Source organism: Salvelinus fontinalis, chromosome 8 (assembly GCF_029448725.1).
Source record: "Salvelinus fontinalis isolate EN_2023a chromosome 8, ASM2944872v1, whole genome shotgun sequence".
Lineage (NCBI taxonomy): Eukaryota > Metazoa > Chordata > Actinopteri > Salmoniformes > Salmonidae > Salvelinus > Salvelinus fontinalis.
Window position 1 is genome coordinate 45507843 of NC_074672.1, and position 58021 is coordinate 45565863.

Consider the following 58021-nt stretch of genomic DNA (forward strand, 5'->3'; position numbering starts at 1 on the left):
GGTACTACTAGTAGATGGTGAGAGACAGGTACTACTAGTAGATGGTGAGAGACTGGTACTACTAGTAGATGGTGAGAGACAGGTACTACTAGTAGATGGTGAGAGACAGGTACTACTAGTAGATGGTGAGAGACAGGTACTACTAGTAGATGGTGAGAGACAGGCACTACTAGTAGATGGTGAGAGACAGGCACTACTAGTAGATGGTGAGAGACAGGTACTACTAGTAGATGGTGAGAGACAGGTACTACTAGTAGATGGTGAGAGACAGGTACTACTAGTAGATGGTGAGAGACAGGTACTACTAGTAGATGGTGAGAGACAGGTACTACTAGTAGATGGTGAGAGACTGGTACTACTAGTAGATGGTGAGAGACAGGTACTACTAGTAGATGGTGAGAGACAGGTACTACTAGTAGATGGTGAGAGACAGGTACTACTAGTAGATGGTGAGAGACAGGTACTACTAGTAGATGGTGAGAGACAGGTACTACTAGTAGATGGTGAGAGACAGGTACTACTAGTAGATGGTGAGAGACAGGTACTACTAGTAGATGGTGAGAGACAGGTACTACTAGTAGATGGTGAGAGACAGGTACTACTAGTAGATGGTGAGAGACAGGTACTACTAGTAGATGGTGAGAGACAGGTACTACTAGTAGATGGTGAGAGACAGGTACTACTAGTAGATGGTGAGAGACAGGCACTACTAGTAGATGGTGAGAGACTGGTACTACTAGTAGATGGTGAGAGACAGGCACTACTAGTAGATGGTGAGAGACAGGCACTACTAGTAGATGGTGAGAGACAGGTACTACTAGTAGATGGTGAGAGACTGGTACTACTAGTAGATGGTGAGAGACTGGTACTACTAGTAGATGGTGAGAGACAGGTACTACTAGTAGATGGTGAGAGACTGGTACTACTAGTAGATGGTGAGAGACTGGTACTACTAGTAGATGGTGAGAGACAGGTACTACTAGTAGATGGTGAGAGACAGGTACTACTAGTAGATGGTGAGAGACAGGTACTACTAGTAGATGGTGAGAGACAGGTACTACTAGTAGATGGTGAGAGACAGGTACTACTAGTAGATGGTGAGAGACAGGTACTACTAGTAGATGGTGAGAGACAGGTACTACTAGTAGATGGTGAGAGACTGGTACTACTAGTAGATGGTGAGAGACAGGTACTACTAGTAGATGGTGAGAGACAGGTACTACTAGTAGATGGTGAGAGACAGGTACTACTAGTAGATGGTGAGAGACTGAGGCAATGTCCACGATGTCTCCTTCGTAGTGTTTTGGTAACTTGGTCTTGCGTGTTCTCCACCTGTGCTTCAGAGCCATCCTTCAGGAAGGTTTGTCAGCCCAGGAATGTCTCTCCATGGTTCCACCTTTACGGTTCTCACAAAAACACATGGTCCTTCTCCAAATATACTTCCCAACTCACAATTTTATTGCTAAGGCAACGTAAGTGTTGTCCACACCTGTTGATCAAATCAGACATGTAAATGGACGTGTCAGTGTGTTCATGGTTATACAGGATGATTCTTCTAAATTAACCTTGACCGTGGTAAGTGAAGATGGCCAGGAATACAAACTGATATGATTTGTTTCACCATTGTTTCTAAGCATATCAGTTTTGGATTCCAGCAGGGTTAGGGTCAATTCCATTTCAATTCAGGAAGAACAATGAAATTCCTATTCCCTTCAATACTTTTCAATGAGGAAAATGTGGAATTGGTTTTACTTTCTGAATTGACTGGAAATGGAACTGACCCCAACTTGGATTCTAGGCTAAAGCTAGGAGTGGGAAGGTGAATTATACATGACAAGGACTCACAGGTTCTGGTCTCTCTCTCTAGCTCTGAGGGTTTCTTCTCCCTCTTGCAGAGCACTCTGGCAACGATGATGATGATGATGATGAGGAGAGCCACGAGGAAGGTCAGAGCAGATGCCAGCCAGCTGATCACCATAGGGCTCAACACTGGGTCTGGGTCTGATGAGGGCCACACGACCCAGATGGACAGACAATATGAGAAGTGATACATGGTTTATATCTTCCAGGTCTGATGAGGGTGGACGCAACCAATGATGGACACAAACAAACATGAATATATGTATGGCCCCAACCCAGACGGACAGACAGTCATTATATGAAAGTATAAACAGTTTACATTAGAGTTTTTCATATAATTCATTACAACTAAACACTAGATCATCTATTTGTATGATCATCTGTGTTTCTTTCTCTGCATTGGAATTTAAGAATCTGGTAATCCATGACAACAAAAACACATTCAGATCACCGTTCTAAATTGATAAATAACCTTCATGACACCAATCCACAAGGCCTGAGTTGGTGCCCTAGTAGGCTGACCTCGGATATGTTTGTGTTGTCTTGGCAACTCAACAACCATAGGAGTAGGCCATACAGCACAAACACATCTGGCACCAGGCTACTGCCCTAGATGTTGACTAGCATGGCCTCACCTCTGATGGACCAGGCTACTGCCCTAGATGTTGACTAGCATGGCCTCACCTCTGATGGACCAGGCTACTGCCCTAGATGTTGACTAGCATGGCCTCACCTCTGATGGACCAGGCTACTGCCCTAGATGCTGACTAGCATGGCCTCACCTCTGATGGACCAGGCTACTGCCCTAGATGCTGACTAGCATGGCCTCACCTCTGATGGACCAGGCTACTGCCCTAGATGTTGACTAGCATGGCCTCACCTCTGATGGACCAGACTACTGCCCTAGATGCTGACTAGCATGGCCTCACCTCTGATGGACCAGACTACTGCCCTAGATGCTGACTAGCATAGCCTCACCTCTGATAGACCAGGCTACTGCCCTAGATGCTGACTAGCATGGCCTCACCTCTGATGGACCAGACTACTGCCCTAGATGTTGACTAGCATGCCCTCACATCTGATGGACCAGGCTACTGCCCTAGATGCTGACTAGCATGGCCTCACCTCTTATGGACCAGGCTACTGCCCTAGATGCTGACTAGCATGGCCTCACCTCTGATGGACCAGGCTACTGCCCTAGATGCTGACTAGCATGGCCTCACCTCCGATGGACCAGGCTACTGCCCTAGATGTTGACTAGCATGCCCTCACCTCCGATGGACCAGGCTACTGCCCTAGATGTTGACTAGCATGGCGTCACCTCCGATGGACCAGGCTACTGCTCTAGATGCTGACTAGCATGGCCTCACCTCTGATGGACCAGGCTACTGCCCTAGATGCTGACTAGCATGGCCTCACCTCTGATGGACCAGGCTACTGCTCTAGATGCTGACTAGCATGGCCTCACCTCCGATGGACCAGGCTACTGCCCTAGATGCTGACTAGCATGGCCTCACCTCTGATGGACCAGGCTACTGCCCTAGATGCTGACTAGCATGGCCTCACCTCTGATGGACCAGGCTACTGCCCTAGATGTTGACTAGCATGGCCTCACCTCTGATGGACCAGGCTACTGCCCTAGATGTTGACTAGCATGGCCTCACCTCTGATGGACCAGGCTACTGCCCTAGATGTTGACTAGCATGGCCTCACCTCTGATGGACCAGGCTACTGCCCTAGATGTTGACTAGCATGCCCTCACCTCTGATGGACCAGGCTACTGCCCTAGATGCTGACTAGCATGGCCTCACCTCTGATGGACCAGGCTACTGCCCTAGATGCTGACTAGCATGCCCTCACCTCTGATGGACCAGCCTACTGCCCTAGATGTTGACTAGCATGGCCTCACCTCCAATGGACCAGGCTACTGCCCTAGATGCTGACTAGCATGGCCTCACCTCTGATGGATCAGGCTACTGCCCTAGATGCTGACTAGCATGGCCTCACCTCCGATGGACCAGGCTACTGCCCTAGATGTTGACTAGCATGCCCTCACCTCCGATGGACCAGGCTACTGCCCTAGATGTTGACTAGCATGGCCTCACCTCCGATGGACCAGGCTACTGCTCTAGATGCTGACTAGCATGGCCTCACCTCTGATGGACCAGGCTACTGCCCTAGATGCTGACTAGCATGGCCTCACCTCTGATGGACCAGGCTACTGCTCTAGATGCTGACTAGCATGGCCTCACCTCTGATGGACCAGGCTACTGCCCTAGATGCTGACTAGCATGGCCTCACCTCTGATGGACCAGGCTACTGCCCTAGATGTTGACTAGCATGGCCTCACCTCTGATGGACCAGGCTACTGCCCTAGATGTTGACTAGCATGGCCTCACCTCTGATGGACCAGGCTACTGCCCTAGATGTTGACTAGCATGCCCTCACCTCTGATGGACCAGGCTACTGCCCTAGATGTTGACTAGCATGCCCTCACCTCTGATGGACCAGGCTACTGCCCTAGATGCTGACTAGCATGGCCTCACCTCTGATGGACCAGGCTACTGCCCTAGATGCTGACTAGCATGCCCTCACCTCTGATGGACCAGCCTACTGCCCTAGATGTTGACTAGCATGGCCTCACCTCCAATGGACCAGGCTACTGCCCTAGATGCTGACTAGCATGGCCTCACCTCTGATGGACCAGGCTACTGCCCTAGATGCTGACTAGCATGGCCTCACCTCCGATGGACCAGGCTACTGTCCTAGATGCTGACTAGCATGGCCTCACCTCTGATGGACCAGGCTACTGCCCTAGATGTTGACTAGCATGCCCTCACCTCTGATGGACCAGGCTACTGCCCTAGATGTTGACTAGCATGCCCTCACCTCTGATGGACCAGGCTACTGCCCTAGATGCTGACTAGCATGGCCTCACCTCTGATGGACCAGGCTACTGCCCTAGATGCTGACTAGCATGCCCTCACCTCTGATGGACCAGCCTACTGCCCTAGATGTTGACTAGCATGGCCTCACCTCCAATGGACCAGGCTACTGCCCTAGATGCTGACTAGCATGGCCTCACCTCTGATGGACCAGGCTACTGCCCTAGATGCTGACTAGCATGGCCTCACCTCCGATGGACCAGGCTACTGTCCTAGATGCTGACTAGCATGGCCTCACCTCTGATGGACCAGGCTACTGCCCTAGATGTTGACTAGCATGGCCTCACCTCCGATGGACCAGGCTACTGCCCTAGATGCTGACTAGCATGGCCTCACCTCTGATGGATCAGGCTACTGCCCTAGATGCTGACTAGCATGGCCTCACCTCTGATGGAGATAGGGAGCGGTTGGCTCTCCCGGGACATGAAGGTTCTCCCGCCCAGCTGGACCTTGTAGAGGCAGTAATAGTAGCCCTCGTTGGAACGCTGTGCGTTTAAAAAGGCGAAGGTGACGAAGGGCGAGAGGGCAGGCAGCGACTGTCGTACCGTGCCGTTGGAACGGATCAGACGCAGCTGGAAAGAACCTTAGTAAGGAAATAAGATAATATGACTAGATAGCTACATTTACAAAAACGATGTACTGCTTGTTCTTGGCTCTATGGACCGGTTTCCCGTGCACAGCTTAGCCCAAGACTAAAAAAACTTGCTGACTGGAGAATCTCAATTGAAATTACTCCAGGACTAGGGCAAATTGTAAAATGATTCCAATAAATGAAATCAAGTTACCTCCAGGGTACTGCTGCTCGGTGGAGCAGGTGATGTTGAAGCTGTGGCCTTTGATGACAGAGCCTGTGGGAGCCTCGATGGACGTGTTGTACCAGTGCATAGGAGTGTGCAGCTCCACTGGCAAGATGCGATGGGGAAAACAGGGGGTTGGGGATCAATTTGACCCGTCATTGAGTTTACAGGATAGATCCAAATTACAAAACAAGTCACAGTCAAGTCATTTTTGTTTCTGGGAAAAGATGTCAGGACTTTAGACAAAACCAAAAATGACAAAAGATAAAGTAATGGTAAAGTGTTTAGTAAGGAGAACATGTTTTGAAAATGGAGTAAAATGAGGCGGTACTACCATCTATCCTGGCGGTACTACCATCTAGCACGGGATACCGTGCTTCTACACCTGCATTGCTTGCTGTTTGGGGTTTTAGGCTGGGTTTCTGTACAGCACTTCGAGATATTAGCTGATGTACGAAGGGCTATATAAAATAAACTTGATGATTTGAATTGATATCCTGAACATATGAACACTGAACTTTAGGGCATTATCGTAGCAATTAGCTTTGTTTTCTTCCATGTTATATCGAACTGAACAGGCCCCAGATGACTCACCCACAGTGATGTTGATAGAGTTGCTAGGTGGAGAGCTGAGCAGGGAGGAGGGAGAGCTGCCCTTGATCCTGTACAGACAGCTGTAGCTGCCCTGGTGTGTAGCCTCTTGGTCTGACAGAGTCAGCTCCACCCTGGTCTGGGCAGAGTCCACCCTCTGAGTCACCAACGGGGTGTCTATGCCCCTCTTATACAGGTGGAAGTCCTTCAGGTGGTGGCCCAGTAGCACAGTACAGCTGAAGCGAACCGCCTCCCCGGCAGAGAAGACAGTGTGAGGGGAGAGCAGGGACAGGGTGGGCATCAACAGTGTACCTGTAAGGGACAAAAGCTATGTTATATATCCATTAGGATAGTTCCTAGCCACATACATTGTCTCAACAACAAACAAAACGACAACAAAAAATCACACCACACGTATATTATCAATTGTTAATCGTTACCATTGTTCATATGTATTCCAACATGGAAATGTTTTTTTTCTTTGTTTTTTTTTTCTGCCCCATAACAAATCCTCACTATTATAGGTGTCCTTGCCTCCTGTAGCCTGGGGATCTGTTAAACAGTTTCAACAGATCTGGCACCAGGCTACCCTCCTGGGCCTCAGTCTCACCTGAGCATTTCACCCCAGCGTCATTATTATGGGTGCAGGTGAGGTAACTGTGGAGGACCCTGGGACATTGCGTCAGGCTCGCCTCGTGGCCAGAGCACTGGACGTGCCTCAGCCAGATCTCTCTGGAGCCCCTGCCAAACGCAGCTCCACGGAGGGCGTTCTCAGCCAGCCCACAGCCCAGCTCCAGGCACACCACGTCAGCCTCCCTCAGGTCCCAGCCGTGGTCACACACCGTCCCCCACTGGTTCCTCTGGAATACCTCCACACGCCCCGAACACTCACTGTCCCCATTGACGAGCCGGATGAACGACACGCCATCTGCAGAGGGTATCATTTTGAGCAATTCACCGTCTGCATTGACTCCATCCCAAGTAACAAGAGCACAGCCTGTATGGGAACAGCATAACGAAGAGAGGAAAACAGTACATTAGAACTATAATCATGAAAATACTACAGAGGAGTCATTGCTACAGTACAAAGCAGTACCTTTACAGTCAAGGTTATGACACTTGCTCATCACATCAAAGAGCACATTGAAATACTAAGCTAGTTCTAGAATGAACAAATTACACCATATAATCATCAGGCACCGAGCAAAACATTTAAATTATCTCTGACCTAGCGTACAAAGGACAAGGAGAATCTTCAGCATCTTTGTCACCGTTCCATTTGACCGCGAGTCGAGAGATGATGATGATGACAGCTCGATGCGATTTTCTGTGGAACAGACTACTCAAAATGCACCGGACAATGGAGTCCTTCAACTTGACACCACTATAGCTGGCTGGTTAACAAGTCAAACTATCGCGGCGCAATACTAGCCGAATGATTTCGGTGTGCTAGCTCGTACAACTGGCTATAGCATACCTACTCGCGTCAGCGAACTAGCAACATTCCTTCATACGTGCTTAGTCCGTCGCGGTCCTTCTTTTCACATTTAATAACGGATATCAAACATGTTAACATTTTAAACGGAGAACACTACTCTGTCGTTAAAATGAATGTCCATTCAATATCAAACTTTTTTGAGAGAAGGCGAAGATGATGGTTAAAAACGAGCTAGCTAGCCTGCTAGCTCACTAGCTAGCATATAGTTACTATAGTTAGCTAATGGGGTAGATGGCGTAGCTATAGTTAACATTATAGATACATTATTCTTTATCATCCATATATAACCACGTCAAGGCGTTCGGTAAATCCTTTAAAACATTTTTTTTGTTTGTTTACGAAAACTAGCTAGACACAGGTCCGTGACGCGTTGTATTTACGTCATCAGAAAATGTATGGAAGCGATTCCCAAACCTTCCATCACAAAACCATCACACACAGAGATGAACCTGGAGAAGATACCCCTGAGCATGCTGGCCCTGGGGCTCTGTTCACAAACAACACAGCAACAACAATTACAGCATAAGAAAACAAATAATTACTTGACACATTGGAAACAATTAACAACAAAAAAACAAGCAAACTGGAATGCTATTTGGCCCTAAACAGAAAGTAAGTACACAGTGGTAAAATACCTGTCAACTGTGACTGACTGAAAATTAAGGAAAACTTGTGACTTTCCACAAAGTGACCCAGTGAGCCAGTCAGCGAGCATCCTTTTTGTTTGCCTTCACCTCCCTTATCTCACCTCACTTGCTCACATTGTATATAGACTTATTTTTCTACTGTATTATTGACTGTATGTTTGTTTTACTCCATGTGTAACTCTGTGTTGTTGTATGTGTCGAACTGCTTTGCTTTATCTTGGCCAGGTCGCAATTGTAAATGAGAACTTGTTCTCAACTTGCCTACCTGGTTAAATAAAGGTTAAATAAAAAAAATAGCCTTGCTATTGAGAGAGGCCTCTGTAGGCAGACCTGGCTCTCAAGATAAGACGAGCTATGTGCACACTGCCAACAAAATGAGGTGGAAACTGAGGTGCAGTTCCTAACCTGCCAAATATATGACTGTATTAGAGACACATATTTCCCTCAGATTACACAGACACACAAAGAATTTGAAAACAAATCGAATTTTGATAAACTCCCATATATATTAGGTCAAATTCCACAGTGTGTCATCACAGCAGCAAGATTTGTGACCTGTTGCCACAAGAAAAGGGCATCCGGGGAAGAACAAACACCATTGTAAATACAACCCATATTTATGTTAGTACATATTCCCTTTAGTGCTTCAATTATTATCACATTGTTAAAAAACTACATAGCCACAATATGACATTTTAATTTCTCTATTCCTTTTAAACTTTTGTGAGTGTAATGTTTACTGTTCATTTCGGATTGTTTATTTCACTTTTGTTTGTTATCTATTTATTTTTGCTTTGGCGATGTTAACATATGTTTTCCATGCCAATAAAGCCCTTTTGAATTGAACTTAATGTTTTTCTCTGGCTTGTGACGATGGGTCTATTCATTACACCGATTATGTAGCGAAACGTTTCGTCTGTTGCAAACGGAAACGTTTCGCAACGAAAACAACATTTTCTATTGGACAAATTCATGTAGGTCCCTCCCCGTTTAGTTCTGTTTGCTCTGTTTACTTCCGTTTGGTTCTCAAACTGTAATTGTGTTCTGTTGCAATGTGTAATGAATACACCCAATGACCATCCCACAAAAAAAAGTGTGACCATCCTTCCATCCCACAGACAGAGGTCACTCATTCACCACCAGCTACTCTGCTACAATGTATCCATTTCATACTGTATGTGTGGATGAAGCTACAGGTCTACACTGAGTATACAAAACATTAAGAACACTTGCTCTTTCCGTGACATAGACTGACCAGATGAATTCAGGTAAAAACTATAATCACTTATTGATGGCACCTGTTAAATCCACTTCAATCAGTGTAGAGATGAAGGGGGAGGAGACCGGTTAAAGAAGGGGTTTTAAGCCTTGAGACCACTGAGACTTGGATTGTGTATGTGTGCCATTCAGAGGGTGAATGGGCAAGACAAAATATTTCAGTGCCTTTGAACAGGGTATAGTAGTAGGTGACAGGCTCACCGGTTTGTGTCAATAACTGCAATGCTGCTGTTTTTTTTTTTTTTTTACACTCAATGGTTTCCTGTGTGTATCAAGAATGTTCCACCACCCAAAGGACATCCACACAACTGTGGGAAGCATTGGAGTCAACATTTGCCAGCATCCCTGTGGAACGCCTACAACCCAGTTTGTTACACCCGCAATAACATCTGATAAATATGTGTATGTGACCAATACAATTTGATTTGATTTGATTTGAACACCTTGTAGAGCCCACGCCCTGATGAATTGAGGCTGTTCTCAGGGCGAAAAGGAGGAGGTGCAACTCAATATGGGGAAGGTGTTCCTAATGTTTAGTATACTCGGTGTATACCTCACTGGGACGAACCATCGCACAGGAAAGTAGCCCATCTTTGGTAGAAAGTAATGACCTGCGTGCAGGTACTGTAGGTAAGGGTAGCCATATGGATGGATGAATAATATCTTAGGAGAACAAACATTCTTGATGCTCCTTTGATAACAGACAGTCCCCCACCAATCACTGAAAGAGCTTTGTCATCCCACTAATTCATCTGACTATATGAGTCAGATAACGAGTTGTAAAAAATATATACAGCAAGTCAAATGACCACAGCATTCGCATTCGTAAATTCATAACTGAAACCAAAATCCTCATATGCGTGATCACCTTTCAACGCACCACACTGACTTTGAGGGGCTGAATCAGGTATTCATTTCTTAAATGTCTGCATTTTATCGAGTTTTTTTTAATAGATATTCTCATATTTAATCATCTATTTATTTCTGTTAAATGTGAACAGGTTGAGAGCAGACTTGAGTGAAACCATGCCGAAAGAGACTCTGACGATCATTCTCCTTTTACTCTGTGGTAATTCTCCTTTAACTTTGTGGTAATTCTGCTTTTACTCTGTGGTAATTCCATTTTTACTCCTTTGTAATTTCCTTTTACTCTGTGTTCATTCCACTTTTACGCTGTGGTAATTCTCATTTTACTCTGTGGTAATTCCACTTTTACTCTGTGGTAATTCCACTTTTACTCTGTGGTAATTCTCCTTTTACTCTGTGGTAATTCTCATTTTACTCTGTGGTAATTCCACTTTTACTCTGTGGTAATTCCACTTTTACTCTGTGGTAATTCCACTTTTACTCTGTGGTAATTCCACTTTTACTCTGTGGTAATTCTCCTTTTACTCTGTGGTAATTCCACTTTTACTCTGTGGTAATTCTCCTTTTACTCTGTGGTAATTCCACTTTTACTCTGTGGTAATTCCACTTTTACTCTGTGGTAATTCCACCTTTACTCTGTGGTAATTCCACTTTTACTCTAACAGTATTGTGCATAAGGCAAACTGATTACAATGTAACATTTGTCTTAACGGCTTTATCTATTGTACCTGAATTATAATAAACATGGAGAAACATTAGCTGTTATGTGGTTGAGGTTACTCTGCCATCTCAAACTGCACTAAATCTCTCTACTGTCATTCAAAAAGTTAAAGAGAAAATGATCATGAATGTTATTACATTGTTACACATATAACAAACTCACTATCTCATTCCTTCTCTAGCTGGGCTTCCAGCTGACTGTGGAGCAATAGAGTTTCCAGTACTCCATTCTGATATAGCCGGTAAACAACATTATCCTTATTGGATGAGTGCCAGTCTGTTTCTGATGTGGCACCAGGCTATTCATTTTATTCCCCCGTGTAAAACTAAAGCATATGCTAGTTTAATTCAATTGTGTTGTCGTCAACCTGTTGATATATATTTCAGGCTGTATGAAAACGACATGTGCCAGGAGTATCAATGCCTGTGTGGACACACACGGACAGGCCCCCACAGAACAGCTCAAGGGTGAGGAGGACAATGTCAGGTGTCTTTGTTATAATACCTTTATACATCGTTGATTAGATCGTCTTGAGGTTTTATATATCCTAAAGTATATACACGTCTTTTCATCATATGCATTATCAAAACAATGATACTTGATATAATATAATATTTTATTTATTTTCTTATTATATTTTTTTCCCCAAATCAAAACGGATGTCTTTTGGCCTTTTCAATCATTATTACTGGTAACCAACCTGTTTTATATTGCAGGTTGTATTGTCCGCAAGTGTAGGAAAATCACCAACCGCTGTGTAGATCAATTCTTACAACAGTACCTGCCCCTGTTATGTGAGTTAAGTTCATTACAGTTGAGTATTGTTACAGTGTAATGATTCATAACAGTTTAGTATTATTACAGTGTAATGATTCATTACAGTTTAGTATTGTTACAGTGAAATGATTCATTACAGTTGAGTATTATTACAGTGAAATGATTCATTACAGTTTAGTATTATTACAGTGAAATGATTCATTACAGTTTAGTATTATTACAGTGAAATGATTCATTACAGTTGAGTATTGTTACAGTGTAATGATTCCTTACAGTTTAGTATTATTACAGTGAAATGATTCCTTACAGTTTAGTATTATTACAGTGAAATGATTCATTACAGTTTAGTATTATTACAGTGTAATGATTCATTACAGTTTAGTATTATTACAGTGAAATGATTCATTACAGTTTAGTATTATTACAGTGTAATGATTCCCTCCTCTAACTATGAGAACTGTGTTTTCTAGTGGCACAAAATCCCAAAATGTCCTCAATTGTCGAACAAAATGCCGGTATGCTTCACAATATTTTTCATTATAATGACAATGGGTCTTTTAAGACAGGGACAGAAATGATTCTAAACTATAAGGAGATGTGAATAACTGTCATTGAATGAGTTCTCTGTTTGTGTCAACATAGAGCTGTTCATGGCTGAAATGACAGATGCTTATCTTGAATGCTGGCTGGAGACAACAGACTCCGAGGTCGGAGGTGAGGCAATGTTCAGCAGTCAGTGCAGTACAATGATCAGCAGTCAGTGCAGTACAATGTTCAGCAGTCAGTGCAGTACAATGATCAGCAGTCAGTGCAGTATTTCGATGGTGAATAAAATGTGTGGCTGAGTGTGTATACCTTATGTGATGGTCTGTATATATATACACTGTATCTGTTGTTATGTAATGGTCTTTGTGTGTGTGTATATATATATACACTGTATCTGTTGTTATGTAATGGTCTTTGTGTGTATATATATATATATATATATATATATATATATATATATATATATATATATAGTATCTGTTTTTAAGTGATGGTCTGTTTGTATACAGTATACTGTATCTGTTGGCAAGTGTGTTTTTGTACTCTATATTCGCAGAGGTGATCGTTGATTTAAGTCAGTCTTTCTCTTGCAGGTTGTTTTATGTACAGACTCATTGATAAGGTACAGCCGTTCATTACCCCGTTGTCTGCATTGATCTTTGATGATCCAGGTCAGATTTATTATCGCCTTAACAAGTGATAGTTCCCATTTGAACTTTTACCTCCTAGGATGGTGTGGTGTTGATTCATCCATACAGTTTTAAAGTCCATCAGCCTGCTATTTAGCAAGTTGCTGAAGAGAAATGTGAAAATTAGTACTTAGAAAACAAGGTATTCTATGAGTACTTAGACAACAATGTATTCTATGAGTACTTAGACAACAATGTATTCTATAAGTACCTAGACAACAAGGTATGCTATGAGTACTTTGAAAACAAGGTATTATATAAGTACTTAGACAACGAGGTATTCTATGAGTACTTAGACAACAATGTATTCTATAAGTACTTAGACACCAAGGTATTCTATAAGTACTTAGATAACAAGGTATTATTTAAGTACTTAGACAACAAAGATATTCTATAAGTACTTAGACAAGGTATTCTATAAGTACTTTGAAAATAAGATATTATATAAGTACTTAGACAACAAGTTATTCTATAAGTACTTAGATAACAAGGTATTCTATAAGTACTTAGACAACGTATTCTATAAGTACTTAGACAACAAGATATTCTATGAGTACTTAGACAACAAGGTATTATATAAGTACTTAGACAACAAGGTATTCTATAAGTATTTAGACAAGGTATTCTATAAATACTTAGATAACAAGGTATTATTTAAGTACTTAGACAAAAAAATATATTCTATAAGTACTTAGACAAGGTATTCTATAAGTACTTTGAAAACAAGGTATTCTATAAGTACTTAGACAACAAGGTATTATATAAGTACTTAGACAACAAGGTATTCTATGAGTACTTAGACAACAAGGTATTATATAAGTACTTAGACAACAAGGTATTCTATAAGTACTTAGATAACAAGGTATTATTTAAGTACTTAGACATCAAAGATATTCTATAAGTACTTAGATAGCAATGTATTCTATAAGTACTTAGAAAACAAGGTATTCTATGAGTACTTAGACAACAAGGTATTCTATAAGTACTTAGACAACAATGTATTATATAAGTACTTAGACAACAGGGTATTCTATAAGTACTTAGATAACAAGGTATTATATAAGTACTTAGACAACAATTATATTCTATAAGTACTTAGATAACAAGGTATTCTATAAGTACTTAGACAACAAGGTATTCTATGAGTACTTAGACAACAAGGTATTATATAAGTACTTAGACAACAAGGTATTCAATAAGTACTTAGACAACAATTATATTCTATAAGTACTTAGATAACAAGGCATTCTATAAGTACTTAGACAACAATGTATTCTATAAGTACTTAGATAACAAGGTATTATATAAGTACTTAGACAACAAATATATTCTATAAGTACTTAGATAACAAGGTATTCTATGAGTATTTAGACAACAGTATTTTATACAAGTACTTAGACAACAAGGTATTCTACAAGTACTTAGACATCAAGGTATTCTATAATTTTCATATCAGCTAAATCTGATTGCTATTTGCTCCATATGTTCAGTCGTTGTGAGCTGTTGGCTCTCCCATGCTTTGAAAGGAATGGTAAGCTGCTATGGTCAGCTGGATGACAACTACATCAAGGAACTGAGTAAGGCAGATATCATTTCATTTATATCATTACACAATTGTATTTAAAAATGTACACATAAATGTACACATACGAAATGTTCATGTACAGTGCCTTCAGAAAGTATTCATACCCCTTGACTTATTCCACATTTTGTTGTGTTACAGCCTGAATTCAAAATGGATTACATAGATTTATTTTTTTATTTGTAGACGCACCTTCGGCAATGATTACAGCTGTGAGTCTTCCTGGTTAAGTCTCTAAGAGCTTTCCATACCTGGATTGTGCAATATTTGCACATGATTATTTTTTAAATTCTTCAAGCTCTGTCAAATTGGTTGTTGATCATTTATAGACAACCCTTTTCAGGTCTCTGCCATAGATTTGAAAGTAGATTTAAGTCAAAAACTGTAACTCGGCCACTCAGGAACATTCACTGTCTTCTTGGTAAGCAACTCGAGTCTTTTAGGTTATTATCCTGCTGAAAGGTGAATTAATCAACCAGTGTCTGGTGGAAAGCAGACTGAACCAGGTTTTCCTCTAGGATTTTGCCTGTGCTTAATTATTACAAGCTGTCACGATCGTGTGGCGGATTGACAGACCAAAATGCAGCAGTTGGAAAATAAGCCATCTTCTTTTATTAAACAACACGAAGATGAACACGACACAAAACACTTTAACAAAACGACCGTGAAGCTACAAACGTTGTGCACATACATACAGGCTACAAACGTTCTACATAGACAATTACCCACAACCAATGAGAGCCTATGGCTACCCTAAATAAGGCTCCCAATCAGAGACAACCGAAATCAGCTGTCTCTAATTGGGAACTCATTCAGGTAACCATAGACTCTCCTAGACAACTAAACATACATAGACAACACTAGAAACATGTACTCCACACAAACCCATATACTATACACAACCCCTTTACCATAAACAACACCCAAAACCAACAAAACATAAACATTCCCCATGTCACACCCTGACCTAACTAAAATAATAAAGAAAACAAAGAATACTAAGGCCAGGGCGTGACACAAGCACAACCATAACTTGATGCAGCCACCACTATGCTTGAAAATATGGAGAGTGGTACTCAGTAATGTGTTGTATTGGATTTGACCCAAACATAACACTTTCTATTCAGGACAAAAGGTTAATTGCTTTGCCACATTATTTGCAGTATTACTTTAGTGCCTTGTTGCAAACAGGATGCATGTTTTGGAATATTTTTATTCTGTACAGGCTTCCTCCTTTTCACTCTGTCAATTAGGTTAGTATTGTGGAGTAACTACAATGTTGTTGATCCATCCTCAGTTTTCTCCTATCACAGCCATTAAACTCTGTAACTGTTTTAAAATCACCATTGGCGTCATGGTGAAATCCCTGAGTGGTTTCCTTCCTCTCTGGCAACTGAGTTAGGAAGGACGTCTGAATGTTTGTAGTGACTGGGTGTATTGATACACCATCAAAAGTATAATTAATAACATCACCATGCTCAAAGGGATATTCATTGTCTGCTTTTTTTTTTTTACCCATCTATCAATGTGTGCCTTTCTTTAAGAGCCACTGGAAAACCTCCCTGGTCTTTGTGGTTGAATCTGTGTTTGAAATTCACTGCTCGACTGAGGGTCCTCCTTATACAGTAGATCATTGTATGTGTGGGGTACAGAGATGAGGTAGTCATTCAAAAATCATGTTAAACACTATTATTATTATTGAGTTCATGCAACTTATTATATAAGTTGTTCAGCACATTTTTACTCCTGAACTTATGTAGTCTTGCCATAACAAAGAGGTTGAATACTTTGAAAAAAAAAGAAGAAAAAAAAAATGAAAAGAATCTCTCGAAATAATATTGAAATAATTCCACTTTGACATAATGGGATATTGTGTGAAGGCCAGTGACACAACATCGCAATTGAATCCATTTTAAAATCCAGCTGTAACAGCAACAACATGTGGAAAAAGTCAAGGGGTGTGAATACATTCTGAAGGAACTGTAGATTCCTCTGGATTGTTTGGCCCTTCTATTGAATTTAGATGTGTTTCTGTCTGATTGTAAGACCACCAATTCACACTCTTTTAATCCAACAGAAAAAAGAGCAGAGAGAGAGATGAAAGACAATATGTTACGTAAGTAAAAAAAGGCATTCTTTGTAATGACCGTATTAACTTAAGTCTACACTGTGTACAAAACACAAGGAACAGCTGCTCTTTCCATGATATAAGACTGACCAGGTGAATCCAGGTGAAAGCTATGATCCCTTATTGATGTCACTTGTTAAATCCACTTCAATCAGTGTAGATGAAAGGGAGGAGACAGGTTAAAGTTAAAAAAATGATTTTTAAGCCTTGAGACATGGATTGTGTATGTGTGCCATTCAGAGGGTGAATTGGCAAGACAAATATTTAAGTTCCTTTGAACAGGGTATGGTAGTAGTTGCCAGCCGCACCAGTTTGAGTTTTGAGCTTTGTGGGCACTATGGTGTTGAACGCTGAGTTCTAGTCAATTTGAGTCAACATGGGCCAGCCTCCCTGTGGATCGCTTTTGAAACACCTTGCCCCACGGGCTTCAGCCCCGGTAAGGTGATGCATTAACCTGGCCCTGCTTGTAGAATCCATGCCCTGGCAAATTGAGGCTGTTCTGAGGACAAAGGGGGGTGCAACTCAATATTAGGAAGGCGTTCCTAATGTTTTGTACACTCTGTGTATTTATTTAAGTCTACACTGTGATAATAAAGTTTTCAAATATTACTATTATTGATAGTTGGTTTCACTTCATCACTTGTAATTATGACGCATACATTTAAGTTGTCTCTTACCAAGGGTGGAATCAGCTAGGTTTCCCTCACTTTGTGGCAGGTTATATGACATGCATGAGCAAACCTATGAAAAACTGGAACTGGTGTAAAGGACTCTTTGATGATCTTCTTGGTAAGTATTATAGTGTAAAAAAAAAACAAAAAAAAACATTAAGATGGCTAGAAATTAAGACCCAGAAGACGGGAAGATGTTTCTACTTTTTGAAGTAGAAGTAGTTTAAATATAATTTGTCTACCGGTTAATTAAACGCTGTCTAATTTTACTCTGGTTTACTCTAGCTTCGTCACCAAAGAGGAAACGCCAGTACAAAGGTAAGTCATTAGAAAACAACTTGGCCTGTGCATGATAAATTAATATTTAACAGAATTTCCCTCACCACTCAAACCTATCCCTAAATCTTTTTTTCCCCCCTCAAGACTTCCTCATCTGTTCAATCCACAATGGGATTACCGCAACAGCGAAATGCTAAAACCTGTTTGACGAGGTAATATCCTTTCTTATGAGGAAAATTGTTACATTTTCCTTGTCAAATGTATTCATTTGTGTTTTTTTTTCTTGTTTTGTTTTAGGGGAAAGTTATGCATTTGCAGGTTTCCAAAGCAACAGGTGACCAGTAGAAACACTGGAAACACTAGAATGAATCATCCACAAACACTAAAGTTTGATTAGACCTTGAAGATCATTATTTTATTGTTCTTTCTTTAACATTTTCAAACTATTTTTTGTGTAAAGCACTAAGACTGTCTTTTATTACATGCACTGATAGACAATGAATAAACATATTATAAATCACAATTAAATGTTCAACTTTGGATACAAAACACACATATGGGATTGTATTACAAATCCACAACAAAGACTTTACACTGTTTGCAACCCACTGTATTTAAAATGGCCACAGTATTTTAGTGTCCAAAATAATTTTAGTGTCCACAGTATTCTACAGTGTCCAGAGTATTTGTGTCCACAGTATTTTAATGTTCATTGTATTTTAGTGTCCACAGTATTTTACAGTGTCCAGAGTATTTTAGTGTCCACCGTATATATATATTTTTGTTGTTGTATTTTACCCTCTTTTTCTCCCCAATTTCGTGATATCCAATAGCGATCCAATTACAATCGTCTCATCGCTTCAACTCCCCAACGGGCTCGGGAGAGGCGAAGGTCGAGTCAGGTGTCCCATGAAACATGACCCGCCAAACCACACTTTTTAATCACCCGCCCGCTTAACCAGGAGGCCAGACGCACCAATGTGTCAGAGGAAACACCGTTCAACTGACGACCGAAGTCAGCCTGCAGGCGCCCGGGAACGCCACAGGGAGTCACTAGAGCGCGATGAGCCAAGTAAAGCCCCTCGGCCAAACCCTCCCTTAACTCAGACGATGCTGGGCCAATTGTGCGCCGCCCTATGGGACTCCTGGTCACGGCCGGTTGTGATACAGATTGTCTGTGGTGACGGGAGGCCGCGTCCACAGTATTTTAATGTTCACAGTATTCTAGTGTCCACGGTATTCTAGTGTCCACGGAATTCTAGTGTCCACGGTATTCTAGTGTCCACGGTATTCTAGTGTCCATGGTATTCTAGTGTCCACGGTCCACTCCAAACACAGTTGATGCAACTTGTTATGAGGTTGTTCTAGTAAAATCAGATAAACTACATTTGATAAGGGTTAATATATATTCACCCTTCTCAGTCTGGCATAGGGTTTTCACTTTTGATTGAACCACTATGTAAAGTGTAGTTTGGTACGGAGTTGTGAAGTGAGAAAATCCAGTTGACATTCAGCATCTTTTACTGTAGACAAAGTGAAATCCATAACACAAAAAAATCCAGTCCATCTTTTACCGTAGACCATCAAGTGAAATCCATAACACATAAAAAAATCCAGTCCATCTTTTACTGTAGACCAAGTGAAATCCATAACACACAAAAAAAATCCAGTCCATCTTTTACTGTAGACCACCAAGTGAAATCCATATTTTCCAACCAGGTTACTGTAGTATGTCATCATTCAAAAACAAATGAACCGAACCACTTATTGATGCAATTTTATTGAGCCACTGGTCAAATAAGCATTCACGTTGTCATTATATTGTAAAAGATGACCATGTTCTTTAACAAACACAATATACAGATGAACCTGTATTTGTCATGTAAAATAGATACATTACTCAGCGATAATTCTAATCAAAACTTTACCATGTGGTAGTGAATGAATAAACTATCATGATGACTAACACACGTGTGTGTGTTTGCTTTTGCCTGGCAAATAGCAACTCTAGCTAGCACCTTCTTCCCCCATCATTAGTGTGAAATGAAATAACATGTAATGAAATAACCTGTAATTAATTAACCTGTAATGAAATAACCTGTGGCCAAAGACAGTGGTGGAACGTTGGACATTCAACATGGATAAGCAGAAGAGAAACAGCATTTAACAATACAGAAATACAAGAAAATAATTTAGTTGAATTTAACTTTGCTCTTCTATTCAGATGACCCTTTTTTACATCGTATGATAAAAAAAAAAACTGAAACTAAAGTTCTTCTCAGACATGGTGTTGTCCTAGCCCGATTCCCAGATCTGTTTTGTGTCGTCTTGCCAACTTACAACTCAAAACGACAGCAATGGAGTTGGTAATAACAGCACAAACCGATCTGGGACTCGGGCTAGAGTTATCCTGTCGTAAGTACCACAATTTCTTCTGAACACCTTAACAATAACATGCTTCCATTAAAATAAAACATTATTTTCAGAGTCCCAAATGACACCCTATTCTTTACAGAGTGCACTACTTTTGACTAGAGCCTATAAGGCCCTGGTCAAAAGTAGTGCACTAAATAGGGGATAGTTTGCTATTTGGGATGCAAACTTAAAAATCAGTTTCAGGTCCTTTGGATAACAGTAAAACCTGCTGTCAAATTCCCTCAAGAGAAACCAACAATTCACAAAAACACAAGTTTCCTTTCTTCTGCAATTGCACGATAGTCTCTTTCGTACCCAAAGTGCCTTGGGGTATAGCTACATCATGTTGCCCTTTCCATCCGATGGGCCCGACCAAAACACGTTGTCGTTGATCACTGCGAGGAGTCTCCCATCAGGTGGACAATGAGTTCGTAGGTGGAGAGGACGATGGCTGTGTTGGGGATCTGTCTGATCAGCTGTGGAATGAGTCCTCTGTAAAAAGCAGCGTAGCCTTCCTCCACTGCAACCAACCGTGCTGTCTGGAAGAAGTACTGATATTTGCTGCCCTCTTCTCGTAGCCTTGTACGAATCACCTCTGATGAAGGGAGACAGACGCGTTAGAAGGTGATTTTGAATGCAGTTTACAGAGTGTTTGACCGAAGATGGAAGGAAAGTGGGGAGTTTTTATAAAAAGGCTGTTCACTCAAAAAGGTCAAGTCTGTAGCTTTCTGGGCGACCCAACCAAATTCACAAAGAAATGCGAGTTATAGATCTGTCATTCTCATCGAAAGCAAGTCTAATAAGCTATAGATCCATTCTATGAGTGCCATTTCAATGCTTCCCCCTTTTTTTGTTGTTGTCTAGCTTTGGTTTTGTACACCGGCTTTAAGAACAGCTTTAAAATGGATGTTCTGGGTTATTGAAAAGAGATTTCACAGGGGTTTTGCTTTTTACAATGATTCTCTACACTCCTTGTTTTGTCACAAACAGAAATTAGTCGAACATGACAGAACTTTGAGTCATGATGTGCGTTTGCTTATTCCACAGTAGACTAGATGACCGTTGATTGGGCCGTTGTCATTTAACAGCTACGGTTTTGACCTCCAACGCCAATGTGCATTTTGGCCGTTGAAGTGTGTGGTATGACAAGTTAATATCCTAACGTTTTATTTACTACCCATTAACCCCACGCTTACCGTGTGGGTAGGCTATGCAGGAAGCACAACCCTTAGCGAAGGCAGCCGCCATCATCAGGCCTAGGAAGTCCCACGCCCCTTTTTCCGTCTCGCTGTTTGGCGACGCGAAGCGCGCTTCGTTCAGGCGTTTCTTCAGCGTCTCGTAGATGAGGAAACAGATCATGGTTTCGGAGATGCCGGCGTAGGACGCCGTCAGGCCCCGGTAGAAACCTCTCATGCCCTCGGTCTTGTAAACGTAACGGGCACACTGCAGCGCGTTGGTCTTCTTCTCCCCTCGCGCCCTGGAGGAATTTAGAGGTTAGATTAGACTCAAAGAAAAAGGTTCCAGTAGGAACTTAAAATTTGTGGAAAACAGAAGAAGAAGAAAAAAAAGAAAAAACAGAGTGGTACTATTTGAACCAATAGGAAATACTTGTTTTGCTCCAGGTTGCTATGGTGCGACTCAATGCGGGGATCCCGAGTGGCACAGCGATCTAAGGCACTGCACTCTCAGTGCTAGTGGCGTCACTACAGATCCCGGTTCGAATCCAGGCTGTATCATAACCGGCTGTGATTGGGACCCCCATAGGGCGGCACACATTGGGTCGTATGGGTTTGGACAGGCCGTCATTGTAAATAAGAATTTGTTCTTAACTGACTTGCCTAGTTAAATTTAAAAAATGCACCAGGTGTAGTGGTGTATGGTGTTCCCTAAAGCACCAGGTATAGAGGTGTATGGTGTCCCCTAAAGCACCAGGTGTAGTGGTGTATGGTGTCCCCTAAAGCACCAGGTGTAGTGGTGTATGGTGTCCCCTAAAGCACCAGGTGTATGGTGTTCCCTAAAGCACCAGGTGTATGGTGTCCCCTAAAGCACCAGGTGTAGAGGTGTATGGTGTTCCCTAAAGCACCAGGTGTATGGTGTTCCCTAAAGCACCAGGTGTATGGTGTTCCCTAAAGCACCAGGTATATGGTGTCCCCTAAAGCACCAGGTATATGGTGTCCCCTAAAGCACCAGGTGTATGGTGTCCCCTAAAGCACCAGGTGTATGGTGTCCCCTAAAGCACCAGGTATATGGTGGCCCCTAAAGCACCAGGTGTATGGTGTCCCCTAAAGCACCAGGTGTAGAGGTGTATGGTGTCCCCTAAAGCACCAGGTGTATGGTGTCCCCTAAAGCACCAGGTGTAGAGGTGTATGGTGTTCCCTAAAGCACCAGGTGTATGGTGTTCCCTAAAGCACCAGGTGTAGAGGTGTATGGTGTCTCCTAAAGCATCAGGTGTAGAGGTGTATGGTGTCTCCTAAAGCATCAGGTGTAGAGGTGTATGGTGTTCCCTAAAGCACCAGGTATAAAGGTGTATGGTGTCCCCTAAAACACCAGGTGTATGGTGTCCCCTAAAACACCAGGTGTATGGTGTCCCCTAAGACACCAGGTGTATGGTGTCCCCTAAGACACCAGGTGTATGGTGTCCCCTAAGACACCAGGTGTATGGTGTCCCCTAAAGCACCAGGTGTATGGTGTTCCCTAAAGCACCAGGTGTAGAGGTGTATGGTGTCCCCTAAAGCACCAGGTGTAGAGGTGTATGGTGTTCCCTAAAGCACGCACCAGGTGTAGTGGTGTATGGTGTCCCCTAAAGCACCAGGTGTATGGTGTCCCCTAAAGCACCAGGTGTAGTGGTGTATGGTGTCCCCTAAAGCACCAGGTGTATGGTGTCCCCTAAAGCACCAGGTGTATGGTGTCCCCTAAAGCACCAGGTGTATGGTGTCCCCTAAAGCACCAGGTGTATGGTGTCCCCTAAAGCACCAGGTGTATGGTGTCCCCTAAAGCACCAGGTGTAGTGGTGTATGGTGTTCCCTAAAGCACCAGGTGTATGGTGTCCCCTAAAGCACCAGGTGTATGGTGTTCCCTAAAGCACCAGGTGTATGGTGTATGGTGTCCCCTAAAGCACCAGGTGTATGGTGTCCCCTAAAGCACCAGGTGTATGGTGTCCCCTAAAGCACCAGGTGTATGGTGTCCCCTAAAGCACCAGGTGTATGGTGTCCCCTAAAGCACCAGGTGTAGAGGTGTATGTTGTCCCCTAAAGCACCAGGTGTAGTGGTGTATGGTGTTCCCTAAAGCACCAGGTATAGTGGTGTATGGTGTCCCCTAAAGCACCAGGTGGAGTGGTGTATGGTGTCCCCTAAAGCACCAGGTGTAGTGGTGTATGGTGTTCCCTAAAGCACCAGGTGTATGGTGTCCCCTAAAGCACCAGGTATAGTGGTGTATGGTGTCCCCTAAAGCACCAGGTGTAGAGGTGTATGGTGTTCCCTAAAGCACCAGGTGTATGGTGTTCCCTAAAGCACCAGGTGTATGGTGTTCCCTAAAGCACCAGGTGTATGGTGTTCCCTAAAGCACCAGGTATAGTGGTGTATGGTGTTCCCTAAAGCACCAGGTGTAGTGGCGTATGGTGTTCCCTAAAGCACCAGGTGTATGGTGTCTCCTAAAGCATCAGGTGTAGAGGTGTATGGTGTCTCCTAAAGCATCAGGTGTAGAGGTGTATGGTGTTCCCTAAAGCACCAGGTATAAAGGTGTATGGTGTTCCCTAAAGCACCAGGTGTATGGTGTCCCCTAAAGCACCAGGTGTAGAGGTGTATGGTGTCCCCTAAAGCACTAGGTGTAGAGGTGTATGGTGTTCCCTAAAGCACCAGGTGTATGGTGTTCCCTAAAGCACCAGGTGTAGAGGTGTATGGTGTCCCCTAAAGCACCAGGTGTATGGTGTCCCCTAAAGCACCAGGTGTAGTGGTGTATGGTGTTCCCTAAAGCACCAGGTGTAGTGGTGTATGGTGTTCCCTAAAGCACCAGGTGTAGAGGTGTATAGTGTCCCCTAAAGCACCAGGTGTAGAGGTGTATAGTGTCCCCTAAAGCACCAGGTGTAGAGGTGTATGGTGTTCCCTAAAGCACCAGGTATAGTGGTGTATGGTGTCCCCTAAAGCATCAGGTGTATGGTGTCACCTAAAGCACAAGGTGTAGTGGTGTCCCCTAAAGCACCAGGTGTATGGTGTCCCCTAAAGCACCAGGTGTAGAGGTGTATGGTGTCTCCTAAAGCACCAGGTATAGTGGTGTATGGTGTCCCCTAAAGCACCAGGTATAGTGGTGTATGGTGTCCCCTAAAGCATCAGGTGTATGGTGTCACCTAAAGCACAAGGTGTAGTGGTGTCCCCTAAAGCACCAGGTGTATGGTGTCCCCTAAAGCACCAGGTATAGTGGTGTATGGTGTCCCCTAAAGCACCAGGTGTATGGTGTCCCCTAAAGCACCAGGTGTAGAGGTGTATGGTGTTCCCTAAAGCACCAGGTGTAGAGGTGTATGGTGTTCCCTAAAGCACCAGGTGTAGTGGTGTATGGTGTCCCCTAAAGCACCAGGTGTAGAGGTGTATGGTGTTCCCTAAAGCACCAGGTGTAGTGGTGTATGGTGTCCCCTAAAGCACCAGGTGTATGGTGTCCCCTAAAGCACAAGGTGTAGTGGTGTCCCCTAAAGCACCAGGTGTATGGTGTTCCCTAAAGCACCAGGTGTAGAGGTGTATGGTGTCCCCTAAAGCACCAGGTGTAGTGGTGTATGGTGTTCCCTAAAGCACCAGGTATAGTGGTGTATGGTGTCCCCTAAAGCACCAGGTGGAGTGGTGTATGGTGTCCCCTAAAGCACCAGGTATAGTGGTGTATGGTGTCCCCTAAAGCACCAGGTATAGTGGTGTATGGTGTCCCCTAAAGCACCAGGTGTATGGTGTCCCCTAAAGCACCAGGTGTAGAGGTGTATGGTGTCCCCTAAAGCACCAGGTGTAGAGGTGTATGGTGTCCCCTAAAGCACCAGGTATAGTGGTGTATGGTGTCCCCTAAAGCACCAGGTGTATGGTGTTCCCTAAAGCACCAGGTGTAGAGGTGTATGGTGTTCCCTAAAGCACCAGGTGTAGAGGTGTATGGTGTTCCCTAAAGCACCAGGTGTAGAGGTGTATGGTGTTCCCTAAAGCATCAGGTGTAGAGGTGTATGGTGTCTCCTAAAGCATCAGGTGTAGAGGTGTATGGTGTTCCCTAAAGCACCAGGTGTAGAGGTGTATGGTGTTCCCTAAAGCATCAGGTGTAGTGGTGTATGGTGTTCCCTAAAGCACCAGGTGTAGTGGTGTATGGTGTCCCCTAAAGCATCAGGTGTAGTGGTGTATGGTGTTCCCTAAAGCACCAGGTGTATGGTGTTCCCTAAAGCACCAGGTGTAGAGGTGTATGGTGTTCCCTAAAGCACCAGGTGTAGAGGTGTATGGTGTTCCCTAAAGCATCAGGTGTATGGTGTTCCCTAAAGCATCAGGTGTAGTGGTGTATGGTGTTCCCTAAAGCATCAGGTGTAGTGGTGTATGGTGTTCCCTAAAGCACCAGGTGTATGGTGTCCCCTAAAGCACCAGGTATAGTGGTGTATGGTGTTCCCTAAAGCATCAGGTGTAGTGGTGTATGATGTTCCCTAAAGCACCAGGTGTATGGTGTCCCCTAAAGCACCAGGTGTAGAGGTGTATGGTGTTCCCTAAAGCACCAGGTGTAGAGGTGTATGGTGTCCCCTAAAGCATCAGGTGTAGTGGTGTATGGTGTTCCCTAAAGCACCAGGTGTAGAGGTGTATGGTGTCCCCTAAAGCACCAGGTGTAGTGGTGTATGGTGTTCCCTAAAGCACCAGGTGTAGTGGTGTATGGTGTCCCCTAAAGCACCAGGTGTAGTGGTGTATGGTGTTCCCTAAAGCACCAGGTGTAGTGGTGTATGGTGTTCCCTAAAGCACCAGGTGTAGAGGTGTATGGTGTTCCCTAAAGCACCAGGTGTAGTGGTGTATGGTGTCCCCTAAAGCACCAGGTGGAGTGGTGTCAGGAGCACAACAGCAAGTCAACACTTCACCTCACCAAACACATCAGTTGTCGTGTGGAAAGGTCAGCATACCTCAAGACTCCAGTCAAATATGGAGTCTGAGGTACAAGCAATACACTACACCCACAATAACATCTGCTAACTATGTGTATGTGACCAATAACATCTGCTAACCATGTGTATGTGACCAATAACATCTGCTAACCATGTATGTGACCAATAACATCTGCTAACTATGTGTATGTGACCAATAACATCTGCTAACTATGTGTATGTGACCAATAACGTCTGTTAACCATGTGTATGTGACCAATAACATCTGCTAACTATGTGTATGTGACCAATAACGTCTGTTAACCATGTGTATGTGACCAATAACATCTGCTAACTATGTGTATGTGACCAATAACGTCTGTTAACCATGTGTATGTGACCAATAACATCTGCTAACTATGTGGCCAATAACATCTGCTAACTATGTGGCCAATAACATCTGCTAACTATGTGACCAATAACATCTGCTAACTATGTGACCAATAACATCTGCTAACTATGTGACCAATAACATCTGCTAACCATGTGTATGTGACCAATAACATCGGCTAACCATGTGTATGTGACCAATAACATCGGCTAACTATGTGCATGTGACCAATAACATCTGCTAACCATGTGACCAATAACATCTGCTAACCATGTGACCAATAACATCTGCTAACTATGGGCCGCCTCTCCTTCCAGTTCTCTGCTGCCAATGACTGGAACGAACTACAAAAATCTCTGAAACTGGAAACACTTATCTCCCTCACTAGCTTTGAGCACCAGCTGTCAGAGCAGCTCATAGATTACTGCACCTGTACATAGCCCATCTCTAATTTAGCCCAAACAACTACCTCTTTACCTACTGTATTCATTTATTTTGCTCCTTTGCACCCCATTATTTCTATCTCTACTTTGCACTTTCTTCCACTGCAAATCAACCATTCCAGTGTTTTTTTTTTACTTGCTATATTTTATTTACTTCGCCACCATGGCCTTTTTATATTTTTATTTATTTATATATATATTTTGTTTGCCTTCACCTCCCTTATCTCACCTCACTTGCTCACATTGTATATAGACTTATTTTTCACTGTATTATTGACTGTATGTTTGTTCTACTCCATGTGTAACTCTGTGTTGTTGTATGTGTCGAACTGCTTTTCTTTATCTTGGCCAGTTCGCAATTGTAAATGAGAACGTGTTCTCAACTTGCCTACCTGGATAAATAAAGCTTAAATAAATAAATGAATGTGACCAATAACATCTGCTATATACACGTGTCTGTGACCAATAACATTTGATTTGAATAGGTCACATGACAAGATGGGGGGGGGGGCGTTCTCTCAGACAATACCTCCTATATTCCATTTCCTTTTCCAAATATACATTTAAGTACATATTTTTTAGCTTCTTAATACATTTCAAAATATATATCTTAGAATAATATTTGATGAGTTTTTCCTCCAGCAGATAACACTAGTTCGAGGGACAGAGGGTAAACAGGACTCTAGGTCACCAGTTAACCTGCTTATCCTTGTAACTGACCTCAACACGGTCTCCTCTCTACTCCAAAATGGCACCCCTTAATCCCTACATAGTGCACTACTTTTGAATAGGGCTCTGGTCAAAAGTAGTGCCCTATATTAGGGAATGGGGGGGGGGGGGGGTGCAATTTGGTCTGCAAGCAGTCGCTTAATATAGCCTCCTCCTCCCACACAGCCTAATGCGTCAGCAGCTCGGGTATTTATGGGCCTGCCTGGTCACATGTTAAACCATGCTGCACTGCGTAACACAAGGACAGCACTGCAGCTAAGATGGGGGGGCTCGTCAAAGGGCACATTACACGTGGTGGTGCCTGGTGATCGGACTAGTTACAGTAACCCTGAAATAAAACAACAGCTCCGTGTTCTGTACCATCAGTAGAGAAACTCTTGAAGGTGTCCGTCTGCATTTAAATGTGTAATCAAAAGACAGATGGAAAAAGACAGATGAACCGGTTAGGAATGTAAAGTACATACTTTTTCTCCAGCTGCATCCTGGTCTTAACCATCCATACGGGGTTCATGAGAGAGTTTGTAACAAAGGCTGAAACAGGAAGTAGAAACAGATAGTTTCATGTCATATCACTGGATGGAGCAGGAAAGAGGGACGAGAGAGAGAGAGAGAGAGACAGAGAGAGATTTAATTTTATATCTCTGGATGAGAGTTCAGGGAAAGAACTAAAGGTCAGGGAGGTCAAATCCTCCAGGATTCCTGACAGAGCAGAAATTAAATCATTATACAACACATTCTATATAGTGTGCAAAGCTGTCATCAAGGCAAAGGGTGGCTACTTTGAAGAATCTCAAATATATTTTGATTTGTTTAACACTTTTTTTTGGTTTACTACATGATTCCATGTGTTATTTAATGGTTTTGATGTCTTCACTATTATTCTTTTTTTAATTATTTTAATTTTACCCCCCCTTTTCTCCCCAATTTCGTGGTATCCAATTGTTAGTAGTTTCAATCTTGTCTCATCGCTACAACTCCCGTACGGGCATGGGAGAGACGAAGGTCGAAAGCCATGCGTCCTCCGAAGCACAACCCAACCAAGCCGTACTGCTTCTTAACACAGCGCGCCTCCAACCCGGAAGCCAGCCGCACCAATGTGTCGGAGGAAACACCGTGTACCTGGCCCCCTTGGTTAGCGCGCACTGCGCCCGGCCCGCCACAGAAGTCGCTGGAGCGCGATGAGACAAGGATATCCCTACCGGCCAAACCCTCCCTAACCCGGACGACGCTAGGCCAATTGTGCATCTACCCCACGGACCTCCCGGTCGCGGCCGGCTAGTGCTGCGATGCAGTGCCTTAGACCACTGCGTCACCCGGGAGGCTTCTTCACTATTATTCTGTCCAAACTTTTGACTAGTACTGTGTATACATACATACATACATACATACATACATACATACATGTTTTGGTGAACACAATTCCACTGTATTTTTTCTTCATGTTTAGATGCAAATGTTGCTCCTGTTTACACAACAGGTATAAAAAACATTTGTTTGCATAAGGTGGAAGCATTTACATGGCGCCATCGCTTTGCGTTTCATACAGAATGAGGATGTAGTGCTTCCACAGACACAGGTCTCTAGGTCCTCTACGTCCTCTACGTCCTCTACGTCCCAGGGCTCTACGTCCTCTACGTCTCAGGGCTCTACGTCCTCTACGTCCTCTATGTCCCAGGGCTCTACGTCCTCTACGTCCCAGGGCTCTACGTCCTCTACATCCCAGGGCTCTACGTCCTCTACGTCCCAGGGCTCTACGTCCTCTACGTCCCAGGGCTCTACGTCTCAGGGCTCTACGTCCTCTACGTCCTCTATGTCCCAGGGCTCTACGTCCCAGGGCTCTACGTCCTCTACGTCCCAGGGCTCTACGTCCCAGGGCTCTACGTCCCAGGGCTCTACGTCCCAATATGCTCTGCTTCAGACTGGGTCTCACCTGCAAAGCCAGCTGAGGACATGTGCACCACTCCACTGTTAGGGACGAAGACACCATTGAACGTCTCTTTCGACTTTTTGTAGGCAGCAAAATAAATAGCTCTGCAAAGACAAAAGACGGAGGGAGGTGAGAAAATGTAAATGACAATTGGTGATAACCCCCTGAATGAATAATGTTCCCATCTTTAGAAGTGTGTGTGTGTGTGTGTGTGTGTGTTTGTAACGTCACGTTTCCCAGAGATGCCTGTGCTGTGAAGCAGCAGTCTTTGACAGAGCTAGCTAAACATGCCGTCTGTAAGGGTCCTGTCCAGAGCAGTCTCATTTCTTTCTGCTATGCATTTGGAACAGCCCATCCCATTCACTGTGTGTGTGTGTGTGTGTGTGTGTGTGTGTGTGTGTGTGTGTGTGTGTGTGTGTGTGTGTGTGTGTGTGTGTGTGTGTGTGTGTGGTTCACAGGCAGCAGCAGAACGGGCTGAATAAGAACGGAGGGGGAGGATTCTGATACCTAGTGAGGGCTGTATACTATGTAGTGTATATAAACCCTGGGGTGGAAAAGGGCTCAGATATCAAGTCTACATTGGGATCATCCTGTTACCTTCATTAAAAGTAAAGAACATCAAGGGCCAGAAGCCGTGTTATCTTTGCTTGCGTGTATTTCCCCCCCCCCCTCTCTCAGTATACAGTATAACCATCCATGTCTGGCTTTCCAATAATATCTCCCTCCGTGAATGAAAACAAAACGATTCCATGAAATATTGACTACTTTTTGTTAATGTTTACATTACCACGGGTCAATGTCTTAACGATGTCACCCTTTATCCCCAGAAAATCAACACTATACTGCAACTCTGTCACTTATAAAGCGGCGTGGTGTTCATCGGGGCACAGCGTAGCAAAACATTTTTTTGCGACGGAAAACAAAAAGCATGCATTTCTTATTGGACGAGTTCAAATAGAACCTCTCCGTTTTGTGTCTACTGAACAGGCCCCTCCTCTTCCACCTCACTATTCTGCTCTGCCATCCTATCGCCACAGGAGGTTCCTGGAGCTGCCATCCACGTTAGTGATTGGAGGATTGGTAACCAGATGCTCAAGTTAACAGAAAGAAGACTTTCTAGGTGTCACACGGCTCCAGTAGATTATTGGCCTTTCATTTTAGGAAAAGGCAAACTATTTCCCCATATCCTTAGGAGATAGATTAGAAAACATAGTAATAACTGGACCCGGGTTGGGGTCATCTGGGCCTTTCGCACCAACACAGTGAAACAAAGGAAAACCACGTTATTAGGAAATGATGTCGTCTTAAGATATTGTTACTGCCCAGTTGTTCAAGTCTCACCATCTGTCAATTGAGATGGCATGGTGTGTGTGTGTGTGTGTGTGTGTGTGTGTGTCATGTAAGTGCACACAGAAAGTCAGAAACACATCCACACACAAAACAGTACTTCCACCAAATCCACCCTGTTAAATGCAGTGTTGAATGTAGACTGCAGAGTGGGCTTACCTTGAAGGGGCGACACCGACGAGATTTGGACCCAGTCCCCGGAAAAGAGACCTCGGACCCTCTTTTTCTAGAATTGACCTAGAAATGGGAAGAGAGAAAAAAAAAAAATAACCAAATCAATTTTTCATTGGAACTTTGATTTCTAAAATAGTTTATTCACAAATGGGATGAATCTTTTTTTTTTTGCAGAAGATTCTTCTGAGTTTGTTCCGTACAATTCAATAAGTTTGACTGAATGAGAATCTATTCCTATAGATGACTTGTTGACGTTTATTCAGTAGTGAGGTACAACAGCGGTAGGCCTAACAGCAGCCAATGTCAGGTTAACTGAAGCTCAGTGTACGAAATGTTCTCTGCTATCTTCTTCACTTATCCCTAGCATTGACCCCTGCCCTCTGACTGATGACACACACACACACACACCCTGTTGGAGTTTGTTGTGGCCACCACCCTACCCTCTTTCTATACTCTTCAAAGACTGGAAATGTACTGTGAACACAGTCTCCTCTGGGGGGGGAATTGACTTCTCACACAGTTTGCACACACACACAGTTTGCACACACACACAGTTTGCACACACACACAGTTTGCACACACACGACACTAGGAAAGGATGACCTTTATGCCAGTTGCTGACAAACAGGTATGACCCTAGGTGGGTGGACACATCGACAGGTATGACCCTAGGTGGGTGGACACACCGACTGGTATGACCCTAGGTGGGTGGACACACCGACAGGTATGACCCTAGGTGGGTGGACACACCGACAGGTATGACCCTAGGTGGGTGGACACACCGACAGGTATGACCCTAGGTGGGTGGACACACCGACAGGTATGACCCTAGGTGGGTGGACACACCGACAGGTATGACCCTAGGTGGGTGGACACACCGACAGGTATGACCCTAGGTGGGTGGACACACCGACAGGTATGACCCTAGGTGGGTGGACACACCGACAGGTATGACCCTAGGTGGGTGGACACACCGACAGGTATGACCCTAGGTGGGTGGACACACCGACAGGTATGACCCTAGGTGGGTGGACACACCGACAGGTATGACCCTAGGTGGGTGGACACACCGACAGGTCAGCTAATGCATATGTACCGCTCTCTGCTATAAGGCACAGCTGTTTTCTAGGACAATGTTGCTGGCACCTTTTTGTCCCCCCTCCCTCACTGTAACTACGTCATTTTAGTCAACTAGGTCTATAAGAAAAACACTGTTCAGGCCAAGTAAATAAAGCAAATGTTACTACGTGGCACAATACGGACTCGCAGAGCTAGTTATTATCGTCAAAGTAAAGACAACAACCAAGCCTGAGCTTCTCACATTGGGAAAAAAAAACTAAGATGATTTTGAATACAGCAATGATTGGCTAAATGAACCAAAACAGATACTTGAAGGCTGTTATGTAACTTAGAATTGCAATGGCTCATGTCCAAACGGCACTGGGTGAACCGGGTTGAGCCAATCATCCATTCAGCGGGAGTCCTGCCCATACTGGTTCAGTCAGTCAACCAAAGGCCACAAGCTCTAAACCCTTGAAGTGAAAACACGAGAAACCCCAGAGCACAGCCGTAGTGGGTCAATCCAGCACAGCTTCCTCTTCGTGTTCAATTTGGCAGAGGCACAGTGACACCGTCGCTCTCATACAGTCTGTGGACTGAGGCAACCCTGCTTGCTTCCTGCCCAAAACAGGCCCTGGGCCTCAGGCGAGGGGCATTTCCACAGGTGGCATCAGCACTTACATAAGTGTCCTCACTGTACGTGTGTGTCCTTGCCTGTCTGGTAGTAAAACACATTCCCAACATGCTCTGTGGTGGAGGCACCAGTGTCTGTGCTCCTAACAGCTGGCAAAGAGAGCTTCGATCAGAGCAGGAATCTCGGTCTTTAATCTCAAGTACTTCTTTATTTAAGATTAATCTATACTGAACAAAAAACATTTATTTTTTATATGCAACAAATGTTGGTCCCATGTTTCATGATCTGAAATAAAAGATTGCTTATTTCTCTCAAATGGTGTAAACAAATTTGTTTACATCTGTTAGTGAGTATTTCTCCTTTGCTGAGATAATCCATCCACCTGACAGGTGTGACATATCAAGAAGCTGATTAAACAGCCTGATCATTACACAGGTGAACCTTGTGCTGGGGGACAATAAAAACAACTAAAATGTGCAGTTTTGTCACACAACACAACGCCACAAATGTCTCAAGTTGAGAGAGCGTGCAATTGGCATGCTGACTGCAGGAATGTCCACCAGAGCTGTTGCCAGAAAATTTATAATGTTTCTTCTCTACCATAAGCCGCTTTCAACGTCATTTTAGAGAATTTGGCAGTACGTCCAATCCGGATTTCCACACCTGCTGAGACTGTCAGAGACCATGACAACTGTGGGTTTGCACAACCTGAAGAATTTCTGAATTAAAAAAAAAGGTCAGAAACCACATCCACATCCACTGATAGCTGGAACAGCGGGCATCTGGCAATCAGGAGAGTACTATACCAAGTGGATCGGTAACTACATTGTTATGGGTAGGGAACGCAGGTGGGGAAAGTTGATAATATCCTGGTCCGACATGAGGCTGTGGTATTAGTTCTTCCTGCTGTGGCGTTGTTTACTTGTCTCCTATAAACGGGTGGGTTGTTTAGCCCAAATAAATAATGTGTGTGCAACCGTGGTGTAAAACAGGCAGGGTTGGCTTAGAATCAAAGGACTGTTGACTTCATGGAAACTATATTTTCTCTCCATGGTAACAACTATATCAAGCACGTGGTTTCCATGTAGTTAATGCCATTTCATTTGCTCCGTTCCGGCCATTATTACGAGCTGTCCTCCCCTCAGCAGCCTCCTGTGCCCCCTCACTTATACGAGCCCCTTACCGTAAGACCCATAGTAGAGACTGTCCCCATGTTAATTGAGCGCGCCAGCATGTAGCCCTAAAAACCAGAAATGAGTTACCTCTGATTGGTTCAGCCATTCCTACGGGGAAAATGAATGGTGAAAGAATAGGGTTGTGGGATTGACGATGATAATAAGGTCTGAGGTAAACACAGGCTTAGGAGATCTGATACGTTTTGTTCTTAAACACAGGCTTAGGAGATCTGATACGTTTTGTCCTTTGTCAGAATAAGGGTTAGTTAACCTGACCTCTATGAATTATGAAGCCTTCATGTTTTGTTCTATGAGGTAATATCAGTCAGTCATCATGACCTTTATGAATTATGAATCCTTCATGTTTTGTTCTATGAGGTAATATCAGTCAGTCATCATGACCTTTATGAATTATGAAGCCTTTATGTCAGCTTCAAAATTCACGAAAAGTGACGTTAGCTGATGTAGCTTATCTCATAGAACAAAACGTAGACGATCTCCTAAACCTGTGATTACCTCAGAACTTATATTCAGCGATTATCCAAAAACGGCATTAAATTTTCCCAACGAACAATGGAGGAGTGTCTACAAAAAGACCCTATTACCATTTCCCTCTATTATAAGAAGAACAACCCCTTACCGTAAGACCCATTGTAGATGAGCCCCATGCTAATAAGGAAGTACAACTCCTTACCGTAAAAGCCATTGTAGACTACACGCTAATAATAAGAAGAGGGACAACCCCTTACCGTAAGACCGATTGTAGACTACACACTAATAATCAGAAGAGGGACAACTCCTTACCGTAAGACCGATTGTAGATGAGCCCCATGCTAATAAGGAAGGACAACTCCTTACCGTAAGACCCATTGTAGACTACACGCTAATAACAAGAAGAGGGACAACCCCTTACCGTAAGACCCATTGTAGACGAGCCCCATGCTAATAAGGAAGTACAACTCCTTACCGTAAGACCCATTGTAGACTAGCCCCATGCTAATAAGGAAGGACAACTCCTTACCGTAAGACCCATTGTAGACTACATGCTAATAATAAGAAGAGGGACAACGCCTTACCGTAAGACCCATTGTAGACGAGCCCCATGCTAATAAGGAAGTACAACTCCTTACCGTAAGACCCATTGTAGACTAGCCCCATGCTAATAATAAAGACAACCCCTTACCGTAAGACCCATTGTAGACTAGCCCCATGCTAATAAGGAAGTACAACTCCTTACCGTAAGACCCATTGTAGACTAGCCCCATGCTAATAATAAAGACAACCCCTTACCGTAAGACCCATTGTAGACTAGCCCCATGCTAATAATAAAGACAACCCCTTACCGTAAGACCCATTGTAGACTAGCCCCATGCTAATAATAAAGACAACCCCTTACCGTAAGACCCATTGTAGACTAGCCCCATGATAATAATAAAGACAACCCCTTACCGTAAGACCCATTGTAGACTAGCCCCATGCTAATAATAAAGACAACCCCTTACCGTAAGACCCATTATAGACTAGCCCCATGCTAATAATAAAGACAACCCCTTACCGTAAGACCCATTGTAGACTAGCCCCATGATAATAATAAAGACAACCCCTTACCGTAAGACCCATTGTAGACTAGCCCCATGCTAATAATAAAGACAACCCCTTACCGTAAGACCCATTGTAGATGAGCCCCATGCTAATAAGGAAGTACAACTCCTTACCGTAAGACCCATTGTAGACTAGCCTCATGTTTATAATAAAGACAACCCCTTACCGTAAGACCCATTGTAGACGAGCCCCATGCTAATAATAAAGACAACCCCTTACCGTAAGACCCATTGTAGACGAGCCCCATGCTAATAATAAAGACAACCCCTTACCGTAAGACCCATTGTAGATGAGCCCCATGCTAATAATAAAGACAACCCCTTACCGTAAGACCTGCAGCAGGCCAGGTGGTGTAATGGTGCCCGAGCCTGGTCTGATGACCCCAGTACCATTGAGCGTGCCCAGTTGGACCTGGAACATGGGCCGGAGCGTGATGCCTGAAGACTGCAACCTGGTCTTCAGCACCTCCAGAGGACAAGTCACAATGGCTCCCACCGTGCCGCTACATCTGCAGAGAGGAAGATGAAAATATGTTGACAACATTTCTATATAAGTCATCTGTACTTATAGCTCTAACCACTAGGCTACCTGGGGTGGCAGGTAGCCTAGTGGTTAGAGCGTTGGACTAGTAACCGAAAGGTTGCAAGTTCGAATCCCCGAGCTGACAAGGTACAAAATCTGTTGTTCTGCCCCTGAACAAGGCAGTTAACCCACTGTTCCTAGGCCGTCATTGAAAATAAGAATTTGTTCTTAGCAGACTTGCCTGGTTAAATATATATATATATATATATATATCCAATTTGTAAGTCGCTCTGGATAAGAGCGTCTGCTAAATGACTTAAAATGTAAATCTTTACTGAGAAGAGGAAAACTCATCGATATGGCATTATTAATAAACTAGTAACATGGCGGAGGACAATAGAGACGGAGCTCCAGTAACCTGTGTAAAAAAAATGACCATAGACCGCCAGAAGTGGAGAATGTTTACTGACAAATGAGTGACCAGGTATTTTATGTGTCAGGGGTAGAACACAAAAATAGGCATCCCTATAGACCAGGGGGGGGTGGGCAACTCCAGTCCTCTAAGGGCATGATTGGCGTCACACTTTTTCTCCATCCCAAGCAAACACAGCTGATTAATCAAATTGCATTCTAAACTGAAGATAGTGATTAGGTGATTATTGGAGTCCGATGTGTTAGCTGGGGCAAAACTGTGACACCAATCAGGCCCCCGAAGACTGGAATTACCCACCCTTGAATATATCCTGAGCCTAATAGACTTTTAAATCTCCAAACCATGCACTTTATTTCATTTATGACCGTAACAAGTCAGGGATAGTCTTGAGTGACATCATAAAAATACCCGTCTACAACCCCTGTCCGTCCAAGACAAGCTTAGACGCGAGACAGAATCAGATTAGTTTAGCATAAGCTTCATCTAGTGTGTCAACCTGTACTGCCTGCCCTGTACTCTGTGTCTAAAGGGCAGGTCAACTGCCAAATGCAAGAGATTCCAATTCTTAACACCCAGCTAGACATCCATTCACTGTTTATCATGTCATTCCTCCTAGCGGCCTGGGACACCATAAGATAAGATACTGTGTATGATACAGTCACATAACCCTACGCACCCTTGGGAACTACATTTTTTACATTTTAGTCATTTAGCAGACACTCTTATCCAGAGTGACTTACAGTAGAGTGCATACATTTCATTACATTTTACATACTGAGACAAGGATATCCCTACCGGCCAAACCCTCCCTAACCCGGACGACGCTATGCCAATTGTGCGTCGCCCCACGGACCTCCCGGTTGCGACAGAGCCTGGGCGCGAACCCAGAGACTCTGGTGGCGCAGCTAGCACTGCGATGCAGTGCCCTAGACCACTGCGCCACCCGGGAGATCATAACCCTAACCCTAACTAACCCTAATATGGCTACAGGCCAGATACCCGGATTGACACTCAAAGTTAAATGTTTACATTTGAAACTAACACTCACTGGGCATTCATTTACAAATGAAGAGACTGCGAGAGTCCTATGTAAATATAGACTAGTTCTCAATGTCATGCCTGGAAAGTGCACTGCACCATGGCAGCCTATGCAAAGTACTAGGACCTGCAGGACAAGTGAAACTAGATTTAGGATCTCAAGCAAAAAAGTAGTACTGTCTGAAATGCTAGGAGGAAACTAATCTGTTTGCGCCAATCTACTGTAGATACACAATGGGGGGTGTGAAGTAGCTACTAATCTTTTTCTTTAATATGTAGTGACATATCATGATATGACAAATAAAGTTATTATCACCATTCTGGTACTTCTTGTCATTGGCTAAGATATTCAGACACACACACACGATATACTGCATATGACTGGGATTTCTATTCCTATTCCTACTATATTAATATAGTATCCGTGAGTAGTAATTGCAATATCAGCGCTAGGTATTGAATGGTGCTTTCCCAAATGTCAACAGCTGTCAATGGATGACCTTAACTGATTGAGTGATAAGTACTGGCTTCCAAAAAAACAAACACTTCATCAGCTTCCAGGTTAAAGATGGTTGGAATCGCTCTCTCTCATGACTTGCTAGCTAGTGTAGCTAGCTATATATTAGCTAACATACATTTTAGGATGGGTACCTTAAGATCGTCTTTCATGTTTTCCCCTCTATGGCAGAATAGAATGTTTTATATGTATTTAGTTTAGAGTCGGCCATTCTAAGCTGCAGTAGCTAACATGAGCTGCAGTAGCTAACATGAGACAGTTTGCTAGTTTAGCACTTTGCATGGTCAATAATCAGGGTTTCCCCAAACTCTGCACTGTGGCCTCCTCGATGCACGTTTTTTTTTTGGTCCTAGCGCTACACAGCAGATTCAAAATACCCAACTCATCATCAAGCTTTGATTATTTGAATCAGCGGTGGTGTTAGAACAAAAACATGCACGGGGCCCAGGACCGACTTTGGGAAACTCTCATGAAGATAAAACAAAAAAAAGATCATTAAATATATTTAAAAAGTTAAGTTAATGTTTTTTTTACGAAGATACATTTTAGAAACAGGCAAGAGTTTTGTGGCAACCTTGTAACGTTAATGCGGGTCAGAAAGACTGCGCCACTTGCCATCTAATGCCACATCAAATTAAAACATCCATCATCTTGATTTTACGATGCTGGTATTTTATTGTATCTCAAGTGTTAAACTTCATATTTATAGAAATAGACAGCATCACAAATGGCTAAGATTTCAAAATGTCCTGCATAAAGTTAGCTAGCTAACGTAAATGTTAACGCGATAGCTAGAATAGCGGCTAGCACGCTTCAGAAATCAATATCCGGTTGATTAGCCAAGCTAACTAGCATGGCTAGCAGTGAGAATGACACTATTTGGCCACCTGACATTGCATAACTAAGCTTGAATCTGTACATTTGCTTGAGGAGCCGATGTATATGACGAGATCTCCTCTCGTCATATACCTCGTCTCCTCAAACCCAGCCGGTACCGGTTCAAACTAAACGGATGATACAGGGTGCGTTCGTAAAAGCATCAGTTATTCTGCGCTCTGAAATCAAAGAAAATAGCCGGAGCGAGTTTACGAACGCGCCCCGGTAAACATATACTAGTTAGCCAGTTAAAAATAACTAGTCTGAGACGCATTGACATTGTACATCATTACAGTTAGCTAACAACCGCATGTTGTAGCTAGCTAACTAGCCCTTCTCACCACCTCGGGAACGAGAGGCAAGTAGCTAGCTACTGTAACTTCCTTTTAAAATATTTAGCTATGCTACCTAGCTGTCACATTTGAGAAAAAAAGGTCGGATAGGATGACTTACCCCCCTGCGAAGAGATGTAATAACGTATTATTATTCTGTGCCATTTTTTTTATAACACTATAACCATAATCTTAATTTTCTTCCCGTAATTATAATTTTTTATAAATCAGAGTCGAGAATGTGGTTTTTCTTTCTCATCAACTGTCATCCACCCGGCTTTCTCTGAATAGGACCAACTCTGCTGCCACAGCATCTGAAGAGATTAATTAATTTGCGTCATGGGGGCTGGTAGGGGGAGTTGTCCGTGACGTAGAGAGAGGTCTGACAACAGCAAAGAGTTGGTCTCTTATTTATGGAAAGAAGATTTGACCAATTGATTGACAGAACAGTTGACAACAAAGAGAGAATAATAGTGTCCAATAAACAATGTACTCAATGGAGTGTGTCTGATGTCCTAGTCTACCCTAGGTCAATGTTACTGATAAGAAACAACTTTACAGGTGGAAGCAATTACCATATAACGTTACATTCACTTAGCCATTGTACTAAGAGAGTACATAAAGGAGAGGGGACAGAAAGGTATCTTAATGCATACAGAGGGATTCCAACTAGCGGGACACACACAAGGCTAGCTCTAAATCCATAGAGCTGAAGATCTACACACCATAGAGAATGATAGAGGTATCTAGATGTGGATTAACCCAACTTTTTGCATGAACATTGCCATGGAGGGCTTCCACCATTTTTTAAAGTAGTCAACTGGGTGGGGATTCCTATTAAGTTAAGGAAGGATCACTTATTTCCTTCCAGGTCATCAGGAGGGATCAGCCAATTAATTATACCCGTGAGCAAACATTCCATAACTACAGGTGGCTGTAAATTGCCAATCTTGGCTTTATACCTGTTCAAACAACACTGTCCACGTGGCAGTATGCAACTTTTCAGTTTGTTTACCAACTCATAGAAGTAGAAGAAAATGGACTACTTCAAAATGGAGATGACCCATGCTCTCTCAGACACCATATGAGACAGATACAATGATGCGATGTCTATCTAAGTCTATGGTCTATACCTGTGACCACTTCAGCACAACCCCCCACCCCACCCCACCCATTGAAAGGGTAAAGGCTTGAATTGTATTGGGCCACAGGCTGGCTTTTTCCAGTTTTCAACAGACCAATTGTCTGCTGCTAGGTTTATTACTAATTTACCAAAGTGAACCGATATGTGAATTCATGCACCCCCTAGGCTGCTGTTCTGGATACTGATCAATAAGTTACAAACGTCCCAGTTTTTACCACACAACAACAAAACATTTGTTTTCATAACATCTGGATGTCATTTTTAGCAGGGGCAAACATGTTATACAACAATGATTTGGGGGGGTGTATGCTGCACAGCCTCTTCACCTGTTTGAGAACAAAGTAAACCCCCTAGTTTCTTACAGTAGGCCTGTATGCCAATCATCTACCTATTTCTACTTTTCCCTAAAACAAGCAGGCAAAGAAAAAAAATGACATATTGTTCTTCCATTTTAGTTTAGTGGGTGAACATGACACCTGACACCATGACCATTCACTGTGGCATCTGAAAGAGGTCTGTAGACACGTGACATGGCGTGTTGTGTGTCTACTGAGTGGCCAGCCAGCCCACCCAGCCAGCCAATGAGAGGTGAGGGAGTGCAAACCTGGGTTCAAGCACTATTGGATATGCTTGATTTGAGCGTGCCTGTTGAAATGGAACCAATCAGAAAGACTCCAAAAAACAAAAACACAAACATCGACCATCTGGCACCAAAACAAATGCTCAAAGTATTTTGAAAGATTTGGAATAGTGGTTGAACCCAGGTATGGAGGTGTGTAAGAGGTGGAATGTCACTTGATGGCTCACATTCTTACTAAGGGGAAATAGCTTCAGTATCAGGTTCATCCTGCCCAGAAACTCCAGAGATGTTTAAGATGGTCATTCTTACCCACATCCATGAGGCGTTTTAATGAGAGTAATGATTAACTGAATTATGTCATCTTATGAACGTTTTGTTGCTCGTTTCCCCAAGTAGGATCCACAACAGCATTTCTTAACTCCTTTGAATCTGACTATTATTTTTATGGCTGTTAAGTTGCATGTGCCTTCATGTCTGTTAAAAAAAAAAAAAAAAAATCATGTGTTTGTCATTATTACAGGTCTTGTTCTCATGATTTATTGATGTGGAGTGATAAAACAAATTTCCCAAGTTGGGATCAATAAAGTACTACTCGACATGATATCAAGGTTCATAACCTATGGAATAGATAGATAAGTAGGTTATTCAACCACCTGGAAATAGTGTTGTTTGTCAGTGGAAAGTTCCGGACTTCAGTGAACCAGTTTTATTGGTCAGGGTAAAAATAAATAAAACAATTCCATGTGATAGTCACCATTGTTTGTCATTTTAGAGCATTTAAAACCTCAACAATTCACTTAATATTATACAAATATGTCTGGTGTCATACAGGATATTGAATCAAAGTATGAACAATGACAAATATCTGAATGTTGTTGGGGGGTTTTTACCCTTGGAGACAATCGACTTATAGAAAAGTAGTGGACGGTCAGTTGGTTTTTTGATGCAAGAGCCAAGAGGCAACACTGCAGAATTATCTTGAGCGAAAATCTGTTTTGATATGGTCTTTATGATCACACGGTGCTAAGTCGCTACAGCAAATTGATTCACTTGGGAGTGAAATGTTTTAGAAGAGACTCAGCTGAACGGTCATACAGGTAGTTTGGTGCTAGGTCAGTATCTGCTCTTTGGCATCCCCTGACGGCTAGATGAGGAAGATCCAGGCGGAGCTCCCATTTCCTACTAATCAGACGTGTTTATCCAAAGTGAGTGCATACTTTTCGTATGGGTGGCCCCAGCAGGAATCAAACCCATGATTATCGGAAGCGACAGATGAGTTTAAAATTACCATATTTCAAACTTTACACAATTCAGTTCCATTTCGAATCACACACACACTTGGTTCTATTACCATGTCAATACTTTGAGGACCCCATGAAATTATACACAAGTCACTTGACAGCACAACACAAAATATAATTAGAAATAAACTTTTATTAGGTAGTTACTACATAAAGAAAAACAAAAAAAGGAGCAAACTAGAAAGAAAAAAACGTGAAAAAAAACAAAACGATCAGCGCAGTCAATGCTCAGCACAACGCCAACTACATCTGCCCATTTAAAACAAAAAGTAGTCCACTATACAGGAAACAGATTGCCGTTTGAACATATGCTTTCCAACTAAAACAAAACAATAGGTAACTCATTTTAAAAAAATAATTAAAAAGACCCCACACCTTCCAATGACATCCCCACACATTTTAGAATTGCCTAACCATCCCTTATACCCAAACAAGTACTTGATATACATAAAACAGTCTATGGGTCCAAAGCAGAGAGAAAGACCATGGGTCACGGACATTGTACAGTGAATGGCTTGCCTTTGGTGACCAATGACAAAACAGCTAGTACATGTTAGAAATTCTCACAACGATGTCATCATTCAGTTTATATATATATTTTTTTTAAAAGCTCTTCAATAAAAATCTGTTGGGGACATCGGTACATTTAACAGGTGCTTCAAATATTGCAGGGAGAAAACCTGATAGCAGAGCAGAGTTAAAAGGCACACTTCACCCAAATAAAATTAGACTTCTTTTTTTTTTTACCCTGAAAGCAGTCTATGGGATTCTAGGTAAACGAACCCAAAACTTGGATTGTACTCCGTCCTTGTCCAGAGACAGCTTACAATGTCATGGGGGGGGGGGGGAAATGTAATTTTGTAATTTGGGTGAACTGTCCCTTTAAAAGGTTGGGGGGGGAGGTGTACGGTCACCTTGAGGGACAAACTGCAGTGCTGGTGCTTCCAGGAGTAATGGAGTTGTATCACCACCTTACTAACAGAGGTCCGTGCTGGGTCATCACCAGGCACACACAGTCTGGGTCTAGATCAACCAGCATCTACTGGGGAGGGAAGGTGAGCACTACAAACCTTCCAAGGAAAATGTCATAAAATCTCTCAAGTACATAAAAACGAGTACTATTTCCTGATGGACCATTAAAAAGAGGAGCAACTGGTAAAGATGAGAAATGGCACCACCTTGTGCTTGGAAAATGTTTACAAATATCTTTCAGCATGCAACAAACCTATCTGTTTATAGCACACAACGGCCCTCCACCAAAATGAAGGGGTTTGAGTCCAACACAATAAAACAACTATTTACCAACAGGACATGTCATACAGCAATCACTTGATTGAATGTTCATTTAAAGAAGACAAAACGGAAAAGGAGAGAGACAAAGTCAAAATCACTATTAAGAGGTGTTGAGGTCACAACAGACTGACGTACCATTAAACTCATTGCACTTCAACACAGACTGACATATTGTAGTACCACTATGGCAGGCATCTCAAAGCCCCCAGGACCAGCAAAGATATGCACAAAGTCCTCTGCATGTCATGTCTGTCATCGACGTGGTTATCTCAGTATATGATTGAAGTAAACCACTAAAAAAAAAACAGGATAAAAAAAAAAAATGACTTGACCCATTACCAACCACGGTCTCCACGGCTTCCTGAACACTCCAAGCGTCACACAATGATGTTCTTGTCACTCTGTGGTGTGATTGGTACAAACCAACCCTGAGGGCTGGGAAGGATGAGTCAGAGCTCGAACCGAGAGGCTGGAGTGATGTGTTGTTGAACTGGTTGGGTTACCCTCCTGAGGGGGAAAATCCCAGAGACAGAAAGAGCAAGAGAGACACATGTTTTGTGTATGTACTGAGGGAACAGACGGGGCGAGAGAGAGACATGTTTTGTGTATGTACTGAGGGAACAGACGGGGCGAGAGAGACACATGTTTTGTGTATGTACTGAGGGAACAGACGGGGCAAGAGAGACACATGTTTTGTGTATGTACTGAGGGAACAGACGGGGCGAGAGAGAGACATGTTTTGTGTATGTACTGAGGGAACAGACGGGGCGAGAGAGAGACATGTTTTGTGTATGTACTGAGGGAACAGACGGGGCGAGAGAGAGACATGTTTTGTGTGTGTACTGAGACAACAGACGGGGCAGTCAGGAGAGAGAGACGCATGTTCTGTGTATGTACTGAGGGAACAGACGGGGCAAGAGAGACACATGTTTTGTGTGTGTACTGAGACAACAGACGGGGCAGTCAGGAGAGAGAGACGCATGTTCTGTGTATGTACTGAGACAACAGACGGAGCAGTCCACAGATCTAAGTTGTGTTCTATGTTGTGCTGAGGGGTCATTGGTAGAGCAGGTAATTCTTGAGAGAGGCTGGTAGAGGCAGACCATGGATCTCACTCAGTCGTTCTCTGCCCAGAGCTACCCTCACGGAGCGCCGACACATGTCCATCAGAGGGAGAGGCTCAGCTGGGGAGGGAAGAGAGACATTTAGAGTACAGCACAGCAAAACAGACAATATCCCATAATGTCAAAGTGGAATTATTTTTCTGAAATGTTTACAAATTAATAAAAAATGAAAAGCTGAAATGTCTTGATTCAGTAAGTATTCAAACCCTTTGTTATGGCCTAAATAAGTTCAGGAGCCAAAGTTTGCTTAACAAGTCACATGGACTTGGACTCACTGTGTGCAATAATGAAATATCCCTTTGAGCAGGGTGAAGTTACTCATTACACTTTGGATGGTGTATCAATTCACCCAATCGCTACAAAGATACAGACTTCCTTCCTAACTCAGTTGCCGGAGAGGAAGGAAACTGCCCAGGGAGGCCAACGGTGATTTTAAAACAGTTTCAGATTTTAATGACTGTGATAGGAGAAAACTGAGGATGGATCAACAACATTGTAGTTACTCCACAATACTAAAATAAATGACAGTGTGAAATAAGGAAGCCTGTACAGAATAAAAATATTCCAAAACACACATCCTGTTTGCAATAAGGCATTAAAGTAAAACTGCCATAAATGTGGCAAAGCAATCAACTTTTTCTTGATTACAAAGTGTTATGTTAACCACTTATTTTCAAGCATAGTTTCTAGTTTTAATGTCACATGCACAAGTACAGTGGTGGTTGCATCATGTTATGGCTATGCTTGTAATCGTTAAGGACTGGGGAGTTTTTTTTATTTTTAGGATAAAAATAAATAATGGAACTAAGCACAGGCAAAATCCTAGAGGAAAACCTGGATCAGTCTGCTTTCCACCAGACACTGGGAATTTAATTCAACTTTCAGCAGGACAATAACCTAAAACACAAGGCGAAATCTACACTGGAGTTGCTTACCAAGAAGACAGTGAATGCTCCTGAGTGGCCGAGTTACAGTTTTGACTTAAATCTACTTGAAAACCTATGGCCAGATCATAAAATGGTTGTGTATAAATAAGCAATTTGACTGAGCTTGACGAAAATATTATATATATATATATTTTTTTTTAAATGGGAAGTCTCATGTTCATCTCTCACAACCTCCGATGCGATTTTCGAGTTGCCTATGTGCGAGTAAATACCAAAATAACACACTTGATTTATGCTACATTATAAAGTGGGTGGTTCGAGCCTTGAATGCTGATTGGCTGAGAGCCTTGGTATATCAGACTGTAATACCACGTGTATGACAAAACAATTATTTTTACTGCGCTAATTCCGTTGGTAACCAGTTTATAATAGCAATAAGGTACCTCTGGGGTTTGGGGTATATGGACAATATACCACGGCTAAGGACTGCAAAGCGTTGTGCCTAAGAACATTCCTTAGCCGTGGTATATGGGCCATATACCACAAACCCCAGAGGTGCCTTATTGGTTAATTATAGCATGCTAGATGTGTCAGATCAGATATTAGCAAAGTAATACATGAGCTGCCCAGCCAGATATCAAATAAACAAATATGCAGAAAAACAAAATAACATTGATTGATTATCAATCAAGGGCTTTTAGCCAGGATAAGGCCTAGGCTACTTCGCAAGAGAAGAGCAAAATACCCCCCCTGTTATACTAGACTACAAAACATGCTAGCTAAATGTTCTGATAACACTGTTAGATTAACTAGACTAAAGATTATCGTCATGAACAAACCTCAATTTGGCTAACATTTTCCCAACCAAATTATAACTAAATATATATTTTTTTTAAAACTGAGATTTTGGCAAAAACATCCTCTGCGGACAACGTAAAAACACCAAATAATGCATGCAGAATTAGACCGAAACCCACTAATTATCAAAATCCAGAAGAGAGACGTTAAATTCTACAACCACCTAAAAGGGAGCAATTCCCAAACCTTTCAATACAGAGCCATCACCTACAGAGAGAAGAACCTGGAGAAGAGTCCCCTAATCAAGCTGGTCCTGGGGCTCTGTTCACAAACAGACCCCAGGACAGCAACACAACACAATTAGACCCAAACAAATCATGAGAAAACAAAAAGATAATTACTTGACACATTGGAAAGAATTAACAAAAAACAGAGCAAACTAGAATGCTATTTGGCCCTAAACAGAGAGTACACAGTGGCAGAATACCTGACCACTGTGACTGACCCAAAATTAAAGGAAAGTTTTGACTATGTACAGACTCAGTGAGCATAGCCTTGCTATTAAGAAAGGCCGCTGTAGGCAGACCTTGCTCTTCAGAGTAGACAAGCTAAGTGCACACACTGACCATAAAATGAGGTGGAAATTAAGCTTAACTTCCCAACCTCCTGCCAAATGTATGACCATAGAGACATTTCCCTCAGATTACAAACTCCCATACGCAAATTGGGTGAAATACCGGTGTGCCATCACAGCAGCAATATTTGTGACTTGTTGCCACAAGAAAAAGGGCAACAAGTTAAGAACAAACACCAGTGTATATACGACCCATATTTATTTATTTTCCCTTTTGTACTTCAACTATTGGCTGGGCGGTATACCGTATTTTATGATATACCGGTATTGATGCACGGACCGGTTTGGGTTTTTAACTTTACCTTCTATAACGGTATTTGAACGTTTGGTTTGTTAAATATGATATGTCGTGTGTAAAGTTCCTTTTTAGTTTACTCCACTACTTGAGTCATCTCTCTCTGATGTCTACGCCCGCTTTCCACAGACCTAGCCCCGCCACTCAAGGAGTGCATTTGATGTTGCTCGACCATGGATCCCGTGTGTTCAGTTTGCACGGTTAATGTTGAAGACAATAATGCTGTTTTCCTTGTTTCCTAATATAAATCCACTAGCGTTCTATAACTACACTAGTTTGCCTTTTCTTTGCAAGTTAGGCCTGCATCATGTCAGCCGCTAATGATAATCGGTAGTTAGCTAATAAATGTACAGTCGGAGCAAACGTAACTAGCTACACAGCCTGATAATACCAGTGACTGTGTAGATCTAAATTAGCATGTTGTTTGTGCAACAGTATCTTCTAAATCAAAGAGGAATATGTTAGCTACATGAAGCAGCGAAGAGAAAACATTAAATGGAGCCAAATATTATAGGGTCCCATAGGAAACACTTATCAACACTTTGGTTCCTACACGGTCACAATAACTCCTCCCTGGCATTTTAAATTTGTTGTCTTGTCAAAACACTGTATTCAAAGTGCACATTATTATATTCCAACTATACAATTAGAATAATCTTTCTATTTCCATGATTCCAACAGTTCACCCAAGTGTTTTGTTCTAAATCACAAGTCAAATTGCAACATTTGGTTAAATATAAAGCTTAGATTGTTTGCCCATATCGTACAGCCCAAGTTGCAGTGTGGAAATGATCTCAAATGAAATCAAGAAATGGATGAAAATAGTTTTTTGGTTGAAGTTGAATAGAACAGTATAAATCAATCAGAATGGAGGAAGACCCATTGACCTAGTATGTGTGTAGTGTATGTGTTGCCTCCCTAGGGTCAAGCACTACTCATGAAGCAAATTTAGAACTTACATTGTACAAATACATAAAATACTGTAAAAAAAATTAAATAATACATTTTTAAAAAGAAAAATACTGTAATATAAGATTTATTTTGGCAATAACGTCCAGCCCTAACTTCAACTATTTTCATATTGTTACAACACAGTACATGGCCATAATATAAACATTTGAAATGTCTATTATTTAAAAACTTTTCTGTATAATGTAACGAGTAACGTAAGGTAATGTTTACTATTCATTTCTGATTGCCAAAGCAAGTGAAACAAACAATATAAGCATATGTATCCCAAGCCGCTAAAGCCCTTTGGAGGGAGAGCGAGAACGTCAAGCTCCCCACTGTTTCCAACACCATCAATAAGTTTGCTGACGATAACAATGGTGGTAGGTCTGATCACTGACAACAATGAGACAGCCTATAGGGAGGTGGTCAGAGAACTGGCAGTGTGTTGTCAGGACAACAACCTCTCCCTCAATGTGATCAAGACAAAAGGAGCTGATCTGTGGACTACAGGAAAAGGAGGGCCGAACAGACCCCCATTAACATCAACGGGGCTGAAGTGGAGCAGGTTGAGAGTTTCAACTTCCTTGGCGTCCACATCAATGAACTATCATGGTCCAAACACACCAAGAAAGTCGTGAAGAGGGCACGACAACGCCTTTTCCCCCTCAGGAGACCAGTTGCATCACCGCCTGTCATGGCATCCGTAAGGCGCTACAGAGGGTAGTGCGTACAGCCCAATACGTCACTGGAGCCAAACGTCCTGCCATCCAGGATCTGTATACTAGGCAGTGTCAGAGGAAGGCGCAACATTTAAGACGTTCCGCTACCGCACAGCAAAAAATGCAACATGTAAAGTGTTGGTCTCATATTTCATGAGCTGAAATAAAAGATCCTTGAAATATTCTATACACACAAAAAGCTTATTTCTCTCAAATTTTGTGCACTAATTTGTTTATATCCCTGTTACTGAGTATTTTTCCTTTGCCAAGGGAATCTATCCACCTGACAGGTGTGGCATATCAAGAAGCTGATTAAAACAGCATGATCATTACACAGGTGCACCTTGTGCCGGGGACAATAAAAGGCCACTAAAATGTGCAGTTTTGTCACACAACACCACAGATGTCTCAAGATTTGAGGAAGTGTGTAATTGGCTTGCTGAATGCAGGAATGTCCACCAGAGCTGTTGCCAGAGAATTGAATGTTAATTTCTCTACCATAAGCCGCCTCCAACATCGTTTAAGAGAATTTGGCAGTACGTTCAACAGGCCTCACAACCTTCAGGCCACGTGTAACTACATCAGCCCAGGACCTCCACATCCGGCTTCTTCACCTGCGGGATCGTCTGAGACCAGCCACCAGGACAGCTGATGAAACTAAGGAGTATTTATGTCTATAATAAAGCCCTTTTGTGGGAAAAAAAAAGCATTCTGACTGGATGGGCCTGCCTCCCAAGTGGGTGGGCCTGCCTCCCAAGTGGGTGGGCCTGCCTCCCAAGTGGGTGGGCCTGCCTCCCAAGTGGGTGGGCCTGCCTCCCAAGTGGGTGGGCCTGCCTCCCAAGTGGGTGGGCCTGCCTCCCAAGTGGGTGGGCCTGCCTCCCAAGTGGGTGGGCCTGCCTCCCAAGTGGGTGGGCCTGCCTCCCAAGTGGGTGGGCCTGCCTCCCAAGTGGGTGGGCCTGCCTCCCAAGTGGGTGGGCCTGCCTCCCAAGTGGGTGGGCCTGCCTCCCAAGTGGGTGGGCCTGCCTCCCAGTCTCTGCCCAGTCATGTGAAATCTATAGATTAGGGCCTAATATATTTATTTCAAATGGACTCATTTCCTTATATGAGCTGTAACTCAGTAAAATCGGTGAAATTGTTGCATGTTGCATTGCTGTTCGGTGTGCGTGGGAACTGGGAAACATATCACAGGCTTTACAGCGCACTACTCTAGTCATGTCAGATTAATCACTTAAAAGAGGGACTATTCCTCTTGCCACTCCTTACTACAGAAAATACTACCCCAAAAACCTAGATCAAAGTGATGAACAGGTTTGTTAAATGATTACGTTTGTTGTTTCTGGGGCATAGAAGAGATACATAAATAAAAATGTAATCACGATGCCAGTGGCATATTATCAGGTAGTGCCCAACTGGCTTACATAGTAGTTGTAATCAATGGCTCTAGCCTGGTCCCAGATCTGTTTAGACTCTTTTGCTGAATTGGCAGGCTAAAGTTTGGGAAAACAGCACAAATAGATCTGGGACCATGTTAGCCTAACAGTGTAGTCTGTAGATCAATCAAGTTTATTTTATATAGCCCTTCGTACATCAGCTAATATCTCAAAGTGCTGTACAGAGACCCAGCCTAAAACCCCAAACAGCTAGAATGCAGGTGTAGAAGCAAGATGCCTCTAACTTGGTCCCAGATCGATTTATCATAGAAGTAGGCAAGACCACACTAGCAGATCTGGGACTAGGCTAGCCTAACTGTATTCTGTTCTAGCCTGGTTCCAGATCTGTTTGTGTTATCTTGCCAACTCCTTTACATTAACAGTGGACCATAGGAAATGGCAAGAGAGCACAAAGGTCTGAGTCCAGGCTACAAATCCTCAGGTCTCTGGTGTAACCTTGATGTGCAGTAATGTATTTTAAAATGGAGTCAACCTTTGAAATGTACTGTTACACCCAAGTTCATTACATCAATAACAATGATGAAGTTGTACTCAAAACTGTGGTCAAACGTAGTGCACTATGTAGGGAATAGGGTCCCATAGGGCCCTGGTCAAAAGTATTGCACTACTACAGAGTCCTATTGGCCCTGGTCTAAAGTAGTGCACTATGTAGGGAATAGGGTCCCATAGGGCCCTGGTCAAAAGTATTGCACTACTACAGAGTCCTATTGGCCCTGGTCTAAAGTAGTGCACTATGCAGGGAATAGGGTCCCATAGGGCTCTGGTCGAAAGTATTGCACTACTACAGAGTCCTATTGGTCCTGGTCTAAAGTAGTGCACTATGTAGGGAATATAGTCTCATAGGGCTCTGGTCAAAAGTAGTGCACTACTACAGAGTCCTATTGGCCCTGGTCTAAAGTAGTGCACTATGTAGGGAATAGGGTCCAATAGGGATCTGGTCGAAAGTAGTGCACTACTACAGAGTCCTATTGGCCCTGGTCTAAAGTAGTGCACTATGTAGGGAATAGGGTTCCATAGGGCTCTGGTCTAAAGTAGTGCACTATATAGGGAATAGGGTTCCATAGGGCTCTGGTCTAAAGTAGTGCACTATATAGGGAATAGGGTGCCATTTGAGATGTCCACACAATTTCAGTGTTTATTGATGTAATTAACTTGAGCGTAACAGAACGTTCAAAGGTTGGCCCCATTAAAAACAAGAACGCACACCAAGGCAACACCAGAGAAGCCTGATCTCAGACCTTTGTGCTCTCTTGCCAGTTCCTATGGTCACTGTTAATGTAAAGAAGTTGGCAAGATAACAAACAGATATGGAACCAGGCTAGAACAGACTACAGTTAGGCTAGCCTGGTCCCAGATCTGTTTGTGCTCGCTTGCCAGTTCCTATGGTCACTGTTAATGTAAAGGAGTTGGCAAGACAACACAAACAGATACGGAACCAGGCTAGAACAGACTACAGTTAGGCTAGCCTGGTCCCAGATCTGTTTGTGTTGTCTTGTCAGTTCCTATGGTCTACTGTTCATTTCTAGCAGTCGGCGACTACACTGTACGACTAAGATCTTCTCAGCAAAAACATTCAAAATCAATTACAGATTTCTTGACTTTATATATATATATTAGATACATTTTGAGTATTTTTAAGAACATGTAAATGCAGCCCTGAAATGGTGTCTATGACCCTAGTTCTGAATCACATCAATCTGTACAACCCAATGTCTAGACAGACTGACACTGCTGTTGAAGCTCCCTAGGAGGAAGTATTACAACAAGGGTGGGAAATTAACACCCGTCACCTGCCAAATGCGGGTAGATTTTGGCATTAGCGGGTAAGATGTCTATTTCACCAGCCACGTTGGCGGGTGATCACACAGCATTTGGGAACAGTTTTTTTTTCTTCTTCCTCCCCCAATCCAAAGCCCAAATGTAGAAGTTGGTTGAATGGACCTGAAAGGCTAGTGAAGTATGACTTTGTCCTGGTGATTATTGGCTAGTTACATCGTTTTGTTCACATGCTAGGTTGATTTTCAATATTAGTTTGCTGCAACGTTCTGCTGCCAGCGTACAGAGATTCTCATCTCTGAGACAGACAACACACAAGTGCCGTTAACTTAAAAGGGGCAGTTGAACAATTTGGTCTCACCTAATGACTCATATCTGGGGGTACATTGTGCTTGATGGAGCGTACAACACGCCAAAAATCGTTTTAGTCATTAAAAACACTCAATTTTATTGTTATCCTTCATTTATTTGTATGTGTTCCTAAATATGAACTTACGTGCTCATTGTAAAAAAAAAACCGTCAGTGTTCGAGCCCTGAACTAATAATATATAAACCGTATCACTCAGCATTTTGTGGCAGAGCAAGGAACTTTGTCGATTGTTGATGTTCATTTGTACAACCGTTTATCAGTTTGACTATTGTATCAAAAAATAAATAATTAACTAATTGTTTAAAACTCAGGTCACAAAAAGGTAAATTGAGCCATACATTACTTATTACTAGTAATACAGTTCTTGTTTTTTTTAAAACATTAAAGAATGCTCATTCAGTTATTTTTTGGTGTAATTATGTCCCAACAAATATTTGCTGGTTTAAAAATAACATTTAAAATAAAATAAAAAGTGTCTGGGAGATTCTCTCATTTGACCTGCCAGTGGTGGAGCAAAAAGGCACATTTGCCAGATTCCAACCACATACCAATGTCCAGACAGACACTGTTACTATAGTTCCCTAGGTATTCCCTAAGTATTAAGTGATAGCTAGGAACACGTGCAGTAACCCTCATCTTTTCAACTGTAACAGATAGAAGTGTCAAAACTAGATCCAACATGATTCCTTATCCTAATGCATGTCAGAGAGGCATGTTTGTTCTACATAGAATATTTCTGAACGTTCCAAAGCACCCAAGACAACAGCTGGCTGTGAGACGAGGCTAATAGTAGATTCCTATGGCGTTTAGAAAGAAAAAAAATAGTCTAAAATCATGTCTCAGAGCAAAGACCAAAGCCAACCCTGAACAATTACAGTTTAGACAATATATTATAGGCCAGGGCACTCCAACCCTGTTCATGGAACGCTAATCCTGGAGGTTCACTCCAACCCTGTTCATGGAACGCTAATCCTGGAGGTTCACTCCAACCCTGTTCATGGAACGCTAATCCTGGAGGTTCACTCCAACCCTGTTCATGGAAAGCTAATCCTGGAGGTTCACTCCAACCCTGTTCATGGAACGCTAGTCCTGGAGGTTCACTCCAACCCTGTTCATGGAACGCTAGTCCTGGAGGTTCACTCCAACCCTGTTCATGGAACGCTAGTCCTGGAGGTTCACTCCAACCCTGTTCATGGAACGCTAGTCCTGGAGGTTCACTCCAACCCTGTTCATGGAAAGCTAATCCTGGAGGTTCACTCCAACCCTGTTCATGGAACGCTAATCCTGGAGGTTCACTCCAACCCTGTTCATGGAACGCTAATCCTGGAGGTTCACTCCAACCCTGTTCATGGAAAGCTAATCCTGGAGGTTCACTCCAACCCTAATCTAGCACACCTCATTCTCATCATTAACTGGTTGATTAACTAACCTGATTCAGTTTCAACTGGGGCAAAACCTACAGGAGGGCAGCTCTCAAGGAACAGGGTTGGAGAGCTCTGTAATAGGCACTACTTACGATCGAGTCCATTGATGTAGCGGATTCGTATTTCACAGTGCCCCCACACAGCACTGACGACAGGGTACAGCTTCCTCCCTTTGAGTCCTCTGAAAGCCACCCCCAAGTACTGTCCGTCCACAATATAGCTCAGAGTCCCCTCGTCCATGTCCAACACTACCAAGAATGAGTCGGGGACTATAAACGTCTCATCCGGCTCCAGGAACGCAGGGTATGTCTTACTAGGCAGGTTCTTTCCGTCATGGTGGAGTTTATTCCGTCCCAGGTCCCAGCCCCAGGACTCGTGGTTATTACCCACCAGGGTGGTGTAGCCTACAGAATGAAGAGGAGCGTCTCCTGTCGCCACGCCGACGATGGCGTGCGTTCCCCGCTGTCTCATGGCCCAGCTGATCTCCCAGACGTGGAGCCCCCGGGTGTAGCCGATACAGGCCCGGATGGCATCCGTGCTCTGAGCCACGGGGTGCCGATGGAACACCAGTCTGTTGTCGTCCTTGACGAAGATGTTGAGCGATCGGTCGTTGTTGTTCCACGAGTGCTGCATCTGGACCGCCTGTCCAGCAGGGGGCATGTCCAGCAGCAGGTCCAGCCTGGAGGGCTTGTTATGGTCCAGAGCTGCCAGCTCCAGAGGCCTGAACGCCGGATCCCTCATGTCAATAGTCTTTATGCCTCCAGGAACACTCTGCCCCATGCTCGTCTGTGAAGTTAGTGCGCCCACAGAGCACTCCTCCTCCTGCCGAGTTCTCCTCTTCCCCCCCTCAAAACAAAGAAGGGGAAAAGGGGGGGTGGGGGGGGGGGTGGAGCAAAGCAGTTCGTTTTCGGTTGCCCCCTCCTCTCCACCTCTACAGCCTGCTTCTGTCACAGCCAATCAGGAGGCTAGGATTGGTGCCCCGTCACTGGTTGCCAGGTAACAGATCAGGCCAGGTCCTGGTTCAAGCCCACCTGGGAAGAGATAGGAGAAAGGAGAAAAATGGACGAAGAGGAGAAAGGAGAAAAATGGACGAAGAGGAGAAAGGAGAAAAATGGACGAAGAGGAGAAAGGAGAAAAATGGACGAAGAGGAGAAAGGAGAAAAATGGACGAAGAGGAGAAAGGAGAAAAATGGACGAAGAGGAGAAAGGAGTAAAATGGACGAAGAGGAGAAAGGAGAGAAATGGACGAAGAGGAGAAAGGAGAGAAATGGACGAAGAGGAGAAAGGAGAGAAATGGACGAAGAGGAGAAAGGAGAGAAATGGACGAAGAGGAGAAAGGAGAGAAATGGACGAAGAGGAGAAAGGAGAGAAATGGACGAAGAGGAGAAAGGAGAAAAATGGACGAAGAGGAGAAAGGAGAAAAATGGACGAAGAGGAGAAAGGAGAGAAATGGACGAAGAGGAGAAAGGAGAGAAATGGACGAAGAGGAGAAAGGAGAGAAATGGACGAAGAGGAGAAAGGAGAGAAATGGACGAAGAGGAGAAAGGAGAGAAATGGACGAAGAGGAGAAAGGAGAGAAATGGACGAGGAGGAGAAAGGAGTAAAATGGACGAGGAGGAGAAAGGAGTAAAATGGACGAGGAGGAGAAAGGAGAAAAATGGACGAGGAGGAGAAAGGAGAAAAATGGACGAGGAGGAGAAAGGAGAGAAATGGACGAGGAGGAGAAAGGAGAGAAATGGACGAAGAGGAGAAAGGAGAGAAATGGACGAAGAGGAGAAAGGAGAAAAATGGACGAAGAGGAGAAAGGAGAGAAATGGACGAAGAGGAGAATGGAGAGAAATGGACGAAGAGGAGAAAGGAGAAATGGATGAGGAGGAGAAAGGAGAGATGGATGAGGAGGAGAAAGGAGAAATGGATGAAGAGGAGAAGAGCAAGTAGGAAGGGAAGATGGATGAGAAAAAACACAAATCAATACACCAACAACTTACATTGGCTTCGTATTCTCCTCTTACTATAATGTGTGGCTCAGTTAGTAAGGGCCTGGTGCTAGTAGCAAGTTTATGGGTTCAATTCCCACATGCAGGAATCACATACAAGACAATGTATGCACTCAATGTACTGTAAATCACTTTGGATAAAAAGCATCTGCTAATTATATGAGATTAGTATTTTAAAACTGCCTCAGTTCAGCTCTTTAACCCACAGCTGCTGGCTAATCAATTGACTATGGCTGGTTATATACGTGCAACAGACCTTTAAAAACACTATAGGATGTCAGAGGCTTTGATGTTAATATTATACCAATCACTGGAACAGACCACAACATGATGAAATCATTCTGTCTTCAGAATATTTGAAATATTCCATGAAATGACTCCAAGAAGATTGAGGGCAACATCACTCATTGCTGAAAGTCACCCCCCCCCCCCCCCCCCCCCCCCCCCTAGTATGCCTAAATAAAAGGGCATAAGAATACAAAGTAATTTGGGATGATGAGAGAATTGATTAGCTGTACTCAATTTCATGTTTTTCCAGCTAAAATGACATTTCAGAATGACACTCACAGAAATAACTGACACAGTCTTCTAGGACTAACTGTTACTAGGTCACTGGGGTAGTCTGGTCTGGGGGTGTAAACCAAAAAATATTTCTGGTTTCAGATAAAGAAAACATTTTTGGGGAAAAAACATAAGAGCATCATTTGCAACTGGGAGGCCCGGCTACTAGACAGAGTTACCGGCTACTAGACAGAGTTACCGGCTACCAGACAGAGTTACCGGCTACCAGACGGAGCTACCGGCTACTAGACAGAGTTACCGGCTACCAGACAGAGTTACCGGCTACTAGACAGAGTTACCGGCTACTAGACAGAGTTACCGGCTACTAGACAGAGTTACCGGCTACTAGACAGAGTTACCGGCTACTAGACAGAGTTACCGGCTACTAGACGGAGCGACCGGCTACCAGACGGAGCGACCGGCTACCAGACGGAGCGACCGGCTACCAGACGGAGCGACCGGCTACCAGACGGAGCGACCGGCTACCAGACGGAGCGACCGGCTACCAGACGGAGCGACCGGCTACCAGACGGCGCGACCGGCTACCAGACGGCGCGACCGGCTACCAGACGGAGCGACCGGCTACCAGACGGAGCGACCGGCTACCAGACGGAGCGACCGGCTACTAGACAGAGTTACCGGCTACCAGACGGAGCGACCGGCTACCAGACGGAGCGACCGGCTACCAGACGGAGCGACCGGCTACCAGACGGCGCGACCGGCTACCAGACGGAGCGACCGGCTACCAGACGGAGCGACCGGCTACCAGACGGAGCGACCGGCTACCAGACGGCGCGACCGGCTACCAGACGGAGCGACCGGCTACCAGACGGAGCGACCGGCTACCAGACGGAGCGACCGGCTACCAGACGGAGCGACCGGCTACCAGACGGCGCGACCGGCTACCAGACGGCGCGACCGGCTACCAGACGGCGCGACCGGCTACCAGACGGCGCGACCGGCTACCAGACGGCGCGACCGGCTACCAGACGGCGCGACCGGCTACCAGACGGCGCGACCGGCTACCAGACGGCGCGACCGGCTACCAGACGGAGCGACCGGCTACCAGACAGAGCGACCGGCTACCAGACAGAGCGACCGGCTACCAGACAGAGCGACCGGCTACCAGACAGAGCGACCGGCTACCAGACA

The 58021-nt window shown here is 43.5% G+C and overlaps 4 protein-coding genes and 2 long non-coding RNA genes across 9 annotated transcripts in view; 3 read left to right on the forward strand and 3 right to left on the reverse strand.

Annotated features, from left to right (window-relative positions):
• Positions 1-1066: 1066 nt before the first annotated feature.
• si:ch211-150o23.3 (uncharacterized) lies at positions 1067-17688 on the reverse strand. 2 transcript variants are annotated; one of them, XM_055932668.1, is made up of 7 exons: positions 17604-17688; positions 6804-7190; positions 6197-6505; positions 5591-5707; positions 5191-5388; positions 1846-2001; positions 1067-1489 (listed from the first exon to the last, which is right to left on the reverse strand). In XM_055932668.1, the coding sequence occupies exons 1-7, from the start codon at positions 17653-17655 to the stop codon at positions 1449-1451; spliced, it is 1260 nt and encodes a 419-aa protein (XP_055788643.1). In that variant the 5' UTR covers positions 17656-17688; the 3' UTR covers positions 1067-1448. The 2 variants fall into 2 exon arrangements, with proteins under 2 accessions (XP_055788643.1, XP_055788642.1); XM_055932667.1 differs by lacking the exon at positions 17604-17688 and adding an exon at positions 7422-7507 and having other exon boundaries at positions 1846-2071.
• Positions 8181-18261, forward strand: LOC129861335 (uncharacterized). Of its 2 annotated transcripts, none has more exons than XM_055932677.1 (14): positions 8181-8303; positions 10618-10685; positions 11386-11445; positions 11591-11671; positions 11921-11998; positions 12452-12496; positions 12624-12695; positions 13121-13198; positions 14707-14793; positions 16876-16914; positions 17644-17715; positions 17883-17915; positions 18021-18088; positions 18174-18261. In XM_055932677.1, the coding sequence occupies exons 2-13, from the start codon at positions 10643-10645 to the stop codon at positions 18071-18073; spliced, it is 741 nt and encodes a 246-aa protein (XP_055788652.1). In that variant the 5' UTR covers positions 8181-8303; positions 10618-10642; the 3' UTR covers positions 18074-18088; positions 18174-18261. The 2 variants fall into 2 exon arrangements, with proteins under 2 accessions (XP_055788652.1, XP_055788651.1); XM_055932676.1 differs by lacking the exon at positions 8181-8303 and adding an exon at positions 10407-10523.
• A 1375-nt stretch (positions 18262-19636) lies between these two features.
• On the reverse strand, positions 19637-39893 carry LOC129861333 (solute carrier family 25 member 33). The gene is made up of 7 exons (XM_055932670.1): positions 39685-39893; positions 36171-36353; positions 31361-31438; positions 29858-29958; positions 28392-28458; positions 21488-21768; positions 19637-20886 (listed from the first exon to the last, which is right to left on the reverse strand). Exons 1-7 carry the CDS (start codon positions 39726-39728, stop codon positions 20684-20686), a joined length of 957 nt encoding a protein of 318 aa, XP_055788645.1. The 5' UTR covers positions 39729-39893; the 3' UTR covers positions 19637-20683.
• On the forward strand, positions 22294-23624 carry LOC129861336 (uncharacterized). Of its 2 annotated transcripts, XR_008760556.1 has the most exons (6): positions 22294-22377; positions 22586-22653; positions 22972-23031; positions 23070-23129; positions 23164-23353; positions 23585-23624. It is a non-coding gene; the product is annotated as an uncharacterized LOC129861336 (long non-coding RNA). The 2 variants fall into 2 exon arrangements; XR_008760555.1 differs by having other exon boundaries at positions 23070-23353.
• Positions 24032-24526, forward strand: LOC129861337 (uncharacterized). The gene is made up of 3 exons (XR_008760557.1): positions 24032-24080; positions 24183-24239; positions 24471-24526. It is a non-coding gene; the product is annotated as an uncharacterized LOC129861337 (long non-coding RNA).
• Positions 39894-42701: 2808 nt separating the features above from the next.
• Positions 42702-58021, reverse strand: part of LOC129861338 (SPRY domain-containing SOCS box protein 1-like) — a 22434-nt gene continuing 7114 nt past the window's right edge. The window contains exons 2-3 of the mRNA XM_055932679.1: positions 54404-55342; positions 42702-45065 (exon numbers count right to left, since the gene is read on the reverse strand). Of these exons, the coding sequence (XP_055788654.1) occupies positions 44938-45065; positions 54404-55091 (816 nt within the window). The 5' untranslated portion in view covers positions 55092-55342 and the 3' untranslated portion in view covers positions 42702-44937. The remainder of the gene's footprint in view (positions 45066-54403; positions 55343-58021) is intronic.

Coding starts and splice junctions, on each gene's coding strand:
- si:ch211-150o23.3 (XM_055932667.1), bottom strand. CDS start 7,455: ATGCTGAAGATTCTCCTTGTCCTTTGTACGCTAG. Junction 7,191..7,421: donor CCTTGTCCTTTGTACGCTAG/GTCAGAGATAAT, acceptor GTTCCCATACAG/GCTGTGCTCTTGTTACTTGG. Junction 5,708..6,196: donor CTCTATCAACATCACTGTGG/GTGAGTCATCTG, acceptor GCATCTTGCCAG/TGGAGCTGCACACTCCTATG.
- LOC129861335 (XM_055932677.1), top strand. CDS start 10,643: ATGCCGAAAGAGACTCTGACGATCATTCTCCTTTTACTCTGTG. Junction 10,686..11,385: donor CATTCTCCTTTTACTCTGTG/GTAATTCTCCTT, acceptor TTCCTTCTCTAG/CTGGGCTTCCAGCTGACTGT. Junction 12,497..12,623: donor AATTGTCGAACAAAATGCCG/GTATGCTTCACA, acceptor GTGTCAACATAG/AGCTGTTCATGGCTGAAATG.
- LOC129861333 (XM_055932670.1), bottom strand. CDS start 39,728: ATGGCACAGAATAATAATACGTTATTACATCTCTTCGCAGGGGG. Junction 28,459..29,857: donor GTCCTCAGCTGGCTTTGCAG/GTGAGACCCAGT, acceptor TTCCTGTTTCAG/CCTTTGTTACAAACTCTCTC. Junction 21,769..28,391: donor AGGATGCAGCTGGAGAAAAA/GTATGTACTTTA, acceptor AAATTCCTCCAG/GGCGCGAGGGGAGAAGAAGA.